General features: G+C 37.5%; 1 protein-coding gene across 1 annotated transcript; it reads right to left on the reverse strand.

Annotated features, from left to right (window-relative positions):
- Positions 1-28,604: 28,604 nt before the first annotated feature.
- Positions 28,605-53,455, reverse strand: LOC118842302 (major allergen Equ c 1). The gene is made up of 7 exons (XM_036749877.1): positions 53,360-53,455; positions 52,658-52,794; positions 50,354-50,427; positions 47,810-47,911; positions 46,924-47,025; positions 29,592-29,648; positions 28,605-28,654 (listed from the first exon to the last, which is right to left on the reverse strand). Exons 1-7 carry the CDS (start codon positions 53,453-53,455, stop codon positions 28,605-28,607), a joined length of 618 nt encoding a protein of 205 aa, XP_036605772.1.
- Positions 53,456-72,089: the final 18,634 nt, after the last annotated feature.

Here is a 72,089-nt window from a genome sequence, read left to right on the forward strand (position 1 = left end):
CCAGCTTACTGAAGTCAGAGCTGGATACATGTTGTTCTGGAGTGGCTACTGTGATGAAGAGTGCTGTGAAGCTAGTGTAGGTTTCACAATAAGATCTAATTTGGTCAACAAGCTTTCATGTCATACAAAAGGAGTGAACAACAGGCTCATGACAATGTGACTGCCACTTGCAGCAAAGTGCCATATCACCGTTATCAGTGTGTATAATCCCAAGATGATGAACCCTAATGAGTTCAAAGAAAAATTTTGTGGAGACATGGAGACTGTCATCATTAAGGTCCTGAAAAAGGACAGGCTCATAAATCTGGGTGATTTTAATACCAGAATAGTCACATAGTACCAGACATAGCAGGGAGTCCTCGGGAGGAATGGAGTCAGAAATAGCAACAGTCACTTACTACTGAATACTTGAGCATCTCACAACCTTCTTTTTTTAAACTTTGTTTTTCTTGTTTTGGGGTGTGTTGTCTTCTTGTTTTGTTTGTTTTTGTTTTTTTAAATCATTTGCCTTTTCTTTATTTAATATTTTTTAATTTCAACATTGATTTCCACAAAATTTTGATTTACAAATTTTCTCCACATTTCTACCCTCCCCCCACCCCAAGATGGCATATATTCTGATTGCCCCTTTCCCGAGACTGCCCTCCCTTCTGTCACCCCACTCCCTGCCTTATCCCCTTTCCCCTTACTTTCCTGTAGGGAAAGATAGATTTCTATACCCCATTGCTTATATATCTTATTTCCCAGTTGCACGTAAAAACAACGTTTTTGAGCATTTATTTTTAAAACATTGAGTTCCAAATTTTCTCCCTTCTTCCCTCCCTACCCACCCTCCTTGATAAGGCAAGCAATTCAACATAGGCCACACATGTATCCTTATGCAAAACAATTCCATAACAGTCATATTGTGAAAGACTAACTGTATTTCCCTCCATCCTATCCTGTCCCCCTTTATTCAATTTTTTCCCTTGACCCTGTCCCTTTTCAAAAGTGTTTCCTTTTGATTACCTCCTCCCCCACTCTGCCCTCACTTCTGTCATCCCCCCTCTCTTATCCCCTTCCCCACTACTTTCCTGTAGGGTAAGATACCCAATTTAGTGTGCATGTTATTCCCTCCTTAAGTCAAATCTGATGAGAGCAAGATTCACTCATTCCTTTTCACCTGTCCTCTCTTCCCTTCCAATAGACTGCTTTTTCTTGCCACTTTTATGTGAGATGATTTACCTCATTCTATCTCTCCATTTCTCCCTCTCTCAATATATTCCTCTCTCACCACTTAATTGTATTTATTTGTTTATTTTTAGATATCATCCCTTCATATTCAACTCACCCTGTGCCCGTTGTCTACATACACACACACACACACGCACACACACACACACACACACACACACACTATATATATATATATACATATGTATGTATATTCCCTTCAACTACCCTAATACTTAGAAAGGTTTTATGAATTAGAAATATCATTTTTCCAAGTAGAAATGTAAACAAAGCAGTTCAACTTTAGTAAGTCCCTTATAATTTCTCTTTCCTGTTTACCTTTTTATGCTTCTCTTGATTCCTGTATTTGAAATTCAAATTTTCTATTCAGCTCTGGTCTTTTCACTGACAAAGTTTGAAAATCCTCTTTTTATTAAAAGTCCATATTTTGTCCTGGAGTATTATACTCAGTTTTTCTGGGTAGGTGATTCTTGTTTTTAATCCTAGCTCCTTTGAATTGCAGAATATCATATTCCAAGCGCTTCCATCCTTTAATGTAGAAGCTGTGTTATCCTGATTGTGTTTTGGCAATACTTTAATTGTTACTTTCTGGCTGCTTGCAATATTTTCTCCTTAACCTGGGAACTCTGGAATTTGGCTACAATATTTCTAGGAGTTTTCTTTTTGGGGTCTTTTACAAGAGTCAATCAGTGGATTCTTTCCAATTCTATTTTACCCTCTGGCTCTAGAATATCAGGGCAGTTATCTTTAATGTCTAGGCTCTTTTTTTGATCATGGATTTCAGGTAGTGCAATAATTTTTAAGTTGTCTCTCCTGCATCTATTCTCCAAGTCAGTAGTTTTTCCAATGAGATATTTCACATTGTCTTCCATTTTTTCATTCTTTTGGTTCTGTTTTGTAATTTCTTGGTTTCTCATAAAGTCACTAGCTTCCACTTGCTCCATTCTAGTTTTTAAGGTGTTATTTTCTTCAGTATTTCTGGGGTCTCCTTTAGCAAGTCATTGACTTGCTTTTCATTATTTTCTTACATCATTCTCATTTCTCTTCCCAATTTTTCCTTTACTTCTCTTACTTGCTTTTCCAAATCCTTTTTAGAGCTCTTCCATGGCCTGAGACCAATTCATATTTTTCTTGGAGGCTTTTGATGTTGGCTCTTTGACTTTGTTGACTTCTTCTGGTTATATGTTTTGAGTTTCTTCATCACCAAAAAAATTCAATAGTCTAAGTCTTTCACTCCTTGCTCATGTTTCCAGCCAACTACTTGACCTTTGAGGTTTTTGTCAGGGTATGACTGCCTTCACACCGTTGAGTGCTTTCTCCCAAGCTTCAGGAGTCTTGCAGTGCTTTTTTCAGAGCTACTTCTACACAGCAAGCTCCACCACAGCGGCACTCCTCCTCCCCCAAGAACTGCCAACCAAAACTGCAACCCAGATCCAAGCAGGGCAAAGGAAGAGAACCCTGCCTCTGTGCCAGCAAAGTGCTCCCTGCACTCACGCTCCGCCATGCCACTTGATTCCTCCCACTGAGTGGACTGGGGACTGGAAGCCACCGCAGCTGGACCTCTAGAAGCAGCCACAGCAGCTTCCTGCTGCTGCAGCCACCACTGCACCAACTCTGCAGGGGCCAGGCCATGAGCTCCTCTCACCCAGATCCAGAAGTTTTACCACTGACCTGCTAAGTTGTCTTTGATGTTTGTGGGTTGAGATGTCTGGTAACTGCTACAGCTCAGTGATTCATTGCCCTATGGCCTGCTTGGCCCCATCTGCTCAATGCCTGATGTGTACTGGTGCATCCCTGGCTGGGCTGCACTCTGCTCCCAGCACCATGCGATAGACCCTTCCCAGAAACCATCTAGGCTGTCCTGGGCTGGAGACCTGCTTCCCTCTGCTATTTCATGGGTTCTGTAGCTCTAGAATTTCTTCAGAGCCATTTTTTACAGGTTTTTGGAGGGATTTGAGGGAGAGCTTAAGTGAGTCCCTGTTTTCCGGCTCTGCCCCCTAGGAGATCTCACAACCTTCTTATCACCAACACTGTCTTCTATTTACCTAAATGAGAAAAAAAATCATGTATCACAGCACGCATTTAATAGACTGTATCTTTGTAAGGAGAAGAGACAGACAAGCTGTGAGTGAAGAAGGTAATGTGTGATACAGAGTGCGAGACCAATCAGAGACTTTTTCTCTCCAAGCTAAACATTCACATCCAACAAAAGCAGCAGCCCCAAGACAAGATGCCTCTCAGAAAACTCAATATGAGCAGTTTAGAGCACTCCTCCCTGTGATGAGTGTTTTGTAAGCACATTCAAATATTTCCCATGTGGCTTGGCAGGTAGTCTCCTCAGTATTTTGTACTCTTTGTATTTCTGTTGAATGGAATTTCTCTTTCTGTCTCTTCCTGCTGGACTTTGTTGGTAATATAGAGAAACTATTTATATACAGAATAACATCTAGATGATTTGTGAGGGTTTATTTTAAATCCTGCCACTTTGCCAAGTTGTTCAATGTTTTGACTACTTTTTTATTTAGTTTACTTCTCTAAGTATACTGTCATACAGTCATATAATTTTGTTTCCTCATTGCTCATATATTTCTTCAATTTCTTTTTCTTGCTTACTTGCTATAGCAAGCATTTTTAATACTGTGGGTAAAATTGTCAATGCTGCAATAAACAAGAACCAGAACTAAAATTCAAAACTAAAACCATAACCCAAACCCAATACCATAAATGTAGTATTCATTGAGGGTTTATTGAGTTCTCCAGCAAGGCAGCCCCACCCACACAGCCAGAGATTCCCTGAAAGAATATGTGTATGTATATGTATACACCCACAAGCACACACACACACACACACACACACACACACACACACACAGAGGCATTCAGAGATATCATATTAAAGTTATCAGTAACATCTGGTCTTACTGTAGATTTCTGGAGTTTATCTGAAGCTTAGAGATCATTGGCAGTTAGCAGGACCAAAGGGCCGTTACAGTAAGGCCTAGCTGGTTGTTCTGATTTAGCACATAATTGCAGGATGTAGCTTAGTTAATTCATGAGATATTTTGTAAGTAACTATTATGTCCCTTTATCTATTGAACAATCTGAAAGTGATTTCAAGGTTCTTCATTTCAATCTTATTTCCTGCTATTGTTTCTTTATGTCGGGGCCAAAAAAATACAATTTTAACATAAAGAACCAAATGGAATATTGCAGAGATGATAGTTTTAAATGTAAGTTTAAGGAAATCATTGTGAATGGTGACTTGAAAAAAGGTGGAGATAGTCTTTTCCTGTCATGGCTAGAAAGAACATGAAGAAGACAAGGGAAGAATTTGTAGAAGTCTTTTTATTAATTTATTTTTGGTTTTCAACATTCACTTTCCACAATTTTGAGTTCCAAATTTTCTCCCAATCTCTCACCTCCCCCCACCCCAAGACAGTGTGTGCATTCTGATTACCTCTTCCCCAAATCTACCCTCCTTTCTATCACCTTGCCCTTCTCTTATCCTCTTCCCTTCTATTTTCTTATAAAGCAAGATAGATTTCTATACCCCATTGCCTGTATATCTTCTTTCCCAGTTGCACCTGAGAACAATTGTTAACATTTGTTTTTAAAACTTTGAGTTCTACATTCTCTCCCTTACATCCTCCCCACACACCATCATTAAGAAGGCAAGCAATTTGATATAAGTCATACATGTGTAGTCATACAAAATACTTCCACAACAGTCATGTTGTGAAAGACTAACTGTTTTCCTCCATTCTATCCCACTCCCCCATTTATTCTATTTTTCCTTTTACCCTGTCCCTCCTCAAAAGTGTTTGCTTCTGATTACTCCTCTGCACATTTGCCATCCCATCTATCAACCTCGCCCCCCATCCACTTCTCTGACTTCTCCATAAGGTAAGATAGATTTTCATACCCAATTGAGTGTGCATGTTATTCCCTCCCTAAGCCAAATCTGATAGGAGTAAGCTTTACTCATTCCTTCTCACCTCCCTGATGTTCCCCTCCATTATAAAAGCTTTTTCTTGCCTCTTTTGTGTGAAATAATTTACCCCATTCTACCTCTCCCTTTCTCCTTCCCCCAGTACATTCTTCTCTCACCACTTAATTTTATTTTTTTAGATATCATCCCTTCATATTCAACTCACCCTGTGCCCTCTGTCTATATAGATATAGACATAGATAAATACAGATGTAGTGATAGATAGATAGGCAGACAGACAGACACACAGACAGATAGATAGATAGTCCCTCCAACTACCCTAATACTGAGAAAGGTCTCATGGGTTATAAATATCATCTTTCCATGTAGGAATGTAAACAGTTCAACATTAATAAGTCCCTTATGATTTCTCTTTCCTATTTACTTTTTTATGCTTCTCTTGATTCTTGTATTTAAAAGTCAAATTTTCTATTCAGCTCTGGTCTTTTCATCAAGAATGCTTGAAAGTCCTCTATTTCATTGAATATCCACTTTTCCCCTGAAGAATTATACTCATTTTTGTTGGGTAGGTGAGTCTTGGTTTTAATCCTAGCTCCTTTGCCCTCCAGAATATCATAGTTCAGGTCCTCCAGTCCTTTGATGTAGAAGCTGTTAAATCTTGTGTTATCCTGATTGTGTTTCCACAATACTTGGTTTGCTTCTTTCTGTCTGCTTGAAATATTTTCTCCTTGACCTGGGAGGTCTGGAATTTTGCTACAATATTCCTAGGGATCTCTTTCAAGAGGTGATGGGTGGATTCTTTTAATACCTATTTTCCCCTCTGGTTCTAGAATATCAGGGCAGTTTTCCTTGATAATTTCTTGAAAGATGATGTCTAGGCTCTTTTTTTATCATGGCTTTCAGGTAGGCCAGTAATTTTTAAATTATCTCTTCTGGATCTATTTTCTAGGTCACTTGTTTTTCCAATGAGATATTTCACATTGTCTTCTATTTTTTTATTCTTTTGGTTTTGTTTTATAATTTCTTGATTTCTCATAAAGTCATTAGCTTCCATTTATACCATTCTAATTTTTAAGAAATTATTTTCTTCAGTGAGCTTTTGGACCTCCTTTTCCTTTTGGCCAATTCTGCTTTTTAAGGCATTCTTCTCCTCATTGGCTTTTTGGGCCTCTTTTGCCTTTTGGGTTAGCCTATTTTTTAAGATGTTATTTTCTTCAGCATTTTGGATGGTCTCCTTTAGCAATCTGTTGACTTGTTTTTCATTATTTTCTTGCATCACTCTCATTTCTCTTCCCAATTTTTCCTTTACTTCTCTTACTTAATTTCCAGAATCCTTTTGAGCTCTTCCATGGACTGTGACCAATTCATATTTTTCTTGGAGGGTTTGGATGTAGGAGTTTTGATTTTGTTGTCTTCTTCTGGTTCTATGTTTTGATCTTCTTTGCCACCAAAGCAAGATTCTATAGTCTGAGTTTTTCCATTGTTTGCTCATCTTCCCAGCCAATTATTTGACTTTTTAACTCTTTGTTAATGAAGGTCTCTGTTTCCACTGGGGAGGGTATACTATCACAAGCTCCAGGGGTTTTGTGCATATGTTTTCAGAAAAATTTCTAGCAACCTGTAAATTTTCAGTTCTTCAAAGGTTGTATGACCAAAGTGGAGGCATTTATTCCTCTTCTGGCCTGTGCTCTGGTCTCTGAGTGACCACAAGCACTCTTTTGTGCCTTGCAACTGTGAGGAGAATTATCTCTCCACCACTGCCACCAGCTCCTCATTCCAGGACCACCATCCAAGATGGCGACCCAGATGGAAGCACAAGCAAAGCAAGAGAATCCTGCCTCAGTGCCCGCAAAGAAATTCCTGCAATCCCCCTCTGATCAGCTGCTGGCTTTCCCACCCCCCACCACCACCACGATCTCTGGGTGTTGAAAGCTCTGGAAGCAGCCTCTGCCTCTACCACTGCCACCACCCTTGCCTCCATCACTGTGGGTGAGAGAGGAGTATGGTCCGGGCCCCAGCCCAGACCTTTCCTACTGACCTCCTGAGTGGTGTTTGGTGTTTGTGGGTTGAGACATCTGGAAACTGCCACAGCTGCCAGTGATTCAGTGCCCTGAGGCCTACTCCAGGCCAGTCTCTGCCAGTGCAGCCCATGCTGGACTGTGCTCTTCCCTCGAAGTGGTGCAACTGACCTTTCCTGTCGACCTTCCAGGTTGTGTTGGGTTGTAAATTTGTTTCACTCTGTCTTTTTGTGTGTTCTGCTGCTCTAGAATTTGTTTAGAGTTATTTTTACAGGTATTTGGAGGGGTTTGGAGGAGAGCTCAAGTAAGTCCCTGCTTTTACTCTGCCATCTTGGCTCTGCCCACAGAGAAGCCTTTTTGATGAAACTGTTTTAAACTCTACCTTGTGAAGACAATGAAGATAATTCTTGAGAAAATAATGTGGCCTTCTTGAATGAAATAAATTATGTTGGACTCTGTTCTCAGAAGTGAAGGGTAGTTATCTGCAATTTCAACAAATTTGTGATGGCACTGGTGGCAATCATTTTTCATTGTTAAATATTGGAAATCATTAAGTCTATTTTATTAATAATAGGTTGCATATTCAGTAACTTTTAGAATTTTAATATTTGTTTAATACTAGGAGGTAAAGAGGTGTTAAACCTGTTTATTAAATAAATATTTGTTGAAGTGATAGGAGTGGTGAGCTCATTTGATTAATAGAGAGGGGTTGAATTTTGTTACCTGAGTAACTATACAAACCTATTCTTGAATTTTCCTAGAACTTGAGATTATATTATTAAATATGGAAAGGAAGCAAGTAGAAGGCAATAAGGAGTATGCTTCAAAAACTTTGTTGGATTTTCACGTATAGAGACAAATGAGGTTTGAGGCTGTTCCAAATACAGTGCAATACGTGAGGGTTCTATTTCAGGTAGATATTTATAAAAATGCTACCACTTTTTATGTGGACATTTTCTTTCCTAAGAGGATCAGAAAAAGAACATTTGTGTAATGAAACAGATAAAATCAGCTTCTGAAGAAACATAACCTCTCAAGTAAAATGTTGAGGAGAGACACACTGTTCTGAAGACCTGAGAAAGAACAGTACTTCATGTAAATGCTCTAAAGGATCTATTTTAAAACAGAACATTCAGTGAATTAACTGCTGACTATAGGACATTGTGGTGCTCATTTGTATGCAACTGTTTTCAGAGTTTTGAAAGCTATAGTTGATAAATTATAAGTCAGATAAATACGTACAGAGTATTAAAACAATATAAGGATTTTAACGTAACATTCAAAGAAAGATGGGAGTTTTGAGTTTCTTATAATAAATTAAATATAAGTAGGCTTCATCTGAAGAATTAGAGGCATGTCCCATGGCCACTGACCCCTGACTCAGACCAGATTCAAGGCCCTGCAACCCTGAAACACTTTTGAGGTCTTAGCATAAACTAGTAGTGAGGCCATGCACCTATGTTCCTAAAAATTGGGACAATGCCCCCTCCAACAAAGGAGAAGAGCCCAAATTTAACAAAAGCCACAAAAGAGGCTGGAAAATGAGCCAAAAACAGAAAAGAACCTGACCATAGAAAGTTAGCATGGTGACAGGGAAGATCAAAACACAAACTCAGAAGAAGACAATGTCAAAAGAAGGACATGTGAAGCCTCAAAGAAAATGTGAACTGGTCTCAGGCCCCCAAAAAGGGACTCCTGGAAGAACACAAATAAAGGATTTTAAAAGTCAAATAAGAGAAATAGAAGAAAAAATTGGAAAAGAAATTAAAGTGATGCAAGAGAATCATGAAAAAGGAATCAACAGCTTAGTAAAGAAAACATAAAAAAATGAGAAAAGATATACAAAAATTTACTGAAGAAAACGAATCTTTAAAAAAGTAGAATTGGCCAAATGGAAAAGGAGGTACAAAAATCCAGTAAAGAAAACAACTCATTAAAAATTAAAAATTGAACAAATGGAAAAGGAGGAACAAAAGCTCAATGAAGAAAATAATTCTTTTAAAATTAGGATTGGGTAAATGGAAGTTACTGAAACCATGGAACATCAAGAAACAATGAGAGGCAGGTAGGCAGCATAGTAAATAGAGCACTAGCCTGGCATCAGAAGAACCTGAGTTCAAATCTGGCCTCAGACACTTGATACTTACTAGCTGTGTGATCTTGAGCAGGTCACTTAACCCCAATTGCCTACCTCCCCCCATTAAAAAAAAATAAAAATAAAAAATGAAACAAAATTAAAAGAATGAAAAGATTGAAGAAAATGTGAAATATTTTATTAGAAAAACAATAAACCTGAAAAATAGATCCAGGAGAGATAATTTAAGAATTATTATGTGGCCTGAAAGCCATGATCAAAAAAAAGCCTAGACATCATCTTTGAAGAAATTGTCAAGGAAAACTGCCTCTGATATCCTCAAAGCAGAGGGTGAAATAGACATTAAAAGAATCTACCAATCATCTCCCAAAGGAAATCCCAAATTTAAAACTCCCAGGCATACTATACCCAAATTCCAGACCTCCCAGGTCAAGGAGAAAATACTGCAAGGACCCAGAAGGGAACAACTCAAATATTGTGGAGCCACAGTCAGAATTACACAGGATTTAGCTGCTTCTACATTAAAGGACCTGAGAGGTCAGAACATTACACTCCACAAGGCAAAGGAGCTTGGATTGCAAGCAAGAATCAAATGCTGAGCAAAACTGAGGATAATCCCTCTGGGGTGGAAGAGGGACATTCAATGAAATAGGGCACTTTCAAACATCCCTGATGAAAAGTTCGGAGCTTTTTAATTTTTTAATGGGAATTATTTATCCTTTTTTGTGGGTTGAATTTCATGTTTTTATTTCTTTGAAATTTATCTATTTTTAGTTTACAACATTCAGTTCCACAAGCTTTATATTTCCAAATTTTCTCCCCCTCCCTCTCCTCCCACCTCTCCCCCCAAGACAAATACAATCCAATACAGGTTCTACACATACATTCACGTTAAACATATTTTCACATTAGTCATGTTGTAAAGAAAAATTATAACCAACAAAATGAACCATGAGAAAGAAGAAACAAAAAAGAGAGATAGCTTTTTCCATCATGAGTCTTTTGGAGTTGTCTTAGAACTTTCCATTGCTGAGAAGAGCCAAGTCTATCAAAGTTATTCATCTCACAACATGTCTGTAATTGTGTACAATGTTCTCCTGGTTGTGCTTCCCTCACTCAGCATCAGTTCATATAAGTCTTTCCAGGTTATTATGAAGTCTGCCTGCTCCTTATTTCTTATAGCACAATAGTATTCCATTACATTCATATACCACAACTTGTTTAGCCTTTCCCTAATTGATGGGCATCCCCTTGATTTCCAATTCTTTGCCACCAAAAAAAAGCTGCTATAAATATTTTTGTACATACGGGTCCTTTTCCCATTTGTATGATCTCTGGCATACAGACACAGAAGTGGTATTTCTGGGTCAAATGATATGTAAACTTTTATACCCCTTTGGGTATTGTTCCAAATTGCTCTCCAGATTAGTTGTAGCTCACAACGCCACCAACAATACATTAGTGTTCCAATTTCCCCACATCTTCTCCAGCATTTATCACTTTCCTGTTTTGTCATGTTAACCAATCTGACAGGTGAGATGTGATACCTAAGATTCATTTTGATTTACATTTCTCTAATCAATAGTGATTTAGAGCATTTTTTTCATAAGACTATATATAGCTTTAATTTCTTCCTCTAAAACTACCTGTTCATATCTTTTGACCATCTATCAGTTGGGGAATGACTTGTATTCTAATAAATTTGACTCAGTTCTCTGTATATTTTAGAAAGAAGCCTTTATGAGAAACACAGGTTGTAAAAATTCCCAATTTTCTGCTTCCATCCTAATCTTGGTTGCATTGGCTTTGTTTGTATAATTTTTTTTAATTTAATGTAATCAAAATTATCCATTTTGCATTTCATAGTGCTCTCTATCTCTTGTTTGATCATAAATTCTTCCTTTCTCCATAAATCTGACAGGTATATTATTCTTTGCTCTCCCAAACTATTTATACTATCAGTCTTTATATCCAAATTGTGAACCCATTTTAACTTTATTTTGGTATATGGTGTAAGATATTGGCCTGTGCCTAGTTTCTTCCATACTATTTTCCAGTTTTCACAGCAGTTTCTGTCAAGTAGTGAGTTCTTATCACAGAAGCTGGATTCTTCGGGTTTTTGAAAGTAGATTACTATAGAGATTAACTGCTGTGTCTTGTGTACCTAACCTATTCCACTGATCCACCACTGTATTTCTTAGACAATATCAAGTAGTTTTGATGATTGCTGCTTTATAATACAGTTTAATATCTGGTATGGCTACACTGCCTTCCCTAGCATTTCTTTTCATTAATTCCCCTGATATTCTGGACCTTTTGTTCTTCCAGATGAATTTTGTTATTCTTTTTTCTAGCTCTATGAAATAATTTTTGGTAGTTTGATTGGTATGGTACTAAATAAGTAAAATAATTTAAATGAAATTGGCATTTTTATTATATTAGCTTGGCCTAACCACAAGCAATTGATGTTTTTCCAATTATTTACATCTGACTTTATTTGTGTGAAAAGTGTTTTGTAGTGGTGTTCATATAATTCTTGCATTTGTTTTGGCAGGAAAACTCCCAAATATTCTATAATGTCTACAATAACTTTAAAAGGAATTCATCTTTCTATCTCTTGCTGTTGGGCTTCATTAGTAATATATAGGAATGCTGGGGATTTACATGGGTTTATTTTATATCCTGCAACTTTGCTAAAGTTTTTTTTTATAATTTAAAGTAGTTTTTTACTTGATTCTCTAGGACTCTCTAAGTATATAATCATATCATCTGCAAAGATGGATAACTTAGTTTCTTCTTTGCCTATTCTTTTTTAATTATTTATTTAATATTTTTAGTTTTCAGCATTTATTTCCACAAGATTTTGAATTACAAATTTTCTCCCCATTTCTACCCTCCCCCCACTCCAAGGCGGCATATATTCTGATTGTCCCATCCCCCAGTCAGCCCACCCTTCTGTCACCCCACTCTCCCCCATCCCCTTTTACCTCACTTTCTTGTAGGGCAAGATAGATTTCTGTGCCCCGTTGCCTGTATATCTTATTTCCCAGTTACATGCAAAAACAACTCTTTTTTGGACATCTGCTTTTAAAACTTTGAGTTCCAAATTGTCTCCCCTCTTCCCTCCCCACCCACCCTCCCTAAGAAGGCAAGCAATTCAACCTAGGTCACATGGGTATCATTATGTAAAACCCCTCCACAATACTGATGTTGCGAAAGACTAATTATATTTTGCTCCATCCCATCCGTTTCCCCTTTATTCAATTTTCTCCCTTGACCCTGTCCCTTTTTGAAAGTCTTTGCTTTTGATTATCTCCTCCCCCTATCTGCCCTCTCTTCCATCATCCTCCCACCTTTTTATCTCCTTCATCCTTCTTTCCTGTGGAGTAAGATACCCAATTGAGTGTATATGGTATTCCCTCCTCAGGTCAAATCAGATGACAGCAAGATTCACTCATTCCCTCTCACCTGCCCCCTCTTGCCTTCCTACAGAACTGCTTTTTCTTGCCACTCTTATGCAAGATAATTTACCCCATTCTATCTTTCCCTTTCTCCCTCTCTCAATATATTGTGGGTGTATGTACATATGTATGTATGTATGTATGCATGCATGTATGTATGTGTGTATATTGCCTTCAGCTACCCTAATACTGAGGTCTCATGAATTATACACATCATCTTCCCATGAAGGAATGCAAACAAAACAGTTTAACTTTAGTATGTCCCTTATGATTTCTCTTTCTTGTTTACCTTTTCATGCTTCTCTTGATTCTTGCGTTTGAAAGTCAAATTTTCTATTCAGCTCTGGTCTTTTCACTGAGAAAGCTTGAAAGTCCTCTATTTTATTGAAAATCCATATTTTGCCTTGGAGCATGATACTCAGTTTTGCTGAGTAGGTGATTCTTGGTTTTAATACGAGCTCCATTGACCTCCGAATATCATATTCCAAGCCCTTCAGTCCCTTAATTTAGAAGCTGCTAGATCTTGTATTATCCTGATTGTTTTTCCACAATACTAAAATTGTTTCTTTCTGGCTGCTTGCAGTATTTTCTCCTTGATCTGGGAGCTCTGGAATTTGTCAACAATATTCCTAGGAGTTTTCTTTTTGGGATCTTTTTCAGGAGGCAATCTGTGGATTCTTTCAATTTCTATTTTACCCTCTGGCTCTAGAATGTCAGGGCAGTCTTGAAAGATGGTATCTAGGCTCTTTTTTTGATCATGGCTTCCAGGTAGTCCAATAATTTTTAAATTCTCTCTCCTGGATCTATTATCCAGGTCAGCGGTTTTTCCAATGAGATATTTCGCATTGTCTTCCATTTTTTCATTCCTTTGGTTCTGTTTTATAATATCTTGATTTCTCATAAAGTCACTAGCTTCCACTTGCCCCAATCTAATTTTTAGGTAGTATTTTCTTCAGTGGTCTTTTGGACCTCCTTTTCCATTTGGCTAATTCTGCCTTTCAAGTCATTCTTCTCCTCATTGGCTTTTTGGAGCTCTCTTGCCTTTTGAGTTAGTCTATTTTTTAATGTGTCATTTTCTTCAGTATTTTTTTTGGGTCTCCTTGACTTGTTTTGCATGGTTTTCTCACATCACTCTCATTTCTCTTCCCAATTCTTCCTCTTCTCTTACTTGCTTTTCCAAATCTTCTTTGAGCTCTTCCATTGCATGAAACCTATTCATATTTTTCGAGGAGGCTTTTGATGTAGGCTCTTTGACTTTGTCGACTTCTTCTGGCTGTATGTTTTGGTCTTCTTTGTCACCAAAAAAAGATTCCAAAGTCTGAGTCTTAATTTGAGACCATTTTTGCTGCCTGTTCATGTTCCCAGCCAACTACTTGACCCTTGAGCTTTTTGTCGGGATATGACTGCCACTTTGTAATATAGTTTGATATCTGTTATGGCAAGGCCACACTCTTTTGCATGTTTTCATTAATTCCCTTGATATTCTTGACCTTTTGTTTTTAGAGATTAATTTTGTCAATATTTTTTCTAGCTGTATGGAATAGTTTTTTGGTAATTTAATTGGTATGACACTTAATAAGTAGATTAATTTTAGGTGGGATTGCCATTTTTATTATATTGACTCAGCCTACCCATGAGCAACTCATATTTCTCCAATTTTATTTGACCTGACTTTTTGTGAAAAAGTGCTTTGTAATTGTGCTCATATAGTTCCTGGATTTGTCTTGTCAGATAGATTCCCAAGTATTTTATGCTGTCTATAGTTATTTTAAGTGGAGTTTCTCTTTCTATCTCTTGCTGCTGAGTTTTGTTGGTAATTTATGGAAATGTTGATTTTTGTGGGTTTATTTATATCCTGCAACTTTGCTATGGAACTTTTTAACAAAATGTAGTTTTCTTTTGTATCTCTTTTAATTAGATCTGTTTTTGCTTTTGCTTTCTCTAAGATCTTGATTGCTATCCTTCCTTTTTTTTAATTTCAGCTGAAACTTAATATATTCCACTCGTTAATTTTACCTTTTCTCTGTGTATCTCTCTGCTTCAAATGTATTTCTTGAAAACAACATATTCCAGGATTCTGGATTTTTTAAATTTGATTAATTGATTAATTTTTAGTTTTCAACATTCACTTCCACAAGATTTTGAGTTCCAAATTTTCTCCCTATCTGTCCCCTCTACCCACCCTAAAATAATGTGCATTTTGATTACCTCTCCTCCAAATCTGCCTTCCCTGCTATTACTTCCCCTCCCTTTTCTTATCCCCATCCCTTCTATTTTCCTGCAGGGCAAAATAGAGTTCTATACTCCATTGCCTGTATATCTTATTTCCAAGTCGCACATAAGAACAATTTTTAACATTTGTTTTTAAAACTTTGAGTTCCAGATTTTCTCCCTCCCCCCAAACCTCCCCACTCTCATTGAAAAAGTAAGCAATATAGGTTATACATGTGTAGTCATGCAAAACACTTCCACAGAAGTCAAGCTGTAAAAGGCTAACTGCACTTTTGAAGAGGGACAGGGTCAAAGGAAAGCAGAGAATATGTTGGGGGCACGATAGGATGGAGGGAAATATAGTTAGTCTTTTCCAACATGACTGTTACAGAAGTATTTTGCATGAAGTACGATTGTTAAGCCCGTAAAGTTGCCTTCCTTAGAAGGGCAGATTGAAGAACCTGTGCTATTAGCCCTCTTGGCTGCTGGTTTATTGGTCTTGCACAGCCACAGTAGCGGCAAGTGGCTTGTTATTATAAGAAATCAAAGCTATCAGCAGACATATGAAAAAATGCTCTAAATTACAATTGCTTAGAGAAATTCAAATTAAAATAACTCTGAGGTATAAAGTGTTATACCTATCAGATTGGTTAATAGGATACAAAAGGAAAATGACAAGTGGAGGGGATTGGAATAATTTGGGACACTCGTGCACTGTTAGCGAGGTTGTGAACTGGTCAGACCATTAACGATTTAAAACTATACCCAAAAGGCTATAAAACTGTGCATACCCTTTGATCCAGCAATACCACTACTCTATCTGTATCCCAGAGAGATTTAAAAAATAAAAAGGGGGTTGGAGTAAAAGCAGGGACTCACTTGAACTCTTCTCCAAATCCCTCCAAATACCTGTAAAAAATGACTCTAAACAAATTCTAGAGCTACACAACTCACAAAATGACAGAGTGAAATAAGTCTTCATCCCAAGACAGCCTGAAAGGTTGAACATGGGCCACACCAGCACAGACCAGGACTGGGCAGAGCAGGTCTCAGAGCACTGAATTACTATCAGCTGTGGTGAATTCCAGACTTCTTAACCCACAAATGCCAAAAATATCATAAAAGGTCAGACCTGAGTGAGAGAAGAGCAAGGTCTGGCCCCAGGCCCAGGGCAGTGGAGGTGGCTGTGGTGGCAGCAACAACAGCAGCAGCTTCTTCTGGAGCTCCAGGCCCACAGACAGTGGGGGAATCAAGTATCTGATCAGAGCAGGAGTGCAGGGATCTCTTTGCTGGCACTGAGGCAGGATTCTCTTGCTTTGCCAAGCTTGGATCTGCATTGCAGTACTGGGTGGCAGTCCTGCAGTGAGGAAGAGCTCTGGAGTGGCAGAACTTGTGGTAGTTGTGGAGAGGAAATTTTCCTTGAAGTTCCAAGGCAGAGAAGAGTGCTTGAGGTCACTCACATATGAGAGCATAGGCCAAGAGAGGAGTAAACACCTCTCCTTGCATCATACCACCTCAGAAGAACTGAAAATTTACCAGGTGCTTAGAAGTAGCTCTGAAAACAGCTGCACAAAACCCTTGAAGCTTGGAACAAAACACTCTCCACTCTGGAAGCAGAGTCATACCTTGACAAAGAAGTCAAAAGCCAAGTAATTGGCTGGGAAAATGAGCAGACAATGGGAAAAACTCAGAATATAGAATCTTACACTGATGACAAAGAAGATGAAAACATACAACCAGAAAAAAACAACAAAGGCAAAGATCCTACAGCCAAAGCCTCCAAGAAATAGTGTAAAGTGGTCACAGGCCACAAAAGAACTTAAAAAGGATTTTAAAAATCAAGTAAGGTAAGTAGAGGAAAAATTGGGAAGAGAAATGAGAGTGATGAAAGAAAATCATGAAAAAAAGTCAACAGCTTGATAAAGGAGATCCAAAAAATACTGAAGAAAATAACACCTTAAAAAATACACTAGCTCAAATGGCAAAAGAGGTTCAAAAAGACAATGAGGAGAATGCCTTAATAGGCAGGATTGGCCACATGGAAAAGAAGGTCCAAAAGCTCATTGAAGAAAATAATTCCTTAAAAATTAGAATGGAGCAAATGGAAGCTGCTTTATGATAAATCAAGACATTATAAAACAGAACCAAAAGAATGAAAAAATAGAAGACAATGTGAAATATCTCACTGGAAAAACAAGTGACCTGAAAAATATATCCAGAAGAGATAATTTAAAAATTATTGCACTACCTGAAAGCCATGATAAAAAAAGAGCCTAGACATCATCTTTTATGAAATTATGAAGGAAAACTGCCCTGATATTCTAGAACCAGACAGGAAAATAGAAATTGAAAGAATCCACAGATCACCTCCTCAAAAAGATCCCAAAAGGAAAACTGCTAAGAATGTTGTAGCAAAATTCCAGACCTCTCAGGTCAAGGAGAAAATATTGCAAGGAGACAGAAATAAACAATTCGAGTATTGTGGAAACACAATCAGGATAACACAAGATCTAGCAGCTTCTACATTAAGGGATCAAAGGGCTTGGAATATGATATTCTAAGGGTCAAAGGATCTAGGATTAAAACCAAGACTCACCTACCCAACAAAAATGAGTATAATCCTTCAGGGGAAAAATTGATATTCAATGAAATAGAGGACTTTCAAGCATTCTTGATGAAAAGACCAGAGCTGAATAGAAAATTTGACTTCCAAATACAAGAATCAAGAGATTCATGCAAAGGTATACAGGAAAGAGAAATCATAAGGGCCTTATTAAAGTTGAACTGTTTATATTCCTACATGGGAGAAGGTTAAGAGAGAGATAGAATGAGGTAAATTATCTCACATAAAAGAGGCAAGAAAAAACTGTTATAATGGAAAGGAAGAAGGGAAAGGAAGAGGGAAAAGGTGAAAGGGAATGAGTAAACCTTACTCTCATCAGATTTGGCTTAAGAAGGGAATAATATACACACTCCATTGGGTATCTCACCCTACAAGAAAGTAAGGGGAAAGGGATAAGGGTTGGGGGAAGAGGAGGAGAGAAGGGAAGGCAGATTGGGGGAGGGGCTAGTCAGAAACATACATTTTTGTGAAGGGATAAGATCAAAGGAGAAAATAGAATAAATGGGGCAGAAAAGGATGGAGGGAAATACAGTCTTTCACAACACGACTGTTAGGGAAATATTTTGCATAAAGACAGATGTGGGGGAGGGGGCACACAGCCAAGATGGCTGCTGGAAAGCAGGGACTTGCATGAGCTCCCCACCAGTTCCCTCCAAAAACCTATAAAAAATGGCTCTGAACAAATTCTAGAACTGCAGAACCTACAAAATAGCAGAGGGAAGCAGGGATCCAGCCCAGGACAGCCTGGATGGTCACTGGATGAGGTCTATCACACACAGAGCTGGGAGCGGAGCAGAGCAGAGCCCAGCGTGGGCAGCGGCAGGACCAACCAGACCAGGAAACGGGCAGAACCGGCCCTAGCGCCCTGAATCACTGCGCTGTGGCAGTTGCCAGACTTCTCAACCCACAAACACCAAAGACAACAGAGAAGGTTAGTGGGAAAAGCTGCTGGGACAGAGTGAAAAGAGTTTGCGCACCACTCCAGGCCAGCAGGGGTGGTGCAGCTACAGAACTACAGCTGCAGTTGCTTCCTGCCCCGGGCCCACATGGTGGGAGGAATTAAGAGGTGGATCAGAGCAGGAGTGCAGGGCCGGCTTAAGATCTGAGTCAGGTCCAGGCTGGTGATTCTTGGGGAAGGAGGAGTGTTGGTGTGGCAGAGCTGGCTGTATGGAAATAGCTCTGAAATCAAGGGCTCATCCCCTCAAACTCTTTACTCAACAAAAACTCAAGGGTCAAGTAAGTTGGCTGGGAACATGGCCAGGCAGTGAAAATGGACTCAGATTCAGTCTCAGATTTTGGAATCTTTCTTTGGCAACAAAGAAGACCAAAACATACAGCCTAAAGAAGTCAACAAAGTCAAAGAGCCTACAACAAAAGCCTCCAAGAAAAACATGAACTTGTCTCAGGCCATGGAAGAGCTCAAAAAGGATTTGAAAAAGCAAGTTAGAGAAGTAGAGGAAAAATTGGGATGAGAAATGAGAATGATGTGAGAAAACCATGAAAAACAAGTCAATGACTTGCTAAAGGAGACCCAAAAAATACTGAAAAAATATTGAAGAAAACAACACCTTAAAAAATAGACTAACTCAAATGACAAAAGAGCTCCAGAAAGCCAATGAGGAGAAGAATGACTTGAAAGGCAGAATTAGCCAAATGGAAAAGGACGTCCAAAGGACCACTGAAGAAAATACTACCTTAAAAATGAGATTGGCGCAAGTGGAAGTTAGTGACTTGATGAGATATCAAGATATTATAAAACAAAACCAAAGGAATGAAAAAATGGAAGACAATGTGAAATATCTCATTGGAAAAACCACTGACCCAGAAAATAGATCCAGGAGAGATAATTTTAAAATTACTGGACTACCTGAAAGCCATGACCAAAAAAGAGCCTAGATATCATCTTTCAAGAAATTATCAAGAACTGCCCTGATATTCTAGAGCCAGAGGGTAAAATAGAAATTGAAAGAATCCACAGATTGCCTCCTGAAAAAGATCCCAAAAAGAAAACTCCTAGGAATTTTGTTACCAAACCAAATCCAGAGCTCCCAGGTGAAGGAGAAAATACTGCAAGCATCCAGAAAGAAACAATTTGAGTATGGTGGAAAAACAATCAGGATAACACAGGATCTAACAGCTTCCACATTAAGGGATCAAAGGGCTTGGAATACAATATTTGGAGGTCAATGGAGCTAGGATTAAAACCAAGAATCACCTACCCAGCAAAACTGAGTATCATGCTCCAAGGCAAAATATGGATTTTCAATAAAATAGTGGACTTTTAAACTTTCTCAGTGAAAAGACCAGAGCTGAATAGAAAGTTTGTCTTTCAAACACAAGAATCAAGAGAAGCATGGAAAGGAATTCCTTATCAATAATCAGTGAACAAGTTTCCACAAGCTGATGATCCTCTCTCCTCAAAATTGATCACTCAAGCAAGAGATAAGATTACATCATCAGCAGAGGAAGACTTGTGATATTAACCAGTCTGTGATTTTATCTGTTCTAGATAATTGTTTTGCAAAAGGAGGCAAGTGGGAAGCAATAATCACAGCCACCATCCATGCTAAAAGGAAATTGACATCATGTTTTCTTTTTCTGGAAGTTTTTAGATTCATCTTTAATTCTAATACCCTGTTTGAATTTGCAATCTTTCTAAAACAGTTATTGGTTAATTTATCTTCCCTAATGCTACTGAAAATATTTTGTTCGCTTTCCTTCTTAATTTGCATTTCTATTTTGATGCTTATTAAGTAATTGTATTGATTCATTCTTGGAAATATTCATGAGGAATGGAGGGGGTAGGTCATGGTACTGAGACCTCATCACTTAAATATTTGATTTGAGGGAAGTATATATATTTTGTTCCCCTAGTAATTGAATGGAAGGAGGATTTCAAATGCTGCAAAGATGTTTTTCTTTAAATCTGGAAATAAATTATTCTCTCTTAGGTAAGAACGAAGGATGACATTACTATATGGTCACTTCTGATGAAATTGGCAATGTTTAGTTTGGAAAGAAATGACTTCTCCAGTGTTCTGGGTTGAATTGGTGTGTGATGTGAGTTAATTATTGTATTCAGGTATTTTTAGATCTTTCTTATGAAAGAGAGGTCAGCTTCTTCTGCTTGCTTCAGGAGGGAAAGAAAACAGGAGCAATGGGTGAATCAATGTTTCAGAGATGAAAATTCCTGCTTGATTTCAGGGGGAAAAAATCTATCTAATTAGAATTTTCCCAAAATGGAATGGCTTGCCTTGGGATGTATTGAATTCCCCCTCAGTATAAGTCTTTAGGCAAGTGGATGATTATTAATTGGGTATGAGGTGGAGAAGTTTCTCTTGAAATATTCAATGAACTAGATTGCATCTGAGGTCTCTTAAAATTCTGTTAATATGTTTCTGTGTCTTGCTTCCCAATATGTTACACCTTGTAGTTAATGTCATATCCTTGACCCTTTCTAAATTTTGATTAAAAAAACAACAGCAGATAATATGAATCATTTAAATCCTAAAGTTGGGAAACTTCTAAATCCAAGCCTTTCTAATATGCCTTATAAAGGTTAGTTGGAAAGATTAAGAAAAGCATAGTAATCCATGATTTTCCAATAAATCCTCATCAATTTAAAAAAAAAGACAGATGTATAACACATGTTGAATTGTTTACCTTCTCAATGAGGTTTGGTGGGGAGGGAAGAAAGGAGAGAATTTGGAACTCAAAGTTTTAAAAACAAATGTTAAAAATTGTTTTTACATGCAACTGGGGGAAAAAAGTATACATGCAATGGGGTATAGAAATCTATCTTGCCCTACAAGAAAGTAAGGGCAAAGGAGGCAAGGGGGAGGGGAATGGGGTCATTGGGGGTAGACTGTGGAAAAGGGTAATCAGAATGCATGCCATCTTGGGGTGTAGCAGAGGGGAGAGTTAGGGAGAAAACTTATAACTCAAAATCTTGTGGGAATTGAATGTTGAAAACTAAAAACAAATAAATTAATCTAAAAAATGAAAATAAAAAGGAAAAAAGCATCTATATGTACAAAATATTTATAGTAGCTCTTTTTGTGGTGGCAAAGGATTTTAAATCAAGGAATTGCTCATTACTTCAGGAATGGCTGAACAAGTTGTGGTATATGATTGTACATGTAGTGTCAGACTTGGTTAGTGTTAGTTTTGCTGAATTTTTTTTAAATCTTTTTTTATAAAGTAAGGTTTTCTAGGAGGGATGGAGTACAGAATATTTTGAGAAATGTAGGTTATGTAAAAACAAAAGATATCAATAAAAATGTAAAAAGAAGCACCAAGAAAGTACCCTGATCTCTACCATTGGGCTTTACAACTGGAGTTACAAAAGTATAAGTTGAAGATTATGGGTAATAAAATTGTCCAACCTACAATAAATTAGACTGAAGGAGAGCTCTGAGCCAATGGCACTTTATTAAAGGGTCCATGGTCCCCTCTAATGAAGTGGATCTCAGATTTTCCTCATGGTCTGAGATGCCCTCTTTTTCCAGCACTTTGTTTTTATAGAGTTTGACAACCAAATATGCAAAAGAATCATGACAAAATATAGAATATCATTGGTTGATAGACCTTGCTCATGAGGGCCAAAAATGCCATATTAGCAGGGGATTCACAGGTTGGGTGAAGCATGGGGCATCTCCATTGACAAAGTGGTCATAAGATGATCACTTGCTCATGTTGGACAAGAAAGAGAGAACCAGAGGTACAAAAATAAGTTGAAGGACTTTCCACGTAATTGGTCAACTCCACCACACTGGGCTTCATCACCATGACAAGGAAAAACAAGGGTGGAGTGACTATAGCTAGCTTTCTATGAATAAGCAAGTGAATTTACAATGTATAATTCACAGCTCTGAGGCCTAATATACAGAACTTATAATCACTACCCCTATGGAATCATATCAAACAGATTAATACTGCTTGGAATAGAGTAGAGACTCAAATGAAATATTTCTCACAAGATAATGAGTAGTACTTGGCATTTTATTTAATGTAAAGTTAAGTATAATGAACTTAAATAACTTTATTGAATGTACTCAAAACATTCATAATAGGAATTTTTATAGGGTCTATACAGAATTACATCACTTTGTATAGCAGATAAGTTTTTGAAATGGTGAGTAGATATTTAACTGCATTTTCTCATTCATTTGTTTATTCTTTTATAATTATCCTCATTTTTCAATTATCTTCTTGGAAGTTCAGTTCTTTTCTGATGTCTCTAAAACAGGGTTGAAAGGGATAAGAAGCAACAAGTGGGTGCACCTTTTGGTAGACTGAGTAGCCCTATTTATAGCAACCATCTTCTAGTTGCCTCCATTTTTCAGCTCATTCTGTATTAACCCATCTTTGCCTCACAGGCTCCTTCCTTGTGCTATAAACCCCTTCCCCACTTTGCTTCCCATGACAGACATAAGCAACAGCACTAACCATACATCACTGAAAGCAAGAAGGTAACTGGTTGGGCAAATTCCGTCTGCCTCCCAGTGTCAAGACTAAATAGCTAGTCAAAGTACAATCCCTGGGTAACCCACCAGGTGGAGCTCCTAAAAAGATATGAAATACCAACTTGGCAGTGGTTTAGATACCCTTGTTAAGATCTATAATCCCAGCTTTGCTTTGGCCAATGAAACAGTATTACACACAGGTAGAGACCAGTAGGCATTCCATCATTATAAGAGTCATAATCAGAGAAATGAAACAGTCCTAATACATCGCTTGGACCAGTGTCTCTTGAAGAACTAGGTCACTGTTAATGGGAATAATGAATACCATGACATGTTCCCATGTATTAGAATTCATACTACTACAAGATATAAGTATATAAAATATGAAAATTGATCTCAGTCCAGTGGAAATATGCAGTACATATTTGAATAGTGTAACTACTTACTGGGATTCTTTATGAATAGAGATGGAGTTTATAAAGAAAAGATTTGGCAAAAGATTAGATACATGGGGGAAATGAGAATGAGAAGTCAAGGGTGACATTGAGTTTGTAAGCCTGGATGACTGGAAGAATGGTAGCACCTTGGACCATAATAGGATACTTTTGATGACAACAAGCTTGGAGTGAAAGATAATGAGTTTCCTTTTAGGTACATTGAATTTGAGATGCCTACTGTACATCCAGTCTGAAATATTGAAATGGCAGTTGATGAAGTGGAAATATAGCTTAGGAGAGAGACTAGGGCTGACTCTATAGATATGAGCATCTTCATCAATATTAGAGATTAGAGAATTCTTGCCAAGGACTTTGTTAGCAAGAACTTTCCTTTCTGGGTCTTCAATTGCTGTGGCTGCAGCACCTATAGGAGCAATTGCCAGGCTGCATGCCCATAAGGATTACTTCCTAGGATGAAAGCTGTGGGCACTGACTAAAGAAGAAGAGAGTAAGAGGAAAAGAAGTGGAGGCAACTACTATAGACAGCCTTCTCAAGGTGTTTAATTACAAAGGAGAGGAAATATTTTAAATTATATCTAAAGGGGGTGGTAAGACCTGATGAGGAATTAAGAGTGGGGGAAATATGGGAACGTTTTAGGCAGCAGGAAAGAAATCAGTAGATATGGAGAGACTGAAGATTAGAGAGAGCTCTGCTACTTACTCTGTACATGACTCTGAGCAACCAATCAACCAAGATTTCTTAAGGCACCATGGTACTTTGGACACTGAGATGAATTTAAAAAAAAGTCCATGTCTCAAGGATCTCACAGTCTATCCAGGGAATACAATATAAATAGATACAATATTATTTCTAAGGAGAAGGCACTGGGAGTTGGGAGCAGTAGAAAAGAGCATTTATATGGTGACACCTGACTTGAATCTTAAAGGAAACCACAGATTATGACTATTCAAGGTAGGAGGGAGAACATTCTCAGCATAAGGGAGAGTCGAGGCAAAGTCATGGAGGCAAGAAAATACATGAGGAAAGATAAAAAGACCAATTTAGTTGGACCTCAGAGTACTTGGAGTGGAGGAATGTGCAACAAGAATGGGAGAGGGAAGGGTTGGAATGAAGATGTGAAGGGTTTTAAATGCTCAGGGAAGGGGTCTTCATTTGATTCTAGAGGATGGTAAAAGGACGTCATTGGAATTTATTGTGTAGGAGAGTGACATGGTAAGATTTATGCATGAGGAAAATACATTTGCCAGCTGTGAGAAGTCTGTATCAGAGGGAAAGGAGACTTACTTTTTGATAGCTATGTGGAGGCTGTACTGAAGTGGGGAGAGACATAAGGTAGGTGACCAATCGAGAGGCTAATGCAATTCACCAAATCAGAGATAATGGAGGCCTTCATCAGGGTAGTGACTGTGTGAGTTAAGAGAAAGGGTGTATAAGAGATGTTGTAAAGATAGAAACAAGATTGGCAACTAATTGGTTATGAGATGAGTGAGGATGAGAAGCTAAAGATGATACTTTGGTTGTGGAAGATGATGATTCTTTTTACAGTAATAAAGAAATTCAGATGAGAGGTGGTTTCATAGGAAAGTTAAATTGTGTTTTCACCATGTTAAGTTTGAGATGCCTATGTGACAGCCGATTTGAGATGTTCAATAGATACTTGGTGATTTGGCACTATAATTCAGAAGAGAAAGTGGAAATTGTAGAGTTAAGAGTCATCTGCATTGGGGCAGCTAGGTGGCACAGTGAGTAGAGTACTGGCCCTGGAGTCAGGAGGACCTGAATTCAAATCCAGCCTCAGACACTTGACACATTTACTAGCTGTGTGACCTTGGGCAAGTCACTTAACCCCAATTGCCCTGCCTTCCCCCCTCAAAAAAGAGTCATCTGCATAGATTCTCACTTTCATATAGTTGAACTAATGATAATTGGGAGCTGATAAGGTTGCCAATGAAAGAATATAAAGAAAAGAGAAAATTTCCCCAAAAAATTAGGAAATACACTTACAATTAGTTGGCATGATGTGGGTGATGGCCTACTGAAGAAGATTGGAAAAGATGTGATAGGCAGGTTGAAGGAGAACAAGGAGAGTGGTTTCATGAGCAGCCAAAGAGGAGAGAGCACCCAGGAAGACAGGATGGTGAAGAGTATCAAATGATGGAGAGAAGTGAAGAAGGATGAGTATTGAGAAGAGACCATTAGATTGTTGATTGAGATGTTATTATTAACTCTGGAGAGAACATTTTCATTTGAGAAAGATTCATTTGAATCAGAAGGTTAATTCAAAGAGTTTAGAAGAAAGTGGGAAGCAAACAGGTAGATATGCAATATATAGGTTGACATTTAGTGAAGATCATAGCATCTGAGTGCTTCAATGGACTATGAAAAAAGAGTCTGTGATAAAGAGTATATATAATTTATAATGAGGTTTGTTTTTCTTACTTTCTTAATAGGTATAGGGAAGAGAAAATGAAAGAGAATTCAGAACTGAAAATACAATTAATTTTTTAAAAAAAACAAAAACAATAAGGGAAGAACATAAAAATTGCCTTTCTGTAGGGATATGATTAGATAACACAAACTTGCAGTGGACCCAGTCAGCATAATTACAGGGCTTTTTTAAGCTTGATCCAGCAGCATATAACTAAGAGCAGAGGAGATGGATGGTAGGAGTAATACAAGACTGGATTTAACTTCCCTTCCTTATCAAGGATATCACCATTTTTCTAGCCATTCTGGATTGTATACTTTGAACAATCCCCAGCTAATTCACTCTCCCTGATTTCATGTTGTAGGCATAGCTCTGGGACAGGTACCTTCTAATTTCAGATTCAATGTTGGGACAAATGAGATACTCTCAAGTTATTGAACCACAAACAAAGGAGGTTTACTTTGCCATAAAACAGTAAGAATATGTACAAGGATGAAGTGGCACTTATATTTAGAAGGCTCCATAACAGTGTGGATTATCTGATAATCAGAAAGTTTTGTAGATCAAATGAGTGTTTTCCAACACTTTTTATATTTCTAAATTTGGCATGACTAAGGGAGCATCCAGAGACACCCTCTGTGTGTAGCTCATATAGAACTTCTGCCATGTCTTCTGGCCATACCTATGCAATACCCTTAAAGGGAGGGCTTATTAACCTAACAGTAATGGCCAGAATTTGTTATATAATGCTTTAGGGTTTGCAAAGTAGTTTTACATATAGATATATTATTTTATTTAGTCCTTACAACACTGCTGGGAGATAGGTGCTGTAAAATTGGCATTTTACAGATGAGGAAACTGAGGTTGAGAGAGGTTGTGTCAAATAAGATAATAATTGTAAAGCCCTTAGCAAAATACCTGCCACTATATAAATGTTAGCTGTTATCATTATCAACAGGAATGACTAGGACAATAACAATAGGCATTGTTCTGGAAATGGTGCACAATGTAAAGGGAGAATTCATGGCATAAGCCCTTGGAAGTCAGTGGCGGAATACATCTAAAGGGGAGACCCTGGAATGTATGCCTTGGGAATTGGGGGTTTTATAAGGTCAATATTCACATATTAAGAGCTATTTCTAAAAATAATGACAATAGTTATTGACATTAATGTATCCCTTTGCAGTATGGAACATGCTAGTTTTATTGGGAGCCAACAAACACCAATTTCCCAAGAATGTGAGCTTCTTGGCCACTTTATCTGGTTTGAACAGATTTTTTAAATCATGAAATGATTATATAATATATATACAAGTTACATAAATGTACATATCTCTATGTATATACTACCTACTTCCTTTAAATCTCTGTATCAAAATATTGTAAGTAACACAGTAGGTAATATCAAATCAGATTTCATGAGGGGAAAATATTTTTAAGTTCTTTGTTTTAAGCAAAGTATATAAGCATTTTTATAACCACTTAGGTCCAGAATTAACTTATGCCTTTACGGTTACTTCTATTATTCTGTACTAAATTCTGCCAAAGTCCCATTCTAGTGCCTCATTGTGGCATGGAGGAAAATTCTGGATGACCATACTGTACAATCATCAGAGCCTAGATTTAGAGCTAGAAGAGACCTAAAAGGCCATCCTGTATAGTTACTTTACACTTGAAGAAACTGAGGCTCAGAGAACTTAAGTGATTTGCCCAAGGTCACACAAGTGATCAGCACCAGAGGTGGGATGTGAACCCAGGTCCTCTGACTTCAAAGTACCTTGAAAGTTTTGATAGCATGAAGAATACAGAGAAAAGAGAGAGAGACCAGTTTATTACAGGAGTCATGAATGACTATGAGAATGATAATGAGTATAAGGGTCTAGAGTAAACAGAATGAGAAGATGTATAATAAAGAGAACAAGACAAATCCTTTTTGGAAAGGGGTGCAAAAAGTAAAATTTAAAAACTAAGAAATAAGACTAGCTGAAGGGAAGAGAGGAAGGGGAATTATCAAATGAGAAAAAGTAGCTGAGGGTAAGGAAAAAACAGCCAGTGGGAATAGGGCCACCTTAAAAAATATGAAAGTAACTGAAGGAACATAATACTGTGATTACGGCAGAAAAGGAAACTTGAAACTGAAAAGCTTCTATGCAGACAATATCAATACATCTAGGATATGAAGAGAAGAGGTTAAATGTGAAAACATCTCTATACTAAATTTCTCTAAAGGCTTAGTATCCAAGATATATAAATACATATATACACACACATATGCATATATACACATACATACACACATATATACATATAAAGAAATAGATACATACATATAAGTAATAACTATTCCCAATAGATAGTCAAAGGAAATTAACAAACAGCTCTTCAAAGGGAAATTGCAAAATATTCACAACCACATACACAAAAAATGTTTCAAATCACTAATAAAAAGAGAAATGCAAATCAAAACAACCTGAAAGCTTCACCTAACAGCTTACGAATTGGCAAAAATGGCAACACTCAATGTCAGAGGAGTTATAAAAGGATAGGCACAATAATACATTGTTGCCAGCACTATGAAATGATACAACCATTTTGGAAAGCAATTTGGAATTATGTGAATAAAGTGACTAAAATATCCATATCCTTTGAACCAGAGACTACATTATAGCCGCCAGCGGCTGTGGTGCCGAAATGGCCGGAGATGGCCGAATGCTGCAGAGAGTGAAAAGAAAACACAAAACATGGGCCAGGTGGTAAAGTAAAGAACAGCTCCATTTATTTAACTGAGGGACAGGGCTTATACACCTTTTAGGCAAGCAGAAGTAACAAATCCATGTGCGAGGCATTTGCATAATGCATGACTTCCTCCTGCTTTTGTTCCCTTTTTGCAATAAACAATATTGTGTTAATAGCCCACAGTGGGTATTCAGCACATGTGTGCCATGGGGTTTTTTGAGAGAACACATGTGTACTGAGGAGGCTTGAAGTGCCTTCATCCTAACCAGCACGTGTATGCTTAGGGAGGGATGGAGAACCCACGTGCTGAGTTATCAGCCCAAGGGCAAGAACAGGCCTCTGGCCTGTATCTTACCCCAGAATGGACTTTCTCAGAGCTGGCCCTCTACACATTAGTGAGTGATAAGAAGGAAAAAACGTCCCCATATACTCTAAAATATTTGTAGCAGCACTTTTTGAGAAGGAAAAAATTGTAAACAAAGTAGATGCCCATCAGCTGGGAATGGTTAAACAAATCACGGTTTGTGAATGTAATGGAATATTACTGTCCTATAAGAAAATATATATATATATATATATATATATATATATATATATATATATATATATATATAATGAATGCACAGAAGCATGGAAAGATCTATATGAATTAATGCAGAATGAAATAAGCAGTCAAGAACATAAAATGCATAGTAACTTTGTTGTTGTCATTGAGTTATTTTAATCATGTACAACTCTTCATGACCCCATTTGAGATTTTCTTGGCAAAGATACTGGAGTGATTTGTCATTTCCTTCCTCAGCTCATTTTACAGATGAAGAAACTGAAGCAAACAGGGTTAAGTGACTTGCCCAGGATCACACAGCTACTAAGTGTCAGAGGCCTGATTTTAACTCCACAAAGTGATTCTTACCTGACTCCAGGCCTGTCACTCTATCCACAATTCCACCTAACTGCCTGTCCACAGTAACTGCAACAATGTATATGGAAAGAAAGCTACACATCAAAAAAATCAAAAGGAAATATAACAAAATTATAAAGATCAAGTGGAAACCAAATGAAGAGATGTGAGAAGACACCTCCAGCCAACCCCTTCATGGAGAAGAGAGCTCCACAAGTGTTACACATTATACACATTTTTGTTTTGGGTTTTTTTTACAGAATTATAAGATGTTTATTGAATTCCATCTTTATTCTTGATTTTTAGAGATCAAAACTGGTGCTTCCATTACAGTATTTCAAGGACATACTTCACTTTTATTTTCTTGTGATCATTTTTTTAATGATTTGATGTTTCATTTTCTCTCAATTACCTGCAAAAATAAGTTATTCATTTTTTTTGCAAAATCTTGAGTTCCAAAATCTCTCCATCCCTCTCTACCTTCTACCATTGAGAAGGCAAGCAATTTGATACAAGTGATACATACGCAGTTGTATAAAACACATTTCCGTATCAGTCATGTTATAAAAGAAAACAGAAACTAAAAATAAACCAAGAAAGATAAAGCAAAAAGCAAGTATGTTTCAATCTGCATTCAGACCCCATCAGTTCCTTCTCTGGAGAAGAATAGCATTTTTTCATCATATGTCCTTTGGAATTGTCCAGGATCACTTCATTGCTGAGAATAGCTAAGTCTTTCACAGTTGGTCATTGTACAATGTTGCTGTTACCATGTGCAATGTTCCCTGGTTCTTCTCATATTACTTTACATCAGTTCATGTAAATCTGTCCAGGTTTTTATGAGAGCATACTGCTTGTCATTTCTGATAGTATTCCATTATGATAGTATTCCATTACAATCATATATAACATTCCCCAACTGATGGTCATCTCCTCAATTTCCAATTCTTTGCTACCATAAAAAGAGCTGCTATAAATATTTTGTACATACAGGACTTTTTCTTTATCTTTTTGGGACACATGCTTAGTAGTGGCATTACTTGGTCAAAGGGTATGCAGGGTTTCATAGCCCTTTGGACATAGTTTCAAATTGTTCTACAGAATGGATGAATCAGTAAACAATTTCACCAATAGCGCATTAATGTCCCAATTTTACCATTTTCTTTCCAACATTTGTCATTTTCCTTTTATGTCATATTAGCCAATTTGATAGGTGTGAGATGGTAGTTCAGAGTTGTTTAATTTGCATTTATTTAATCTAGAGTGATTTGGAGCACTTTTTTCATATGATTACAAATAATATTGATTTCTTTGAAAATCACCAGTTCATATACTTTGACCATTTATCAATTGAGGAATGGCTCTTATTTCTATATGTTTGACTCAGTTCTCTATGGATTTGAGAAATTAGGTCTTAATCAGAGAAACTTGCTGCAAAAATTCTTCATAGTTATGATTGCTGTGTATTTCTCTCTGAGAGAAATAATAATATCTCTCTCATATTAATATCAATTATTAAAATTGAATAGATCCAAGGTTTTTTTCCCTCTCCAATCTCTCAAGGACAAAGTTTATGGAAGATAGGATTAAACTTTTCCTCATTCTGGGTATTGCTACTCCATCCAACTAGATCAGGCTTCTAATCTAAGGTGAAACTCCCTTCTGTTCAGTCTTCGATGGAGGATATAGATTCTTTGTTTAGATTGCCCACAGCTAGGGGCAACTTAGAAGTTAACGACATAATCAAAGTTCATTAAAATAGGTCCAACTCGGAGTCAGAAACCGCGAGCCGTCTGCATGGGGCAAATTTCCGAGCCGGGAGAGTCTGAAAGGCCAGAGGCACGAAGCTGTAGGCTCGGAGAGTGCTCAGTGCGGAGCTGCTCCAGACCAAGGCGGAAGCGGCTGGCCGGGAAATCCACATGGGAGATGGGCTGGGAGAAAGCTGGGCGCCCGAAACCGGCAGAGATCCCCAGGCCTCCCAACACAGGACGGCAGTCTGTGGAAGCGACGAGAGGCAGCGCAACGCCACCCATGAAACACCATCTCCAGACGTTTGCAGCCCAAACGTATTAAATGTGGCTTCTTGAACTTCTGGGAGTTCTTAATGTCCAGGTAAACATCTCTAATCCCTCCCCTCCCCACCCAGAGAATCCCTTGGGGAAAGAAAAAAGAACGCTGGAACTGAGCAGAAAGTAGTTGGGCTTCAGTGGTCAAATAGCAGAAGTTCATTAGTCCCATAGGGGCAGAGTCAGCAGGGGTCAACGCCAGGAGCCCAGACGTAACCTTGCTCCCCCAGGGGAAGTGCCAGACATCAGCTCAAACAACAAACAGCTGAGACCAGTGCTGAAAAGCAAGTGCTGGACAGCACCCACAGGGAGTGAGATGCCAGGGAGCCAGACCCCTCCCCCACACCTCTGAAAACTGAAGGTTAAAATTCTAGACTCACAACCCCCAGAATAAGAAAGCTGGGACAGAAAGCCGTGAGGCCCACAGATAGAAATTCATTGTAAAGACAGCAAAAGGCAAACCAACATGAAGAAGAACACAAAAAAACCGAGGACAATAGATTCTTTTTATGGAGACAGGCAGGATCAAAATACAAATATGCAAGAGGGAAGTAACGATACTGTAGATACATCAGATACCACAAAAGGTAATATGAACTGGACTCCAGCCCAAAAAGCACTGCTGGAAGAGCTAAAGGAGGATTTTAAAAAAGCAAATTAGGGAGCTAAAAGAAAATATGGAAAAAAGGGAGAAAAAATCCACTGATGAAATCAAGTCCCTAAAGAATAAGATTGGTGAAATGGCTACGGAGATTCAGAATCTAGAGAGAGAAAAAGGACACCCTGAGAGGCAAAATCAACCAATTGGAAAAGGAGACTCAAAAGCAAAATGTAAACACTAACTCATTAAAAATTAGACTTGAGCAAGTGGAAGCTAATGAATCTATGAGGCACCAAGAAGTAATAAAACAAAATGTAAAGAATGAGAAAATAGAAAAAAATGTGAAATATCTGATTGGCAAAACAACTGACCTGGAAAATAGATCCAGGAGAGACAATTTGAGAGTTATTGGTCTACCGGAAATCCACGATGAAAAAAAGAGCCTTGACAGTATCTTCGAAGAAATTATCAAAGACAACTGCCCAGAGGTCCTAGAACCAGAGGGCAAAATAGTCATTGAAAGAATTCACCGATCACCACCTGAAAGAGATCCCAAACTGAAAACACCAAGAAATATTATAGCCAAATTTCAGAGCTATAAATTCAAGGAGAAAATACTGCAAGCAGCCAAAAAGAAGCAATTCAAATATCATGGAACTACAGTCAGGATCACGCAGGATCTCTCAGCTTCCACATTAAAAGACAGGAGAAATTGGAATATGATATTCTGAAGGGCAAAGGAGCTGGGACTACAACCAAGGATCAACTACCCAGCAAAACTAAGCATAATTTTCCAGGCAAGGCGATGGACATTCAATGAAATAAGGGAATTCCAGACCTTCCTGACGAAAAGGCCAGAACTCAATGGAAAATTTGATCTCCAAATACAAAACTCAAGAGAGACATAAAAAGGTAACCAGGGGGAAAAACCCCACAAACCTTATTAATCAATAAGGGCAGGTTGTTTACATCTTTATGTGGGATTATATCATCTTATGTATGTTTATATATATATATATATATATATATATATATATATGTCATTCTTGTGAATGGTACAGCTATTATGACAAATGAAAGGGATATACATAGGTTGTGAATGCCTATATAAATTAACTGATGTAAAGATATAAAATATAAGTAAGAGATATAAAGGGAGGGCTATGAGGGAAGCGGTAAGGAGGTAGAAGAAAAGGGTAAATTACACCAAATGAAGTGGCACAAAAACATATTATAGTAGAGGGAAAGAAGGGAGGGAGAAGAGCAGTATTTGAGCTTTACTGTCATCTGATCTAATTCAAGAAGGGAATAACATACTCTGATAAGTTTACAAATCTAATTTGTCCTACGGGAAGTGGGAGGGTAAGGGGGGAAAAAGGGAGGGGTGTGGTCAGAAGGGAGAAGAGAAGTAGCAAGTGGGTAACGGTAAGATAAGGGAGGGGGATAAAGAGGGAGGGTTAACTGAGGAAAGCGGTGGTCAAAAGCAAAACTTTGTTGAGGAGGAGAAGGGGAAATGGAGAAATAAAAGCATAAATAGGGGGAATTACGATGGAGAAAAAGACACAGATAGAGATCATAACCCTGAACGTGCAGGGGATGAACATTCTCACAAAACAGAAGCAAGATAGCAGAATGGATTAAAAACCATAATCCTACAATATGCTGTTTACAAGAAACGCTTTTGAAACAGGGGGATACACACAGGGTAAAGGTAAAAGGCTGGAGTAAAATATATTGTGCCTCAGGTAAAGTAAAAAAAGCAGGTGTAGCAATCCTAATCTCAGACAAAGCAAAAGTAAAGATAGATTTAATTAAAAGAGATAAGGAAGGACATTATATCCTGCTAAAAGGCACCATAAACAATGAAGCAATATCATTTCTTAACATATATGCACCAAGTGGTAAGGCATACAGATTCTTAGAGGAGAGGTTAAGGGAGTTACAGGAAGAAATAGACAGCAAAACTATACTATTGGGAGACCTCAACTTCCCCCTTTCTGAACTTGATAAATCTAACCTCAAAATAAATAAGAAAAAAGTTAAGGAGGTAAACAGAATTTTAGAAAAGGCACATATGATAGACCTCTGGAGAAAACTGAATGGGGATAAAAAGGAATATACTTTCTTCTCAAAAGTACAAGGCACATACTCAAAAATTGACCATGTACTAGGGCATAAAAACCTCACAATCGAGTGCAGAAAAGCAGAAGTAGTCAATGCATCCTTTTCAGATCATGATGCAATAAGAATCATTTTTAATAAAGTACCATGGAAAAATAAGCTAAAAACTAATTGGAAACTAAATAATTTAATTCTAAAGAATGAGTGGGCCAAAGAACAAATCAGAGAAACAATTAATAATTTCATTCAAGAGAATGACAACAATGAAACAACATACCAAAACTTATGGGATGCAGCAAAAGCAGTTCTTAGGGGAAGTTTTATATCTCTAAATGCCTACATGAATAAAATAGGGAAAGAGGAGATCAATGATCTGGGCATACAGCTGAAAAAGCTAGAAAAAGAGCAAATTGAAAAGCCCCAATTAAATACCAAATTAGAAATAATGAAAATCAAAGGAGAGATTAATAAAATTGAAACCAAGAAAACTATTGAATTAATAAATAAAACAAAGAGCTGGTTTTATGAAAAAACCAATAAAATTGATAAACCTTTGGCCAATTTGATTAAGAAAAAGAAAAAAGAAAATCAAATTACCAGTATCAAAAATGAAAAGGGTGAGGTCACCTCTAATGAAGAGGAAATCAAAACAATAATTAGGAATTATTTTGCAAAACTGTATGCCCATAACTTTAACAACCTTAGAGATATGGATGAATATCTACAAAAACATAAACTGCCCAGGCTAACAGAGAAGGAAGTGAAATTTCTTAATAACCCCATATCAGAAAAAGAAATTGAGCATGCCATCAATGAACTCCCTAGGAAAAAATCTCCAGGGCCAGATGGTTTTACATGTGAATTCTATCAAACATTTAAAGAACAACTAATTCCAATACTTTGTAGACTATTTGGGAAAATAGGTGAAGAAGGAGTCCTACCAAATTCTTTTTATGACACAAACATGGTACTAATACCCAAACCAGGTAGAGTTAAAACAGAGAAAGAAAATTATAGACCAATTTCTCTAATGAATATTGATGCAAAAATTTTAAATAAAATATTAGCAAAAAGATTGCAGCAACTCATTACGAGAATAATACACTATGACCAGGTAGGATTTATTCCAGGAATGCAAGGATGGTTCAATGTTAGGAAAACTATTAGCATAATTGACCATATCAACAACAAAACTAGCAGAAACCATATGATCATCTCAATAGACGCAGAAAAAGCCTTTGACAAAGTGCAACACCCATTCCTATTAAAAACACTAGAAAGCATAGGAATAAGGGGAACCTTCCTCAAAATTATAAATATTATCTACCTAAAACCATCAACAAGCATTATTTGTAATGGGGATAAACTAGATGCATTCCCAATAAGATCAGGGGTGAAACAAGGATGTCCATTATCACCCCTATTATTCAATTTGGTACTAGAAACATTAGCTGTAGCAATAAGAGAAGAAAAAGAAATTGAAGGAATTAGAATAGGAAAAGAAGAAACTAAATTATCACTTTTTGCAGATGATATGATGATTTATCTAGAGAATCCTAGAGAATCAAGTAAAAAACTACTTGCAATAATAAACAACTTTAGCAAAGTTGCAGGATATAAAATAAACTCACATAAATCCTCAGCATTCCTATACATTACTGACAAAGCCCAACAACAAGAGATAGAAAGAGAAATTCCATTCAAAGTTACTGAAGGCACTATAAAATATTTGGGAGTCTATTTGCCAAGACAAACCCAGGGCCTATATGAACATAACCATGACACACTTTTCACGTGAATAAAATCAGATCTAAATAAATGGAGAAATATCAGTTGCTCATGGTTAGGCCGAGCTAATATAATAAAAATGACAATTTTACCTAAATTAATCTATCTATTCAGTGCCATACCAATCGAGCTACCAAAAAATTTTTCTACTGAGCTGGACAAAATAATAACAAAATTCATTTGGAAAAACAAGAGGGCTAGAGTATCTAGGATATTAATGAAAAGACATGCTAGAGAGGTGGCTTAGCCACACCAGATATTAAACTGTACTACACAGCAGCAGTCATCAAAACTGGCTGGTACTGGTTAAGAAACAGGGGTGTGGATCAATGGAATAGGATAGGTACACAAGTAGGAGAAATCAACAAGTTTAGCAATCTACTCTTTGATAAACCTAAAGAGGCCAGCTTCTGGGGTAAGAATTCACTATTTCACAAAAACTGTTGGGAAAATTGGAAAATGGTAGGGCAAAAACTGGGCATAGACCAATATCTTACACCATATACCAAAATAAAGTCAAAATGGGTTCATGATTTAGGAGTAAAAGTTGATACTCTAAGTAATTTGGGAAAGCAAGGAATAGTTTACTTATCAGATTTGTGGAAAAGTAAAGAATTCATGACCCAACAAGAGATAGAGAGCATTACAAAATGCAAAATGGATAATTTTGATTATGTCAAATTGAAATGTTTTTGTACAAAAAAAGCCAATGCAACAAGAATTAGGAGGGAAGCAGAAAATTGGGAGAAAATCTTTGCAACTAGTATCTCTGATAAAGGCCTCATCTCTAAAATATACAGGGAACTGAGCCAAATATATAGGAATACAAGCCATTCCCCAATTGAGAAATGGTCAAAGGATATGAACAGGCAGTTTTCAGAGGAAGAAATTAAAGCTATCTACAGGCATATGGAAAAATGCTCTGGATCACTGCTGATTAGAGAAATGCAAATCAAAACAACTCTTAGATACCACATCTCTCCTGTCAGATTGGCTAAAATAACAAATCAGGAGAATGATAAATGCTGGAAAGGATGTGGGGAAATTGGAACATTGTTGCATTGCTGGTGGAGTTGTGAGCTGATCTAGCCATTTTGGAGGGTGGTTTGGAACTATGCCCAAAGGGCTATAGAAATGTTCATACCCTTTGACCCAGCAATACCACTTCTAGGGTTGTATCCCAAAGAAACCACGCAAGCAGGAAAAGGAAACATATGTACAAGAATATTTATAGCAGCTCTCTTTGTGGTAGCCAAGAATTGGAAAGCAAAGGGATGCCCATCAATTGGGGAATGGCTGAACAAGCTGTGGTATATGAAGGTGATGGAATACTATTGTGCCATAAGAAATGGGGATGATGCAGACTTCATAACAACCTGGAAAAACCTACACGACATAATGCTGAGTGAGCAGAGCAGAGCCAGGAGAACGTCGTGCACAGCCACAGATATATGGATTCCGTGAGGACCAATCCTGACATACTGCGCTTTTCTCAGCAACCTAAGGGGCAAGGACAACTCCAGGGGACTCACGATGGAGAATGCTATCTTCATCGAGACAAAGAAATGCGAAGTTTGAATACAGACTGAGGCACACTACATGCTCGCCTTTTCTGCTTCTCTTTTGTTTTTGTTTTTGGGTTTTTTTTTTTTTTGGTTCTCTTTCTTCTTTCTCATGATTCATTCCATTGGTCAAAATTCTTCTCCACGACTTGACTAGTGCATAAATTAATTCAATGCAAAGTTATACATGACAGTTATATGATACTTCATGCCGTCTTGGGGAGGGAGGGAGGAGGGAGGGGAGAAAAACTGGAACTCAAAACTATGTAGAACCGTGTGTGGTAACCTAAAAATAAATAAAGAAATTTATTAAAAAAAAAAACACTAGTAAGCATAGGAATAAGGGGAACCTTCCTCAAAATTATAAATAGCATCTACCTAAAACCATCGACAAGCATTATTTGTAATGGGGATAAACTAGATGCATTCCCAATAAGATCAGGGGTGAAACAAGGATGTCCATTATCACCCCTATTATTCAATTTGGTACTAGAAACATTAGCTGTAGCAATAAGAGAAGAAAAAGAAATTGAAGGAATTAGAATAGGAAAAGAAGAAACTAAATTATCACTTTTTGCAGATGATATGATGATTTATCTAGAGAATCCTAGAGAATCAAGTAAAAAACTACTTGCAATAATAAACAACTTTAGCAAAGTTGCAGGATATAAAATAAACTCACATAAATCCTCAGCATTCCTATACATTACTGACAAAGCCCAACAACAAGAGATGGAAAGAGAAATTCCATTCAAAGTTACTGAAGGCACTATAAAATATTTGGGAGTCTATTTGCCAAGACAAACCCAGGGCCTATATGAACATAACTATGACACACTTTTCACGTGAATAAAATCAGATCTAAATAAATGGAAAAATATCAGTTGCCCGTGGTTAGGCTGAGCTAATATAATAAAAATGACAATTTTACCTAAATTAATCTATCTATTCAGTGCCATACCAATCGAGCTACCAAAAATTTTTCTACTGAGCGGGACAAAATAATAACAAAATTCATTTGGAAAAACAAGAGGGCTAGAGTATCTAGGATATTAATGAAAAGACATGCTAGAGAGGTGGCTTAGCCACACCAGATATTAAACTGTACTACACAGCAGCAGTCATCAAAACTGGCTGGTACTGGTTAAGAAACAGGGGTGTGGATCAGTGGAATAGGATAGGTACACAAGTAGGTGAAATCAACAAGTTTAGCAATCTACTCTTTGATAAACCTAAAGAGGCCAGCTTCTGGGGTAAGAATTCACTATTTCACAAAAACTGTTGGGAAAATTGGAAAATGGTAGGGCAAAAACTGGGCATAGACCAATATCTTACACCATATACCAAAATAAAGTCAAAATGGGTTCATGATTTAGGAGTAAAAGTTGATACTCTAAGTAATTTGGGAAAGCAAGGAATAGTTTACTTATCAGATTTGTGGAAAAGTAAAGAATTCATGACCCAACAAGAGATAGAGAGCATTACAAAATGCAAAATGGATAATTTTGATTATGTCAAATTGAAATGTTTTTGTACAAAAAAAGCCAATACAACAAGAATTAGGAGGGAAGCAGAAAATTGGGAGAAAATCTTTGCAACTAGTATCTCTGGTAAAGGCCTCATCTCTAAAATATACAGGGAACTGAGCCAAATATATAGGAATACAAGCCATTCCCCAATTGAGAAATGGTCAAAGGATATGAACAGGCAGTTTTCAGAGGAAGAAATTAAAGCTATCTATAGGCATATGAAAAAATGCTCTGGATCACTACTGATTAGAGAAATGCAAATCAAAACAACTCTTAGATACCACATCTCTCCTGTCAGATTGGCTAAAATAACAAATCAGGAGAATGATAAATGCTGGAAAGGATGTGGGGAATTTGGAACATTGTTGCATTGCTGGTGGAGTTGTGAGCTGATCTAGCCATTTTGGAGAGCAGTTTGGAACTATGCCCAAAGGGCTATAAAAATATTCATACCCTTTGACCCAACAATACCACTTCTAGGGTTGTATCCCAAAGAAATCACACAAGTGGGAAAAGGACCCATATGTACAAGGATATTTATAGCAGCTCTTTTTGTGGTAGCCAAGAATTGGAAATCAAAGGGATGCCCATCAATTGGGGAATGGCTGAACAAGCTGTGGTATATGAAGGTGATGGAATACTATTGTGCCATAAGAAATGGGGATGATGCAGACTTCGTAACAACCTGGAAAAACCTACATAATGCTGAGTGAGCAGAGCAGAGCCAGGAGAATGTTGTGCACAGCCACAGATATATGGATTCTGTGAGGACTAACCCTGACATACTGCGCTCTTCTCAGCAACCTAAGGGGCAAGGACAACTCCAGGGGACTCAAGATGGAGAATGCTATCTTCATCCAGAGAAAGAGTTGTGAAGTTTGAATACAGATCGAGGCGCACTACATGCTCGCCTTTTTTGCTTCTCTTTTGTTTTTGTTTTTGGGTTGTTTTTTTTTTTTTGGTTCTGTTTCTTCTTTCTCATGATTCATTCCATTGGTCAAAATTCTTCTCCACGACTTGACTAGTGCATAAATTAATTCAATGCGAAGTTATACATGACAGTTATATGAGATTCCATGCCGTCTTGGGGAGGGAGGGGGGAGGGAGGGGAGAAAATCTGGAACTCAAAACTATGTAGAACCGTGTGTGGTAAACTAAAAACAAATAAATAAATTTTTTAAAAAATAGGTCCAACTCCTCATTGTAATATTCATTTTCTCATTAATTATTAACCAGAGTTGATTACAACCCTCAGGAACACCCCTCTTCAAGGGCATATAAGCCATGAGTCCACAGCCATGATTTCCTTTGGCATTTGAGAGTACTACTGACCTTCTATTTAAAATGTTGGCATTATTAAGAAAATGATTAAATTAACCAGAAATTACGTCTTGCAAACTTTTTTAAATGCCACATCTCCATCGTATTCCCCCCCCCATTTATCCTACTCTCACTTTCCTTTCACCTTAATGATCCTTAAAAGTGTTTTGCTCCTGTGTCTTACCTACCCCAATCCACCCCATCCTTTCTGTCACCATCCCACCTCTTCCCCTCCTACTTTTTTGTAGTGTAAGATTGATTGTTATACCAATTGAATACGTAGGTTATTCTTTCTTTGAGACAATTCCAATGAGAATAAGGTTAACACACTCCCCCTCTCATCTAACCCATCTTCCCATCCACTGTAAAAGCTCTTTCTTGCCTCTTTTATGTTGCCCCATCCTACCTCTCCCTTTCCCCTTCTCCCAGTTCGTTCCTCTTTCTTACCCCTTAATTTTTTTAGATAATAATCCTATCATATTCATTTCACATCTATGCTCTCTGTCTATGTATACGCTTTCTAACTGCCCTAGTAATGAGAAATTTTTTATTCATTACAAGTATCATTTTCACATGTAGGAATATAAACAATTTAACTTTATTGAAATCCTTATGATTTCTCTTTACTGTTTACCTTTTTATGCATCTCCTAAGTTTTGTGTTTGAAAGTCAAAATTTCTATTCAGTTCTGATCCTTTCTTTCTTTTTTAATTTATCTAATATATTTAGTTTTCAGCATTGATTTTCACAAGAGTTTGAATTACAAATTTTCTGCGATTTCTACCCTCCCACCCACTCCAAGATGGCATATATTCTGGTTGCCCTGTTCCCCAGTCAGCCCTCCCTTCTGTCACCCCACTCCCCTCCCATCCCCTTTTCCCTTCCTTTCTTGTAGGGCAAGATAAATTTCTACACCCCATTGCCTGTGTATCTTATTTTCGAGTCGCATGCAAAAACTTTTTCTTTGTTTCTGAGCATCTATTTTTAAAACTTTGAGTTCCAAATTCTCTCCCCTCTTCCCTTCCCACCCACCCTCCCTAAGAAGTCAAGCAATTCAACATAGGCCACATGCATATCATTATGTATAACCCTTCCACAATACTCATGTTGTGAAAGGCTAACTATATTTTGCTCCTTCCTAACCTATCCCCCTTTATTGAATTTTCTCCCTTGACCCTGTCCCCTTTTAGAAAATGTTTGTTTTTGATTACCTCCACCCCCATCTGCCCTCCCTTCTGTCATCCCCCCTTTTTTCTTATCTTCTGTCTTCTTTTCTGTGGGGTAAGATACCCAATTGAGTATGTTTGGTATTCCCTCCTCAGGTCAAATCTGATGAGAGCAGGATTCACTCATTCCCCCCTCACCTGCCTTCTCTTCTCTTCTTACAGAACTGCCTTTTCTTGCCACTTTTATGCGAGATAATTTACCCCATTCTATCTCTCCCTTTCTCCCTCTCCCTCTCTCAATATATTCCTCTCTCATCCCTTAATTTTATTTCTTTTAGATATCTTCCCTTCATCATCTTCAACTCACCCTGTGCCTTCTCTCTCTCTCTCTCTCTCTCTCTCTCTCTCTCTATATATATATATATATATATATATATATATATATATGTGTGTATATATATATACACACATACATATATACATACACATTCACTTATATATATATATGTACATAAACATATATATATACATATATATATATATGCATATTCCCTTCAGCTATCCTAATACTGAGGTCTCATGAATCATACACATCATCTTTCCACGTAGGAAAGTAAGCAAAACAGTTCAACTTTAGTAAGTCCCTTGTGATTTCTTTTTCTTCTTCTTTTTCTTGATTACCTTTTCATGCTTCTCTTGATTCTTCTGTTTGAAAGTCAGATTTTCTATTCAGCTCTGGTCTTTTCACTGAGAAAGCTTGAAAGTCCTTTATTTTATTGAAAATCCGTATTTTGCCTTGGAGCAAGCCCTGACTTTTTGTGTGTGAGAAGTGTTTGGAGAAATGTGATGAAAGGTAGAAATGAGAAGGCCAATTTACTTAGAAAGTATTTGGATTTTATGCTTATGTACATCTGTGAATATGTGCATATGTGTATAGCTTCAATGGTTTCTTTATATACCTATCCTATGGATGCTTTCTCAGGTATATATTGAATAACTATGTCCTGTCTCTCTGAATTGAGACTTACATAATCACCAGCAGGAGCACCATTGTGGGCTCCTGCTCTGTCTCTCTACCTCTCTAGCAAAAAGTTACCATGTCACTCAATTCATAAATTTCTGTTTCTTAGATATCTATCTCCCTGAGTTCTAGTATTTTCCAGAAATACCCTACAAGTCTATTTTGGGAGGAAAACACAATGAAATTGAAGTTAAAAGTTCCAAATGTCATTATTTTTCTACCTGGTTAATAAGGGTTCCAGAGGAATCTTAACATTGAGTTTGACTCAACATTGAGGAAATGACCTGCTGAAGCATATATTTGATTAGTGGGGTCTACAGTAAATTCCAGAGTCCAAGAAGCTAGGACTGGGAGCCAGCTTTGTTGAATATCTTGCTGCCTCAGTGATAGAAGGAATAGGCCTTGAGGCTATTGGTTTCTCCTGTGCTTATATAACTTTCTTTTTAAAAAATATAATTAATGTATTTATTTTTAGTTTTCAACATTCACTTTCATAAAATTTTGAGTTTTAAATTTTCTTCCCCTTCTTCTCCTCTCCCTCCACAAGGTGGTGTGCATTCTGATATAGGCTCTATTTATACTTGCATATTAAACATACTTTCACATTAGTCATGCTGTAAAGAAGAATTAGCACCAATGGCAGGAACCATAAGAAATAAGAAACAAAACAAAACAATAAAAGAAAAAGAGAGCAAATAATATTTCTCCATCTGCATTCAGACTACAAAGTTCTTTCTCTGGATGTGGAGAGCATTTTCCATCATGAGTCTTTTGAGGTCCTTGCATTGCTGAGAAGAGCTAAATCTGTAAAAGTCAGTCATCACACAATGTGGCTGTTAACTGTGTGCAATATTCTCCTGGTTTGGCACATTTCACTTAGCATCAATTCATATAGGTCCAGGTTTTTCAGAACTCTGCCTGCTCAACATTTCTTATAGCATAATAGTATTCCATTACATTCATATACCACAACTTGTTCAGCCATTCCCCAATTGATGGACATCCCCTCAATTTCCAATTCATTGCTGTCTATATATCTTTCTTTCTTTATTTTTTATTGTTTGTTTTTATTTGTGTTTTGGAAGGGGGAAGGCAGGGCAATTGGGGGTAAGTGACTTGCCCAAGGTCACATAGCTAGTAAGTGTGTCAAGTGTCTGAGGCCAATTTTGAACTCAGGTCCTCCTGACTCCAGGGCCAGTGCTCTACTCACTGCGCCACCTAGCTACCTCATCTATATATCTTTCAATAAACATCTCTAACCTTATGACTTTATGATGTCATGCACCAGTTTCCAAGACCTTGTAATACATACTTAAGTACTGATCAGTTAGTCCATCTTATTAATACAGACTGCCAATTGCAAAATCAAGGTTGGGGTAGGAGAGTGTTTGTCTTTCATTTCTCGTGTGGTAGGTGCTTAATAAATGTTTGTTGAATTGAACTTGTTTAGTTGAATACAGTAGGTACTTAACATAAGTATATTCTCATTTTGAAAAGCCCTTAGGAAAAAAATTACTTCATATTTGAGTTAAAATGATATGCTAAAGGTGTATAAAAGCACATGTGCATCTAAGTATACAGTCTTGCAAATCAGCTTTAATTATTATCAGTTTTGAAAATTCCATTAAAACTTACACTGGTAGAACAAAAGTCATCTAGTTTCTGAGATCTTTAGGGATTCTTTACAACATCTGTACTCTAGACTCAGCTTTCTTCTTGTCTAGTGCCCTCCTCCTCCCATTTACTTGAATCTTTGGTAATTAGAAAATATGATGCTGGTACATTCCATTTCCCTTGTTTCAGGGGTGGGGACCTGACTGATAAAGCCCAGTATATGTCTGCCTATGACATAAGAAAATGGAAAACAAATCAGATGTACCTGAGTAAGAACCTGTCCCTTTCTATAAAACTCCTGGCCTTCACCTTCCTAATTGAGCTACGCTGGTATAAACCCTGTTATAGAAGACAAAGATCCATTCACCAAACTAAGAAAAGTCACATATATGAACTGAATTGCCAAGTCCTGAGGGTGAGTTCTCACAAGGTCCTCCTTGACTCCTTTTCTTCTCTTGCCATATATGATCTGAAGAATATTGTTTCCGACATCTGAAGATAGCCTTTTGGACAATTAAATCCAGTGTTAGTTTTGCCTCAAATCCTTCATTCCTTGTCTGTGTTCCAATGTATCATGGCCTCTACATTTTGCAAGTTCAGCCTTCTACCTTCTCTTGTGAGAGCTCAAGTACATCTATGATAAATGCCTATTTCTTTTGGAATTGCTTTGTGTTTAAGCTCCAAATTTGCTGCAATAGGCTAGGATACTTCAAGTTGAAGTAGCGCTCCTTCTTTAGGATTGATTATGATATTAAATAACAAAGATCTGTTTAACCTCACATCAAAATATGAATGTGGAGCTAATTTTGTTTACAATCCATGTGTGAATAGAATAGTTTGTTTGGATTCCAGAAAATAGATCAGTCTTCCAAAACGTTCTTTAGACTGCTCCCGCAATTATCTCTAAACTCCAGCAAACAAATACGAAATACGTGTCCCAGTTTAGGGGGAAAAAGTGATTTTTAGCCTAGTGACCATAATTACCACAGTTAATTTTCTTCCTTTTGCACCTTGATCATCCCACAAGAGTTTGAAAGATTGAAAGGCACACAGAGCTGCTTTTGAAGAATTTATTAAATAACCCTTGCTCAAAACCTTGCAGTCCCTGAACCAAAGGCACAAATGAAATAAGGAAGAATCAGAGAAGCATGCCTAGGCTTCAGTGAATCAGCGATCTTGAAGTCAAGTGGAGGGAACCTGCTGAAAGGTCACTTCTTAGATTTCCTACAAAATATGAATCACAAAGTTAGGACTTGGAAATGGGGAATAAGACAAGGACTGGGAAATGGAAGTCCAAGCAATAGATGTTCTCCTACACTCTCTTGGAGTTATTTTTGCTTTGATTCTACTTTATCATCTCCATGTTGTCTCTTCAACTAGATCACCAATTTCGTAAAGGCAGGAGCTTTGTTCTATTATTTTTGAATCACACCTACTGCCCAAAAAAGGGCTCTAAAGTGGGAATCAACCTATGCTATAGACTTAACATCTCAAGGGAAAGCAATTAGCATATAAATCCCTTTCCTCCCTCCTTCTGCATTAAAATAATGAATTCTTAGAGTTAGAAAAGACCTTAGAGGAAATTTAGTCTGTAAAGCCTTCTTTTTATAGATGGGGACCTGAAGACCCAAGAAAGGAAATAATTCATCAAAGGTGACACAGTGATTTAGTTAGCAGAGATAGTACTAGAATCAATGTGTTCTCACTAGAATCTATTTAGCTTTTTGTTGTTTTGTTTTGTTTTACTTTTTACCCCAACTATACCACATTGTTTCTATAAATAACTTAGAATCATATGAGTTTATACAGGGGGAAGCTTAGAAATATTTCTAGCTATGTGACCCTGGCAAGTCACTTCACCTCTGTTTAGCTAAGTTTCCTCAGTTGTCAAATGGGGATAATAATAGCATCTGCCTCCCAGGGTTGTTGTTAGGACTAAACAAGATAATATTTGTAAAGTGATTAGCACAGGGCCTGATAAATAGCAAGTGCTATATAGATGTTAGTTATCATCATCATCATCATCATAATTTATGTCAGCCAGGATTAGAGGTCAGGTCTGCATATTCTAAGTCAATGTCTTCTACCATATCACTGCTGTACTATAATAGCCAAATTGTTAATAAAACTTTATGAGCTTTTGTCATCCTTTGTATTCGTGGAATAAATGTAAATCTATGTGATCTGTGCCAGGATCTAATCACATCAAATTCTGACCAGTGACTTGATGAAATTTTAATGCTCCCCATTCTTTAGCAATGTTAGACAGAAATGCATAAATAGCAATATGTTCACTCACCTTATTACTTCTTTGGGGCATCTCTCTAAAGAGGGATAGAGAAAAACTTAAGTTAATCCAATGAGTCTGAAATGGGAATGGAGTAGGTAAAGGGATTTGAAGGGCTCATTTTTTTCAAGGAAAAAATTATTTTCAATTTAAGGGGCATCATCAGGAAGTAATTAAAAAGAGGAGGTAAAAAAATTAAGCTAATTAAGGTTCACTTCATTTTTAATGTCAAGGGGGAAATTTGAACTGGAAAAAAATTAAAGGGTTACCTTTTTCACTGAAGTAAGAAATATCCTTTTTTGGGAAACCACGAGATGAGACTTTACTCTCAAATATCACTTCATACATTCTAGGCATATTTGGATTTCTTCCTGAAACCAAGAAGATAGACAAATGAATGAGTTGGATGGGAATCTGTGAGGCTTTATCTTTCTCTGTGGTTTGCTTATGGCTTTAGTGAAGGTTGTCCCATGACTTTTGTTCATAGATTCCTAGGAATTAATAACTGGAAGAAAGCTTAGAAATTATCTAGTTCAATGCCACTCACTCCTTCCATCTCCACCATTTACCGATGAGGAGATTGACCCCTCAGAGAAGTAAAATGATTAATTCAAGGTTGCATGGGCATTAAGTAAGAGTTTGAGTATTTAAACCTATATTTTTTAACTCCAAATCCAGTGATTTGTTGAGAGTAAAGAAAGTTGGTAATATTCTTTGCTGTGGGGATGGCAGTTGTTTTAGATGAGTGTCAGTGGGATTGAGTAACTCCTTGGGATAAGTGAAGTTCATAAACATACCACTTTGGATCATCCATGAGTTCTATTATATTTTCTACTTGCATCCATGCCCTGGATAATCTCATTGAATATAGTGAGGTTATTAGGCAGAAGAAAGATTCCATTAAAACAATGTAGGCTAAAGGTTTTAAAGAGGGAAACCATGTTACACAGAGAGAGCCTTTGAGGTAAGACTAAGAATTTAAGGTTCTTATCAAAAAACATCATCTAGTCATAATTGGCCTCAAACTATAGTGTTAGAGGGTCTACCTTTTATGACTTTGAGAAAAAAGAAAACATTTAGATTATTAAGAAGTCATATAGAGAGAGAAATGAAGAGAGCAGCAAATGTTGCTTTTAAGGTTGACAGAACACTTACCAAATAGTTGCCACAGTCCACTATTCTTCCCCATTTGACAGTACACAATTAGAAAGTTCTCATAGTCAGTATCTTCCATGACAAAGTAGTTATCGTCAAGATCTGTGAAAGGAGACAAGTAGTGGCAATGTGAAGTTTCCCCTTTCTATTCAAGGCAAAAGATGTAACTATGTGTCCTTCAGTCTTTTGTATATAGCAGATGATTAAGACATATTTGTTGAATGAATATTATTGTCCTAGCCAAGAGCATAAGCATTAATCATCTTGCTTTAATAATAACATTAGAAGTATTCCCACACATGAACTCTGAGGAATCACCTTTCATCCATCTTCTATCTCCCTTCTTCTGAAAAAGTGTTGAAATCACTCAACAAACTGTGATTTTTTTCCTTGTCTTTTTTCTTCATTTCTTCTACTTAAGTGGCCTATACTTGGACAGTAACAGTAAGAATAGCAAGCACACTGAAAATTGAGTTCCTACATGTGAATTGACCCTTGCTTTTAGCTTTTAAAAGGAGATGGACCCACCAAGGGGAGATAGGAACAGGCACTCACGTCACACCCACACAGGTGAGGAAGAGTTAGGTAAAGAACCAGAGTACATGTCACTTCTACAGACAACGACTTTCACTTAACAGTTGGTTCCAAATGGAGATGAAGGAAAGGTGGAACCTCCATTAGAGAAATTGGGAGAAGATACTGAACTGTTCAGCATCACCTGCACCTTAAGAGAGGACCCTAGTCAACATTATCTTCATGACTCCAAAGTAAAGGAATAATGTTCACTAAGGACATCCCAGACTTATCCCTTCTCTGCTATACTTCTCTTACCTGAATGTCCCTGTGAGAATGGTTCCATAAGAGCAGGAACTCTTATCTTATACTGCTTTATATTTCATGCAATTTCTAGCACAGAACTGGACACATAGTAATTTAATGGATACTTATTGTATCAATGCACATATGCATTTATGAATAAATAAATGAATAAACAGTCAACTTGTTAACAAGAATTTTGTCATGTATGTGTAGGTGATACCATGTTCTTTGCATTTTCTACACTTATCATCCTCATTAAGGGGATAGAAAGATACATGACTGCTGTGCTCAGGTATGCTAACCTAGCTGTCATTACAAAATACATAAAAAGATGACTCACAGTAATCTCTACTCTCATCAGTATAAAGAAGTTTGATTCATAGAGGTCATTATGGGCACTTAATGTCCAGAGCATGCTAAAGTAGAAAAAACACCAGACTGGTAGCCAAGAAACACAGATGTGAGTTTCAACTTTTATATTAACTGCAAATCACCTGACCTCTCTGGATTGTACTGTCCACACAAGGATAAGTAAAATAAGACAATTGGACTTAATGATCTTTTACAATCTTTCTAGATGTAAGTGGTATCAAAGTTATATATTGGCTTGATTCTCCTTTCTGTGTGTCCAAAGCCCCCAATATGACCACTGCTTGGCATTTCTCTGCAATCTTTCCAATTTTCAATATCATTTAAAAGTATTTTTAAATAATTTAAAATTATGTGACATGTGTTTCTGCAATGTGTACCAGGAAGAGTTCCCCACACCTTTTTCAGCCTATGAAGGTGGGAAGGATATGAATCTTTTTCCTCAAATAAGGGAGTAACAAGAACAAGAAATCCAAGGTGGGGGGTGATGAAATGCCATTTTTACATATGATTCCTTCCTTAGTATTACAGGACTCTGGTCTTGTCCTGTTTCAAGACATAGACTCCAGGATTTGAAAAAAATAATCCAAATCTTTAACCACAGTTACTCTATACTTTTGAAAGATACCTTTAGAAACATGAGCTCAGTAAAACCAGAATCGGCCTCTAGGTCTCATAGTTGGTGAATAGCCAAACATATTGTGACATATCAGTGAAGGACCATGGCACTTAAGAATGAAAGGCACCTGAGAAAGCAGCTAGTCTAGCCCCCTCATTTGACAAATGAAGAAACTAAGGCCCAGAGAGGTGTATTTGCTTAAGAAATACAGGTAATAAGTAGTAAAACTAGGATGTAAACTCCAGTCTCTTAATGAAATATTATTGTCCTTTCAAAAGACAAGTATGCAGAATGCAAAAAAGTGGACTTACAAGAAATTATACAAATTAAAGAAATCTGAGAAAATTATACATATACTGACTATATAAATACAATTACCATAGTTTTCTAAAGAAAATGATAATAGCAACAGTATTTGGCAAGTAAACACATTAAGAAGATATTAGAAAGTAGCAGAGATGCAAATAAAATATTATTTTGTTGGATTTTCCTTTTAGCTTACTCTTGATAGTTTGGATTTTACAGATAATGCATGATTTGAGCCTTTATTTTATCTATTTGTTTAAATAGCTAAAAAGTTTATACTTAGCTATATATGTATGTGTACATACACATATATACACACATACGTGTATGTGTACATTATTGCTATTATTGCTATTATAATCATGCAAGGCAGGAGCCATTCAGTATATTTCATTTTGATGAAAGCAACAATATATTTAAGTGATACTTACCATTAACTTGGTATTGGCCAGGGATCGTAGTTTCAATGAGTGTGATGTTAACTTGTTGACATACATCACTCCAACTGGAAAATAAAATTGTTGGGCTTTTTTTTGTATTTGCTCCATGAACTTTAAGTGATTCATATGTATTATAGCCCAAATCATGATTCACGTATTACCAATGAGCTCCTAATTGCCAGATCTGATAGCCTTTTCTCAATGCTCATTCTTTTTTTATTTCTCTACAGCATTTGACTCTATTAAACACCTTTTCCTGATTTCCCTCTTTTCTCTGGGTTTTTCTGACCTTGCTCGTTATTGATTCTCCTTTCGTTTTTTTAACCACTCCTTCTCAGTCTGCTTAATTGAACCTATTAATCATGCATCATCATGCATTAATCATGAGTCTGTCCTAGGTCATCTTCTCTTTCCTCTCTATCTTCTTTCCATTGCTGACCTCATCAGCTCTCATGGGTTTAATGATCATCTCTATGAAGATCACTTATAGATCTATATATTCAATTTTCCTGAGGTCTTTAGTCCTGGATCATAGACAGCATATTATAATTTGTAATTATGGACATCTAGAACTGAAATCCAATAGACATTGCAAACTCAGAATTTCCAAAAAAGAACTCAATTGGTTTTTTCCCCTCACCCTACCCTTCTTCAAATTTCCCTATTAGTATCAAACATTACTTGAGTCATGTAGATTCACAACTTGTGTCATCCTTGATTAATCCTACCTATTCAAATATTTATCGGATCTCATTGTTTCTATCTCCATAATATCCTTTTCACCACCTCCATAGTCTCTGCCCTGCTTCAGGCCCTCAGGATCTCTTACCTGTACCATTGCAATAGCCTCCTACTTTGCATCTCTGCTTCAGGGGTAGGTGGAGGGGTCTCCTTCCAACTAATCTATCAGTGGCAACAACGCACTCACTTTTTGATAGCTTTTCTTGAAAATGATCAGTTTCCCTTCTTTGGAAGACAGGAATAACAGAAAGAAGTCTTAAGTAATTAGAGTGTACACAGATGGCTCTAGAAGCTTGAGGCAGGCCCAGCATTCAGTGGCTTAGAATACTTTTGCCTTAATAGGAAAGAATGGCATATGGCAGAGGCAGATGCAACAGGACTTGACGGCATGGTTTTGGGGGTGGGGTGTGCTATCCCTTAGAATTAGTCTCATTTTGTATTGGCTCACTTGATGCTTAACTAAGTTGGCATTCTTTATAACCATTCAATTTTCCAATATCCTTATCCTATCAGTTTTCCAGACTTGATTCTCCCTCTGCAACATCCTTTCCCTTCTATCCACTCACACAGCAACCATCTTACTTCAAGCATTTATCACTTCTCCTAATCTATCGCCAATACCCTATTGATGGGTGAACTGTCTCTAGCTTTTACCCTCTCTAATACATACTCCACACAGCTGCCAAAGTAAGATTCTTAAAGCACAGGTTTGACCACATCACCGTCATTTTCAAGAAGCTTCAGTGGCTCTCTATTACCTGTTAATATAAACTACAAACCCCACTGCTTGACATTTAAAGCCCTTCACAATCTGGAACCAGTCCACCCTTCCAGACTTATTACAAATTATTCTCCTTTGTGAATTCTACAGATCAGCTAAACTAGCTTACTTGAGATGCCTTCTACAGAACAGTTCCATTCTCCAGTTTTTTACCTTCTTCCAGGTTGTCACTCATGCTCAGAATACACTCCCTCCCTCTTCTCCACATTACAAATCTCTAATTTCTTTCACAACTTAATTCAAGTGCCACTTCCTAGATGAAATCTTTCCTGATTGTCCTACCCACTGTGTGCTAGTGCCTCACACTCCTAAATTACTTGATATTTACTTTGAATTTACTTTGTCCATTTTCTATGTTCTTATGGATATACATATTTACTACATGAGAATGTATACACCTTGAGGTTAGGTCTTAATCATTTTAGTCTTTAAATCCCAGCACCTAGCATAGTACTTGGCACTTAATAAAAGCTTGTTGACTGATTGGTTGCTTAATTGATAGTTACTTGTGTTTCAGTGTGGCATTGTGAAAGAGTTTTGAAAATTAGAGGTGGGGGACCAGAAAATCTTGTTTCTGCTACTTGCTCTCTTAATAATCTTCCTAAAGTGATTTAAGCTATTTGGAACTCAAGCTTTTGTTTGGAAAATGAGTAAGTAGGATAATATAATCTTTAATCTCCCAACTCTAAATGCTATGAAAATTAGTAAATAATTAGTTCAAAGATGGAACGATGCCACATGATTCTGTTGCAATGTGCAAATGTTGTACTCACTTGCTGTAGGTAATTGTGTGGATATTTCCATTTTCTTTGGTTTGGAAGGAGTAGATTTGAAATCTGTTTTTTCCACCTGGAATTATTTCCTCACGTCTGTTGGATACCACTGCAATGGAGAACCACACCCCATTGATCTAAAGAGAGCCATAAAAGACATATAAGCAAAATGATACTAAAAAGTTGTCCATCCCCTTTAGTACTGGTTTTTATTCTGATACAGGCATAGAGACAGGCATTTATTTATCTATAATAATCATTTAAGTTCTTTTTCAATTTTTTAAAGACAAAATTCCAAGAATGGCTAGAGCAGGTGCCAAAAAATTCTAGGAATCAATAAGGAAAAAGACTGGCTTGGCAGGAAGGCAAAGACCGAATTCTGCCTATGGCAGCAGCTGAGGTTGGGTCCCCAGATGCATAGAATATGAGAAGCACCAGTTGATAAAGCCTGATGTCATGGCTACACCAACTATTTCACCTGCCTACCAACCTTTCAGTAATAGAGCCATGTTCTGCAGTGAAATAGATGGAAAGAGAATTAATATGAAGGAACAGAAGATAGAAAGATGAAAGAAATGGAGAAAAAAGAAACAGAATGTGTACCAGAAAGAAAGGGTAAGGATACAATTACCATAGTCTTCTATTCCATACTTAAACCTTCCATCTCACAATGAACACCAATAGAGCTCAGCTTGATGATACCTGTTCAGGTTTGAAGTCCGGGTATGCAGAGACCTGAGTATCAGGGGTAAATGCATTGGCCATGCACAAACCAATGGTCAGAAGTAGAAGTTTCATCTTTGGAAGAGAAGTTTCTTCTTTGATGGGGAGTAGAAAGGGATGTTAATAGAAAAGAAGAAAGGCACTGACCAAGTTTGGTTCCTTTATATAATATCCTCATAGGGTTGGCTTACTCTGTGGATTTGGCAGTGCATCCACCCCTACTCCCAAATCCAACCCCCACACTTCCCCAGTGCATGCACGTATGCACACACACACACGTGCACACACACACACACACACACACACACACATACCCCCTGACTCAGCATTCCTCAGCTATTACTTAATTCTGTCAAGAGACAGACTATTCTCCTTAGAACTTAGTGCTCATGTAGGGATTTTTTTTAAATTATCATTGGTATTATCTTTCCAATAAAAAACATTATATTATCCTGGGGACTCAGTGATGTAAGAGCAAGACTAATTTTTAGAATTGTTGATCTTGTCTATTGACCAGGCTGTTAGATCAGATTAAACACTTAATGTTTCTTATCTAAGTACAAAATGCTCCCTTAAAATGACTCAGCATGAGGAAAAGAATGAGAAAGGCCTATATTTGTTCTTACTGCACCATGAAGTACAAATTAACTCAGGTAGCAACAAGTGAATCCTTTTGGGGGGCTATAGTCTCCCTGTAATGTACACCATGACCACCACCTCCAGCATCCTCTGCCTCCAGAGTCTATGCTAGACTTTCTATCTCTTTTTTATAACTTTCTGACCATCAGAAGCAGCGCTTCTTAGATGAATACCCTTAAAATGGAAGATTATTATTATGCATAAACTATTATGATATGTGCATGTGTTGTGCTTCTGCGTGCAACCTATACACATGATTCTTTTATGTAATGGTATTGCATATTACAACGTACGGCATGAGACTTGTGTTTTGAGTGTTTGGACCTCATCCCAAGCTTCGCCTGCAGTCTCAACCTGGAATCTCTCTCAGCACTTGGGGCTTCCTCATCCTTGAACATCCCTCTGCCATGCTGATCCTCCTCTTTTATTGATGAGTTTCTTCCACTGCCCCTATTTAAGGAGAGGTCCAAGTCAGTTAATCTTCATTGCTCACTCAGCTGTGCTTCTGAACTTTTGGAGTTCAACATCATGGCTCAGCTACCATCTCACCATGGAATCCTATTCAATACCTAGGGCCTTCTCACCCTGGAACATCCATTGGCCCCTGCAACCTTCTTATGTTCGAATAGCCCTCTGCTATGCCAGCCCCTTTCTTCTGTTTGTAAAAGAGGCCTGTTGAGGCCTTTCTTTGGGGAAGGGGTACAGGCTGGCCAATTTTCATTTTCCTCTTAGCTTTGCTTCTGAATTTCTGAGCTTTAATACCATACCTCCATGAAAGAAATTTTAACACCTTTCCCCAACAATGAAAGTTCACTTTCCATTAAATGATTCTTTTAATTTAAAAAAATCAGTTCTCAGGTCAAAGTAATCCATAAGACAATAAAAAGAAGTCCACAAGAAAATAAAAGCAGATAAAACCTGGGCATCAAAGATATTAACAATAATTAGCAAGGACATCCCCTAGCATCTTGGGAGCTCACCACTGTCATAAAACAGTCTATATTCGCTTTGCCCAAAAGGCCCCCAAATGTGTCCCAGATCAATGCACGTGGGATTAAAATGAACTGAAACTGTCCCAGTTGTGCTGCAGGTTCTTGGCTCATAGTCACCCTAGGTGGTGTTGTAGGAGTTGGGGAATTAACTGAAACCTCCCTAGTTCTGCCACTGCCCTGACCTAAACACTTGGTGTTCATTTTGGGTGTGTTTCACATTTACTTATCTGTATATCTGTCTTTTTGCCTCACTAGAATGTAAGCTTTATGAGACAGGAACCATTTCATTTTTATCTTTCTATTCCCACAGAGGCTTGCCTAGAGCTTGTAATATATTAGGTGTTAAATATATATTTTATTGAGTTTAATTTATTTGAACATTTCTGAGGCATGTTCATCTAATCTCAAAAAATTGTGAGGGGGTAGAGCAAAGATGACAGAGAAAAGGCAGGGACTCATCTGATGTCTCTCTAAAAACCCTCCAAACAACTTTAAATAATGCCTCAAAACAAATTCTGAGGTGGCAAAACCCACAAAAACAACAGAGTGAAAAAATTTTCCAGCCCACAACAACTCATAAGTTTGGCAGGAAAGGTCTATCATACCAGTGTGACAATAAAGCACAATCCAGTGCAGGTCATGCCCCACAGCAAACTAGCCATGGGACTTGGAAGTGTTGAATCAGTGCCTGCAGTGGTGGTTTCCAGACCTGTCATCCCACAGATGTTAAGGGGATCAGAAAACTTGTCAGAAGAAGACTATAGGGGCTACTTTGCTGGCACTGGGGGCAGAACTCTGTTGCATTGCTTATATTTAAATTTGGGTTGCAGACCTGGGTCTTAGTGCCAGAGCAAGGAGGAGTACTAGCACAGCAGAACTTTTGGCCCCAGGGGAGCTGAGACTTGCTCATAGTTCCAGAGTGGAAAAAAGTACTTTTGATAGCTCACAGACCAGAGCACAGGCCATAAAAGTAGTAAACACAGCTCTCTCTAGATCATACCACCGTAGAAGAACCAAAAATTTGTAGGTCCCAAGAATTGTCTCTGGAAACAGCTGCACAAAAAACCTGAAACTCAGGATAGTGCCCCCTCCACTCTAAAAGCAGAAATGCACTTTAGCATAGAATTAACAGTCAAGAAATAGGCTGGAAAATTAGCAAACATAAGAAAACCATCTTGAGTACAGAAAGTTATTATGGTGCTAGAGAAGATTAAAACACAAAATCAAAAGAAGATAATAAAGTCAAAACTGCTACATCCAAAGACTCCAAGAAAAATATGAATCGCTTTCAGGTGAGGGAAGACCTCAAAAAGGATTTTAAAAATCAGGTAAGAGAGATGAAAACAGTGTCTTGCCGGAGCTATCTCACAAGTTCTGTCAGATTCTTATAAAAAAGTGAATTTGAGCAGATTTGAGAGAGTTAGAAACCACGAGCAGTCTGAGTAAGGCAAATTTCCCAGCCAGGAGAGTCTGAAAGGCCAAAAGGAATGAATCTGTGGGCTAGGAGAGCAATCAGTGGGCAGAGCTGCTCCAGATGGGACCAAAGCAGAAGCGGCTGGCTGGGAAACCCATGTGGGAGAGAGGCAGGGAGAAAGCTGGGAGCCCAAAACCGGCGGAGATCATCAGGACTCCCAACACAGGACAGCAGTCTGTGGAAGCGACAAGAGGCAGCGCAATGCCACTGACCGAGATACCAATTCCTGAGGCTTGCAGCCCAAAGGTATGAAATGTTTCTTGAACTTCCAGGAGGCATAATGGCCAGATAAATAGCTCTAATCCCTCCCCTCCCCACCCAAAGAATTCCTCCAGGGGAAAAAAAAACAACGCTGGAATAGAGGAGACAGAAGTAGGGCTGCAGTGGCCAAGTAGTGGGAGTACCTGAGTCCCAGAGGGGCAGAGCCAGCAGGGGTCAACACCAGGAGCCCAGACGTACTCTTGCTCCTCCAGGGAAAGTGTTTCAGACACCCAGCTCAAACAACAAAGAGCTGAGACCATTGCTGAAGAGCGACAGTGCTGGAGAACAACCCCAGGGGAAGAGGAGATTTTGGGCAGCCAGACCCCCTCCCCCACACCACAGGAAACTGAAGGCTATAATTCACAAAGCCAACAATGAGACTCACAATCCCCAGAATAAGAAAGCTGGGACAGAGATCCCTGAGCCCCAAAAGCAGAAATTTATTGTAAAGCCAGGAAAAGGCTAACCAACATAAAGAACACACACAAAAAAAAAAACCAAGGACCATTGATTCTTTTTGTGGAGACAGGCATGATCAAAATACCAATTTGGAAGAGGATAACAATGACACTATAGGCACATCTGATACCTCAAAAGGTAGTGTGAACTGGTCTCAAGCCCAAAAAGCATTACTGGAAGAATTAAAGGAGGATTTTAAAAACCAAATTAGGGAGGTAAATGAAAAAATAGAAAAAATGGGAAAAAATATGGAAAATATGGAAAAAAAATCCACTGACAAAATCAAGTCCCTAAAGAATAAGATTGGTGAAATGGCTATGGAGATTGAGAATCTAAATAGAGAAAATGACACCCTGAGAGGTAAAATCAACCAATTGGAAAAGGAGACTCAAAAGCAAAATGAAGACAGTAACTCATTAAAAATTAGAGTTCAGCAAGTGGAAGCTAATGACTCTATGAGGCATCAAGAAGTAGTGAAACAAAATGTAAAGAATGAAAAAATAGAAAAAAATGTGAAATATCTGAATGGGAAAACAACTGACCTGGAAAATAGATCCAGGAGAGTCAGTTTAAGAGTTATTGGTCTACCGGAAATCCACGATGAACAAAAGAGCCTTGACAGTATCTTTGAAGAAATTATTGAAGACAACAGCCCAGAGGTCCTAGAACCAGAGGGCAAAATAGTCATTGAAAGAATTCACTGATCATCCCCTGAAAGAGATCCCAAACTGAAAACTCCAAGAAATATCACAGCCAAATTTCAGAATTACAAAGTGAAGGAGAAAATACTGCAAGCTGCCAAAAAAGAAACAATTCAAATATCATGGAACTACAGTCAGGATCACACAGGGTCTTTCAACTTCCACTTTAAAAGACAGGAGAAACTGGAATATGATACCTGAAAGGCAAAGGAGCTGGGACTACAACCAAGGATCATCTACCCAGCAAAATTAAGCATACTTTTTCAGGCAAGGAGATGGACATTCAATGAAATAAGGGAATTCCAGAACTTCCTGGTGAAAAGGCCATAACTCAATGGAAAATTTGATTTCCAAATACAAAACTCAAGAGAGACATAAAAAGGTAAATGGGGAAAAACTCCCACAAACCTTATTAATCAATGAGGGCAAATTATTTGCATCTTTATATAGAATTACATCATCTTATGTATGTTTTATATGTGTACATATATATGTCAATCTTGAGAATAGTACAGCTGTTATGACAATTGAAAGGGATACACATAGACTGTGAATGTCTGTATAAAATAACTGATATAAGGATAAAAAACACAATTAAGAAATGTAAAGGGAGGGCTTTGAGAGAAGAGGTAAGGAGGTAGTAGAAAAGGATAAATTACATCCAAAGGAAAAGGCACAAAAAGACATTTTAGTAGAGGGAAAGAAGGGAGGGAGAAGAGCAGTTTTTGATCTTTACTGTCATCTTATCTTGTTCAAGAAGGGAATAACATACCCTGATAAATATAGAAATCCAACTTGTCCTACAGGAACTAGGAGGGGAAAGGGGGAAAAAAGGGAGGGAGGTGGTCAGAAGGGAGGGGAGAAGTAGCAAGTGGGAAACGGTAAGACAAGGGAGGGGAATAAAGAGGGAGGGTAAACTGAGGAAGGCAGTGGTCTAAAGCAAAACTTTGTTGAGGAGTGGAAGGGGAAAGGGAGAAATAAAAAGATAAACAGGGGGAAATAGGATGGAGAAAAAGACACAGATAGAAATCATAACTGTGAATGTGAATGGGATGAACTCTCCCATAAAACAGAAGCAGATAGCAGAATGGATTAAAAACCATAATCCTACAATATGCTGCTTACAAGAAACACATTTGAAACAGGGGGATACACACCGGGAAAAGGTAAAAGGCTGGGGTGAAATGTATTGTGCCTCAGCTAAAGTAAAGAAAGCAGGTGTAGCAATCCTAATCTCTGACAAAGCAAAAGTAAAGACAGATTTAACTAAAAGAGATAAGGAAGGACACTACATCCTGATAAAAGGCACCATGAACAATGAAGCAATATCATTGTTTAACATTTATGCACCAAGTGGTACGGCATGCAAATTCTTGGAGGAGAGGTTAAGGGAGTTACAGGAAGAAATAGACAGCAAAACTATAATATTGGGAGACCTCGACCTTCACCTTTCTGAACTTGATAAATCTAACCTCAAAATAAATAATAAGTTAAGGAAGTGAACAGAATTTTAGAAAAGGCAGATATGATAGACCTCTGGAGAAAACTAAATAGAGATAAAAAGGAATATACTTTCTTCTCAGCAGTACATGGCACATACTCAAAAAATGACCATGTACTAGGGCATAAAAACATCACAGTCCAGTGCAGAAAGGCAGAAGTAGTCAAAGCATACTTTTCAGAACATGATGCAATAAAAATTATTTGTAACAAAAAACCATGGAAAAATAAACTAAAAATTAATTGGAATCTAAATAATCTAATTCTAAAGAATGAGTGGGCCAAAGAACAAATCAGAGAAACAATTAATAACTTCATTCAAGAGAATGACAATAATGAAACAACATACCAAAACTTATGGGATGCAGCAAAAGCAGTTCTTAGGGGAAGTTTTATATCTCTAAATGCTTACATGAATAAAATAGAGGAAAAGGAGATCAATGATTTGGGCATACAACTGAAAAACTAGAAAAAGAACAAATTGAAAATCCCCAATTAAATACCAAATTAGAAATACTGAAATTCAAAGGAGAGATTAATAAAATTGAAATCAAGAAAGCTATTGAATTAATAAATAAAATAAAGAGCTGGTTTTATGAAAAAAACAATAAAATTGATAAATCTTTGCTCAATTTAATTAAAAAAAGAAAGAAGAAAATCAAATTACCTGTATCAAAAATGAAAAGGGTGAGTTCACTTCTAATGAAGAGGAAATAAAAACAATCATTAGGAATTATTTTGCCCAATTATATGCCCATAAAGTTGGCAATCTTAGAGATATGGATGAATATCTACAAAAATATAAATTGCCCAGGTTAACAGAAAAGGAAGTAAAATTTCTAAATAACCCCATCTCAGAAAAAGAAATTGAGCAAGCAATCAATGAACTCCCTAGGAAAAAATCTCCAGAGCCACACAGTATTATATGTGAATTCTATCAAACATTTAAAGAACAATTAATTCCTATACTTTGTAGACTATTTGGGAAAATAGGTGAAGAAGGAGTCCTACCAAATTAGTTTTATGACACAAATATGGTACTAATACCCAAACCAGGTAGAGTCAAAACAGAGAAAGAAAATTATAGACCAATTTCTCTAATGAATATTGATGCAAAATTTTTAAATAAAATATTAGCAAAAAGACTGCAGCAACTTATCACAAGAATAATACACTATGACCAGTAGGATTTATTCCAGGAATGCAAGGCTGGTTCAATATTAGGACAACTATTAGCATAATTGACCATATCAACAACAAAACTAGCAGAAACCATATGATCATCTCAATAGATGCAGAAAAAGCCTTTGACACAATACAACACCCATTCCTATTAAAAACACTAGAAAGCATAGGAATAAATGGAGCCTTCCTTAAAATTATAAATAGCATCTACCTAAAACCATCAAAAAACATTATTTGTAATGCATTCCCAATAAGATCAGGGGTGAAACAAGGATGTCCATTATCACCCCTACTATTCAATTTGGTACTAGAAACGTTAGCAGTAGCAATAAGAGAAGAAAAAGAAATTGAAGGAATTAGAATAGGCAAAGAAGAAGCTAAATTATCACTTTCTGCAGATGATATGATGATTTACTTAGGGAATCCTAGAGAATCAAGTAAAAAAACTACTTGAAATAATAAACAACTTTAGCAAAATTGCAGGATATAAAATAAACCCACATAAATCCTCAGCATTCCTATACGTTACTGACAAAGCCCAACAGCAAGAGATAGAAAGAGAAATTCCATTCAAAGTTACTGAAGGCACTATAAAATATTTGGGAGTCTATTTGCCAAGACAAACCCAGGGCCTATATGAACATAACTATGAAACACTTTCCACACGAATAAAGTCAGATCTAAATAAATGGAATAATACCAGTTGCTCATGGTTAGGCCAAACTAATATAATAAAAATGACAATTTTACCTAAATTAATCTATCTATTCAGTGCCATACCAATTGAACTACCAAAAAATTATTTTACAGGGCTGGATAAAATAATACCAAAATTCATCTGGAAGAACAAGAGGTCTAGAATATCTAGGGTATTAATGAAAAGAAATGCTAGAGAAGGTGGCCTAGCCATACCACATATTAAACTGTACTATAGAGCAGCAGTCATCAAAACCACTTGGTACTGGCTAAGAAACAGAGTTGTGGATCAGTGGGATAGGATGGCTACACAGGATGGAGAAGTCAACAAATATAGCAATCTACTCTTTGATAAACCCAAAGAGGCCAGCTTCTGGGGTAAGAATTCACTATTTCACAAAAACTGCTGGGAAAATTGGAAAATGGTAAGGCAGAAACTGGCCATAGACCAATATCTTACACAATATACCAAAATAAAGTCAAAATGAGTTCATGATTTAGGAATAAAGGCTGAAACTATAAGCAATTTGGGAGAGCAAGGAATAGTTTACCTATCAGATTTATGGAAAAGAAAAGAATTCATGACCCAACAAGAGATAGAGAGCACTACAAAATGCAAAATGGATAATTTTGATTATGTTAAATTGGGAAATGTTGTGTACAAAAAAAGCCAATGCAATGAAGATTAGGAAGGAGGTAGAAAATAGGGAGATAATCTTTACAACTAGTGTCACTGATAAAGGCCTCATTTCCAAAATATACAGGGAACTGAGCCAAATATATAGGAATAAAAGTCATTCTCCAATTGAGAAGTGGTCAAAGGATATGAACAGACAGTTTTCAGAGGAAGAAATTAAAAATATCTATAGGCATATGAAAAAATGCTCAAAATCACTACTGATTAGAGAAATGAAAGTCAAAACAACTCTTAGATACCCTCTCTCTCCCGTCAGATTGGCTAAAATAGCAAAACAGGAAAATGATAAATGCTGGAGAGGATGTGGGAAAATTGGAACAGTGGTACATTGCTGGTGGAGTTGTGAACTGATTCAGCCATTTTGGAGAGCAATTTGGAACTATGCCTAAAGGGCTATAAAAACGTTCATACCCTTTGACCCAGCAATACCACTCCTAGCGTTGTATCCCAAAGAGATCACACAAGTGGGAAAAGGACCCATACGTACAAAAATATTTATAGCAGCTCTTTTTGTAGTAGCTAAGAATTGGAAATCAAAGGGATGCCCATCAATTGGGGAATGGCTGAACAAACTGTGGTATATGAAGATAATGGAATATTATTGTGCTATAAGAAATGGGGATGATATGGACTTCATAACAATCTGGAAAAACCTACACGACATAATGCTGAGTGAGCAGAGCAGAGCCAGGAAAACATTATACACAACCACAGATATATGGATTCTGTGATGACTGACCCTGACAGACTTAGCTCTTCTCAGCAACACAATATGCAGAGACAGCTCCAAAGGACTCATGATGGAGAGTGCTATCTACATTCAGAGAAAGAACTATGAAGTATGAATGCAGATCGAGGCACACTTCATGCTCTCCTTTTTCTACCCACTTTTTTTCTCTCTTTTGTATTTGTTGTTGGGTTCTGGTTTTTTTTGGTTCTGTTTCTTCTTTCTCATGATTCATTCCATTGGTCATAATTCTTCTCCACAACTTGACTAGTGCGTAAATTAATTCAATGCAAAGTTATACATGGAAGTCATATGGAATTCCATGCCATCTTGGGGAGGGAGGTGGGGAGGGAGGGAAGAAAATCTGGAACTCAAAATTATGTAGAACCATGTGTTGCAAACTAAAAAAAAAAATCAAGTAAGAGAGGTATAGGAAAAATTGAGAAGAGAAATGAGAGGATTGCAAGAAAATCATGAAAAAAAGAGTTACCAGCTTGGCAAAGAAGACAAAAGAATCCTGAAGAAAAAATACACCTTAAAAAAACAAAATAGGCCAAATAGTAAAAGAGGTATAAAAATCCAATAAGGAGAAGATTGCCTTGAAGTCAGAATTGGTCAAATGGGGAAAAAATACACAAAAATTTACTGACAAGAACTCTTTAAAAAGCAGTGTTGGTCAAATGGAAAAGGCGGCATGAAACTTCACTGAAGAAAAAAAACTTCTTAAAAAGTAAAATTCACCAAATGGACAAGAAGATACAAAAGCTTATTGGAGATAATAATTCCTTAAAAATTAGAATTGGGCAAATGGAAGCTAATGACTTTATAAGACTTCAAGAAACAATAAAACAAAATCAAAAGAATGAAAAAATAGAAGAAAATGTGAAATATTGAAAAAAAAACAACTGACCTGGAAAATAGATCCAGAAGAGATAATGATATTTGTAACACCTAAAACTTTCTCATTAGTAGAACAGTTAGAAGGAGTATACATAGACAGCAGGAACAGGTGTGAGCTGAATGTAATGGGATAATTATCTAAAAGAAAATAAAATTAAGAGCTGAAAAAGAGGAATGCACTGGGAGAAGGGGAAAGGAGATGTAGGACAGGGTAAATTATCTCACATAAAAGAGGTGAGAAAGAACTTTTAGAGTGGATGGAAAGATGTGGGAGGTGGAGAGGAATGAACCTTATTCTCATCAGAACTGATCAAAGAGGGAATAACATATACACTCATTATGGTATAGAAATCTATCTTACCCTAAAGTAAAATAGAAAGGGAAGGGCATAAGAGAAAGGGGTGCTGATAGACAGGAGGGTGGAATGGGGGAGTTAAAAGTCATAAGCAAAGCACTTTTCTCCAAATTATTTTTGATGTTTTTATTTAAAGTTTTGAGTTCCAATTTCTATCCCTGCCTACCTACCTATCTCCCCTCCCCAATCCCTTGAAAATAAGCAATAAACTGTAAGTTATACATATACAATTATGTAAAATATTTTCATATTTGTCATTTTGTACAAGAAGACTTGAATAAAAGAACAAATGAAAAAATGAAAAACAGCATGTTTTGTCTGTATTCAATCGATATCAGTTCTTTCTCTAGAAGCAGAGAGTATGCTTCATTATTAATCCTTTGGGATTGTCTTGGATCATTGTATTTCTGAGAATACCTGGGTCATTCACAGTCCTTCATCAAACAATATTACTGTTACTTTGTAGAACGTTCTCCTGGTCTGTTCACTTTGCTATACATGAGTTCATGTAAGCCTTATCCAGGTTTTCCAGAATCATCCTGCTTGTTATTTCTTATGGCACAATAATATTCCATTACCATCATATACTACAATTTGATAAGCCATTCCCCAGTTCATTGGGATCCCTTTAATTTCCAATTCCACCACAAATAGACCTGCTATAAATTTTTTGGTGCAAATAGATAATTTTCCCTTTTTTCGGAGGTCTTTGGGATATAGACCTAGTGATATTGCTGGATCAAAGGGTATGCACAGTTTTATAGCCCTTTGAGCATAGTTGCAAATTGTTCTCCAGAATAGTTGGATCAGTTCACCACTCTACCCCTAGTGCACTAGTGTCCCAGTTTTCCACATCTCCTCCAATATCCAGCATTTTCCTTTTTTCTCATATTAGCCACTCTGGTATGTGTGAAGTGGTACCTCACAGTTGTTTTAATTTGCACTTCTACATATTTGAGAAATGAGGCCTTTATCAGAGATACTTGTTGCAGAAATTTTTCCAAGTTTTCTGCTTTCCTTAAAATTTTAGTTGGATTGGTTTTGTTTGTGCAAAAACTTTTTGATTTTATATAATCAATCTGGCTATATCTTCTTGGTCCTGCATTCTTCCCTTATCCATAAACCTGAAGAAATAGAAACTATTCCATGCTATCTTAATTTGCTTATGGTTTCACCCTTTAGGTGTAAATCATGTACCTGTTTTGACCTTATCTTGGTACATAGTGTGAGACGAGATGTTGGTCTATACATAGTTTTTGCCGTATTGAAGGAAAACACTTTTGAGAATGAACAGGTTGAAAGGAAATAGAGAGTAGAATAAATAGGAGGGAAACAGGATTGAGGAAAGTATAGTTAGTAATAATAACTGTGAAAAATTTAGAGCAAGTTTCTCTGATAAAGAACTGATTTCTCAAATATATAGAGAATTGAGTCAAATTTATAGAAAAAAAGAGCCCATTCCTGGTCCTGGTCCTGGTCTTGACTTTCCAGAATTAAAACTATGCCTCCTTCATCTACCCCACACATTTCTTCTCTGTTTTATTTGTTATCATTCCCTGTAAGAATGTAAACTTCTTGAAGTCAGAGATTGTCTTTTCTTTTGCCTGTATTTGTAAGTCTAGGGCTTAGCATACTTCCGAGAACACAATAAAAGCCCATTTCTTTCCCTTTAAAAAGATTTTGACATGCTAGAACATTGAGCTCAACCTAATTGAATTAAATCAATAGGAATAAATTAAAGTCTTAAATATGTTTTTTTTAAAAAAATAACTTTACAAATACAAGATCAGAGAGGCATTGTTTGCAGTCTATTTGATAAAGATCTAGGATTGCCGAGAATGGTATCATGTACCTTTAATCCTAGATACGAGGGAGGCTGAGGCTGTTGGACTTCTTGATTTAGTAATTTAAAGCTACTGGGTGCTAAGGTGATTAGGTATCTACACTAAGGATTTAGAGGTCACCATAATGCCTAAGAAAAAGTGAAACAGCCCAGGTCAGAAATGGAGCAGGTCAAAGCTCCCTTTCTAATGACTAGTAGAATCAAGACCATGACTGACCCTTATACTTCAAGCCTCAATGAGAGAGGGAAATTCAGTTTCTTTTAAAATATTTTCTTAATCTGTGGGTTTTAACTGTACTGCAACTTCGAAATGAGTTAGGAGTGTAATATGCTGAAACAGTAGGGCAATAATAACAATGTAGATGATAATTGTCGAAATGCCTATGTAGTTCTATATCACGAAGTATACGAGACTCTCCACGCAGAAGGTAGAAGAAGTAAACCATTTATTCAGACACCACAGAACCATATCCCACAAGCCATTTATCCAGTCTATCACAGCAGTAAAACATTCCACATGCAATATTACAACCCAGAAACTCGCCATCCCAAAACCTTTCTAATCTCCTGCTGGGGTCTTCCCCCAAACTCACAGTACACCTAAGTCAGCCTGTTCGGTTCTAACAGTCATAAGGGCAGCCACTGGCAGCCACCAGCAGCCACATTGTCTTTCTCTCTCTCAGCATTTTCTGTGACATAAATTTCTTTTCCTGTCAGGAAGCTCCTCCCACCATGTAACTTAGGCTTCCTGTGAGGTAAGCAAGTCACATAGCCTATTAATAAGTGGGAAAGATCTTCAAATCAAAATTGCTAATACATTCGGCCCCAAGATCTTTCATATCCTTTACGTAGGGCATTGGAAATTCTGGGATAGCTAGTGTCAACAGAACTTTACGCAACAATATAACAGGGATAACATAAGATAAGTATATAAAACAATGCCATCCTTCCCCCCTCGAATAAATGGGGCTCAAAATCTTGGGGTAAGGGGCAAAGGTCTCATCCTCCAAAATTTCTTCCTGCTGAAATTGGATATAGAGCTGTCTCTGCCCCAAAAGATAAAGAGTCCTAATCGAGACGTCAGTTCTTTAGCAAGCTGGCATCCAGAACTCAGTTGATGCCAGGCCCAGGGATGACACATCATAGTCATGGACAGGTCCAGAGGTGACATCTGAACACATCAGAGGGTGACGTCTGGCTTAAGCAATCAGGCATCTGCAGGCAGATGGTACTAAGCCTGCAGGAAACTAATCTCACAAACAAATTTAATAGACAAAAGCCAAAAAGAAACAAAGCGACTATCGTAGCCTCATTCGTGATAGAATACATGAGTCAAAGATATAGTTTCATAACCATTTTCTCCTGGGTAAACCACTGTTACAGTATTGTCTTTATCATGTACTCTTATTTCTACAGCCTTTGGAACATAGTCTGGTTTCCATTTTACCTATACTGTAGCTCCCAAATTTATTCTATCAGTAGAACCAAATCCTTCCTTTCCTCTGATAGTTATTTTGGAAGGAGGGTCAGTTTTCACCAGGGGTTTTGTTTCACAAGGAATAATAATCAATTGAACTATTCCATCATTTTTACATAACTGTAACCTAAATTCTGGAGTGTCACAATAACTTCTCCTTAATAACTAGAATCTATCACTCCAACCAATACATGTATTCCTTGAGCTGCTAATCCTGGTTTAGGTAATATCAGACCAAAATTCTTGGTGATTCTCATACGTATACCAGTAAAGATTTTTCTTATCTCTTTTCTATCCAACCAAAAGTTTTCTAAACAATGTAAATCATATCCTGCTGAACCAGGTATTCCTGGATATGGTGGTGTGACATCTTCCCTCACAGTCCCATACTCAATATTTTGGATCTTATGTTTTCTAATTTGTAGATTCAGGGTCATCATTCTGGCTAGAGGTGTGCTTCCTCCTAATGGTCTATTATTGAAATTACATAAAACAGTAAACAAATTACCCTTCCAATGTTGATGCAAATTATTAGAACTTAACTTTCTTAACTGTTCTTTCAACAATCCATTCATTCTTTCTATCAATCCAGATGCTTGTGGATAACATGGAATATGATATATCCACTCTATATTGTTCAATATCCAATATCTCTTCATCTCATTACCCTTGAAATGTGACCCATTGCTACTTTGAATCTGCTTTGGGATTTCATAATATAGACTTATAATATCTAGAGTTTTACAGGTGTTTTTCAGGGTTACATTCTTATGAGGACAAACCACTAGCACACCTGAATAGGTGTCAACACAAGTACATATAAATTTGCATCCTTTATCTTAAGGTAGTGGTCCAACATAATCTATCTGCCAAATCTGGGCTGGAACTTTTCCCGTTGCTATTTCTCCAGTTACTACTCGAGGAACAGTTTGTTCCTTTTCCAATTGACATATATGACATTCCTCTGTTATTTGCTTTAACAATGAATAAGAGATACTAATACCTTGATCTTGTGCCCACCAGTGTGTGGCCTGGACCCATAAATGTCCAGCTTCTTGGTGGACCCATTTTGCTAGTACTGGGTCATCAGTTGGCGTCAGTGTAGGGACAATATGTTCAATAGCAATCTTTGCTAGTCGATCAGCATATGCATTGCACTCACATTCTGGCATAGTGAGGGGCACATGAGCATCTACATGGAAAACTGACAAATTAGTAACCAAAGATATGTCCCATATACATTCCCATAGTTCTTTGCCCCGAAATTGTTTACCATGAATTTCCCAATTTTGGTTTTTGCACATTGGTATCCATGCAGCTAACCCATTAGCTACTGCCCACGAATCAGTGAATATATTACACTGTCCTCCTTTCTCTGTTTTAATGGCTTGATATACTGCCATAAGTTCAGCATATTGACTACTTCCATCTATCCCAGTACTTTCCAAAGTTCTCTTAGTACATGGGTTATAGGCTATTGCTTTTCAATGTCTTTTATATCCCAAATATTTTGCTGTCCCATCTGTAAACCATGCATGTTTCTTCTGTTCTTCAGTTAGTCCATTATATCCGTCATTCCATTTTACCAAGGATTGTACCAACTGTTGCCTTGGTTCAGGTGCTTTTTCATTTCCATCAATGTCAATGCTTGTGATAGATTCATGCAGAGCAGAAACTCCACTTTTTTCTGTTTTTGACCTATTCTGTATATACCATTTCCATTTAATTATGCTAGCCTCTTGTGCATGTCCAATTCTGTGAGATACTGGGGTACTCATTACCCAAGTCATAATCAGAATTCCAGGCCTTAAGTGGGCGGAGCCAAGATGGCAGCTGGAAAGCAGGGACCAGCGTGAGCTCCCCACCGAGTCCCTCCAAAAACCTATAAAAATGGCTCTGAACCAATTCTAGAACTGCAGAACCCACAAAACAGCAGAGGGAAGCAGGGCTCCAGCCCAGGACAGCCTGGATGGTCTCTGGGGGAGGTCTATCCCACATGAAGCTGGGAGCTGGGAGCTGGGAACGGAGCAGAGCAGAGCCCAGCATGAGCGACACGGACCAACCAGACCAGGAGCCAGGCGGAGCGGCCCCTAGCGCCCTGAATCAGTGAGTTGGGGCAGTTACAAGACTTCTCGACCCACAAACACCAAAGACAGTGGAGAAGGTTAGTGGGAAAAGCTGCAGGAGTGGAAGGAGTTCCCGGTTCGGCCACCACCCCTGGGGCAGCAGAGGTGGGGCAGCTACAGCTTCAGTTGCTTCCCACCCCAGGCCCACCTGGTGGGAGGAATTAAGTGGCAGATCAGAGCAGGAGTGCACAGCCTGCTGAAGATCTAAGACCAGTCCGGGTTGGGGGTTCTTGGGGAAGGAGGAGTGCTGGTGTGGCAGAGCTGGTGCATCCCCCCTAAATGTGGAACATAGAACTCTTTAGTCTACAAGCAGTCATACCCCACTGAAAAACTCAAGGTCAAGTTATTTGATTGGGAATATGGCCAGGCAGTGAAAACACACCCAGATTCAGTCTCAGACTTTGGATTCTTTCTTTGGTGACCAAGAAGACCAAAACATACAGACAGAAGAAGTTAACAAAGTCAAAGAGCCTAAAACAGAAGCCTCCAAGAAAAACATGAACTGGGCTCAGGCCATGGAAGAACTCAAAAAGGATTTGAAAAAGCAAGTTAGAGAATTAGAGAAAAAATTGGGAAGAGAAATGAAAAGGTTGTGAGAAAACCATGAAAAACAAGTCAATGACTTGCTAAAGGAGACCCAAAAAAATACTGAAAAATACACTGAAGAAAACAACACCTTAAAAAATAGACTAACTCAAATGGCAAAAGAGCTCCAAAAAGCCAATGAGGAGAAGAATGCCTTGAAAGGCAGAATTAGCCAAATGGAAAAGGAGGTCCAAAGGACCACTGAAGAAAATACTACCTCAAAAATTAGATTGGAGCAAGTAGAAGCTAGTGACTTTATGAGAAATCAAGATATGATAAAACAGAACCAAAGGAATGAAAACATGGAAGACAATGTGAAATATCTCATTGGAAAAACCACTGACCTGGAAAATAGATCCAGGAGAGATCATTTAAAAATTATTGGACTACATGAAGGCCATGATCAAAAAAAGAGCCTAGATATCATCTTTCAAGAAATTATCAAGGAGAACTGCCTGGATATTCTAGAGCCACAGGGCAAAATAAAAATTGAAAGAATCCATCAATCGCCTCCTCAAATAGATTCCAAAAAGAAATCTCCTAGGAATATTGTCGCCAAATTCCAGAGCTCCCAGATCAAGGAGAAAATACTGCAAGCAGCCAGAAAGAAACAATTTGAGTATTGTGGAAACACAATCAGAATAATCCAAGATCTGGCAGCTTCTACATTAAGAGATCGAAGGGCTTGGAATACGATATTCCGGACGTCAATGGAGCTAGGATCAAAACCTAGAATCACCTACCCAGCAAAACTGAGTATCATGTTCCAAGGCAAAATATGGATTTTCAATAAAATAGAGGACTTTCAAGCTTTCTCAGTGAAAAGACCAGAACTGAATAGAAAATTTGACTTTCAAAGGCAAGAATCAAGACAAGCATGAAAAGGTAATCAAGAAAAAGAACAAGAAAAAGAAATTGCAAGGGACTTACTAAAGTTGAACTGTTTTGTTTACATTCCTACATGGAAAGATGATGTGTATGATTCATGAGACCTCAGTATTAGGGTAGCTGAAGGGAATTATATATATATATATATGTTTATTGTGTGTATATATATATATATATAAGTGAATGTGTATGTATGTATATATGTATGTGTGTGTATATATAGATATAGATATAGATATATAGATATATATATATATAAAGAGAGAGAGTGGACACAGGGTGAGTTGAAGATGAAGGGAAGATATCTAAAAGAAATAAAATCAAATTAATGGATGAAAGAGGAATATATTGAGAGAGGGAGGTAGGGAGAGATAGAATGGGGTGGATTATCTCACATAAAGGTGGCAAGAGGAAGCAGTTCTGAGGGAGGAGGGGAGAGGGCAGGTGGGGGGGAATGAGTCAATCTTGCTCTCGTCATATTTGGCCTGAGGAGGGAATACCATACATACTCAATTGGGTATCTTACCCCATAGGAAAGAAGAGGGAAGAAGATAAAAAAGGGGGGGATGATGGAGGGGAGGAGAGATGGGGGTGGAGGTAATCAAAAACAAACACTTTGGAAAGGGGACAGGGTCAAGGAAGAAAATTCCATAAAGGGGGAGAGGTTGGGAAGGAGCAAAATATAGTTAGTCTTACACAACATGAGTATTGTGGAAGGGTTATACATAATGATACACATGTGGCCTATGTTGAATTGCTTGACTTCTTAGGGAGGGTGGGTGGGAAGGGAAGAGGAGAGAGAATTTGGAACTCAAAATTTTAAAAATAGATGTTCAAAAACAAAAAAAAAAAGTTTTTGCATGCAACTAGAAAATAAGATACACAGGCAATGGGTCGTAGGAATTTATCTTGCCCTACAAGAAAGGAAGGGAAAAGGGGATGGGAGGAGAGTGGGGTGACAGAAGGGAGGGCTGACTGGGGAATGGGGCAACCAGAATATATGCCATCTTGGAGTGGGGGGAGGGTAGAAATGTGGAGAAAATTTGTAATTCAACCTCTTGTGAAAATCAGTGCTGAAAACTAAATATGTTAAATAAATAAATTTAAAATAAAAAAAAATATATGAAGAAAAGAATTCCACGCCTTAATATCACTTCATGGCCCAGAGTCAGTCGTTCAGTCTCTACCAAAACCCAGTATGCAG

This window comes from Trichosurus vulpecula, chromosome 3 (assembly GCF_011100635.1).
Source record: "Trichosurus vulpecula isolate mTriVul1 chromosome 3, mTriVul1.pri, whole genome shotgun sequence".
In the NCBI taxonomy this organism is placed as follows: Eukaryota; Metazoa; Chordata; class Mammalia; order Diprotodontia; family Phalangeridae; genus Trichosurus; species Trichosurus vulpecula.

Excerpts from the sequence above, each read along its gene's own strand:
- LOC118842302 (XM_036749877.1), bottom strand. The coding sequence starts at position 53,455 with ATGAAACTTCTACTTCTGACCATTGGTTTGTGCATGGCCAATGCATTT. Across the intron at positions 52,795-53,359 it reads CGGACTTCAAACCTGAACAG|ATCAATGGGGTGTGGTTCTC; the intron begins GTATCATCAAGC and ends GGCTCTCTTTAG. Across the intron at positions 47,026-47,809 it reads TGGACTGTGGCAACTATTTG|GAAGAAATCCAAATATGCCT; the intron begins GTAAGTGTTCTG and ends TCTTGGTTTCAG.